A 71,574-nucleotide genomic window follows, 5' to 3' on the forward strand; every position below is an offset into this window, starting at 1 on the left:
CGCAAAGAGAATCAGCCAGTGGGTTCAGCCACCACTTGGGGTGTCCACAACCCTTCTCAAGGTGCATGGATCAGGTTGGCCCGCGATGCAGCTGGTACGACACCACCTCTGACACCAGCGTCCCCTAAGAGTGCCAGTTGGAGTGTCGCTGCTCCACTTCCAATCCAGCTCCCTGCTAATGCACCTGTTAAAGGAGCGAAGATGGCCCAAGCACGTGGGGCCCTGTCACCCATGTGGGAGGCCCAGATGGAGCTCCTGGCTCCTGGCTTCTCACTGGCCCAGCCCTGGCCTTTGTGGCCATTTAGGGAGTGAACAAGTGGATGGAGGATCTCTCTCTCTCACTCTGCATTTCAAATAATCAAATAAATCTTTTTTGAAAGATTTTTTAAATCTTTGAGCCATCTTCTACTGCTTTCCCAGGCCACAGCAGAGAGCTGGATCGAAAAAGGAGCAGCCGGGACCAGAACCCGCGCCCATATGGGATGCCGGTGCTTCAGGCCAGGGCTTTAATCTGCTGTGCCACAGCGCTGGCCCCCACTCTGTCTTTCAAGTAAATAAGTAAATCTCAGAAGGAGGAGGGGGAGGGGGAGGGGGAGGAGGAGGGGGAGGAGGAGGAAGCTAGCCCAACTCGGGGAGAATTCTGGGTGCAAAGTCAGGTGGACCAGAAAGCTCTCATTGTTTGCTGTCTGAGGATTCCGTGTCTGAGCCACACCTCCCCAGCACACACGAGACCCATCAGAGAGCTTGCTGCGAAGGGATGAGGGGACCCTGGCCACTGTCCCTACCCCCGAGGCCTTCAGTGGACAAAGGCTGACAGTGGGCGGTGGCGTGGCCTCTGCCATCCACCGTGGGCTGTTTCGTGGACAGGAAAGTGTCTGCCCGCGTGGCTTCTCAGAACCAGTACCGAAGAGCTCTCGCCTGCGCCCGTGTGAGCCCTGTGTCTCCCTCCCCTGTCGATGCTGACCCGGTTGTTCCAGGGCAGGCCTGGACATCGGCTCCGTCCCCATGCACCTGCGTGGGTGCCTTCCAGAACCCTGCCTGGTGAACAGGTCCCAACTCCCTATACAGAGAAGCCTTCGTTCTGCATGGAACACAGTAACACCCGCTCCCCACGATGTGCACCCCTTCACCCGAAGTCATGCCCCCTTCAAGCCCTGCCCCCACGCCGGGCTGCCTGGTGCTGGTGACCACACACAGCCACCCTGGACTCTCTGGTTCAAACACGATTCTGCCTTCACGTCCCCTGTACCGTTTTCCCGGCCACAGAAACTGCGTGGCCAGGCTCCATGCCAGCCGTGTGTGCACCCCCCGTCATGCCTGGGCCAACCCTGCGTCTGGGCTCTTGCAGTCCCTGGCACTGGACTGGTCCTTCCGTGTGGCAGTCACGCTTCCTGTTTGCCCCAGCTTTGCTTTTCCCCCCGGGTGGGGGGCGTTTGGGAGCGTGCTGTCATCCCCTCTCAGAACGCCCCCTGGTGCCGGCGCCGTGGCTCACTAGGCTAATCCTCCGCCTTGAGGTGCTGGCACACCGGGTTCTAGTCCCAGTCAGGGCACCGGATTCTGTCCCAGTTGCCCCTCTTCCAGGCCAGCTCTCTGCTGTGGCCCGGGAGTGCAGTAGAGGGGCCCTGCGCCCCATGGGAGACCAGGATAAGTACCTGGCTCCTGCCATCGGATCAGTGCAGTGCGCTGGCCGCAGCGTGCCGGCCGCGGCGGCCATTGGAGGGTGAACCAACGGCAAAGGAAGACCTTTCTCTGTCTCTCTCTCTCACTGTCCACTCTGCCTGTCAAAAAAAAAAAAAAAAAAGAACACCCCCTGGTACGGGTGACTGGTTTCCCAAGTGCACTGAGGGAGTGTCCGGGTGCCCCAAGGTCACCTGGGGTGAGTGTGGCCTTGGCCCCAGTCTGTCTTCGCGGGGGTCAGTTTGCCACTTGGGTCACCCATCTTCATTCTTCCCACACAGGGCCAGGTCCGTCCTGTCCTCCCAGGCCACTCCGTGCCCTCTGCTCTTGGTCAGTTTTAAGCAAGAAAGAGACTGGAACACGGATGGTGAACGCCTCACTCTGGTTTCACTTTGTTTACAGTCCTGTTTTTTTTTTTTTTTTTTTTTAATCCTTTCTCCGGGCACTGTAATTGGAAAAGCACTTGCGCTCATCATCTATAACTGTTATTAATGTGAAATCTACGTGCTAAACGTGAGTGAGGAAAAGCCCAGATCATTATCAATACTCTAACACCCACAGAAAAATTACCCAGGCGCCCACCAGCCATAAATCCTCGGCTCCAGGAGCCGCTCGGCGCTGGTGAAGACGGCCCTGCGGTAATGGGAGCGTTTAGTGCGGGAGGTGCTGTCCTATTTCTCTTCCTGATAGCGGTGGCGGCCGGGGCAGGCGCCGCACGGGGAAGCCATGCAGCAGGGCCGCCCCGGAACAGCAATACGTTTTCCGGGCTGATCAATAGGAAGATTAACTTAACCCCGCAGAAGATGCTTCCATCCCGTTATTGATCACCCTGGCAAGTGCACGGGTGTGTGGGGACGGGGCTGTGTGCGGGAGCCAAGCCGCCAGGGCGCTGGGCGAGGACCCCTCCCAGGGAGGGCGGGGGGCCTGGCTCTCACCGCGCCCACCAGCACCCACCCTGAACAGGAAGCCTCTGGAGCCGCAGGCTGGGGCAGGACTGGAGAAAGGCTGCGCAGGGCTCCCACGGGCCGGGCTCCCCCGGGCCGGGCTCCCACGGGCCGGGCTCCCACGGGCCGGGCTCCCATGGGCCGGGCTCCCACAGAACCAGCGAGCTCTTACTTACTGAGACACTGGGAAGTTTTGTTGAGGGTCAGCTTTTATTTGCTGATGCTACTTGTCCTCAGCGCCCACTCTGTGATCACCTCCCAGAACTTCCCTTGGCTGAGAAACGGGACGAAGATCGTTTTCAAAAACAGCGGAGATGTTCACACTCTGTTATGGCTCAAAAATTCTGGGGCCAACGTCCGCCCCTGAGCCTTGAGTCACCGCTGTGAGGTGCCCCACAGGACCTGCAGTGACAGGGACCCCTCCTCCAAGTTCCTTCAGTGAGCGTGCACCCTGCGTGAAGGTCCGGGTTTGGCTTCCGACCTTGGACCCGCCCACTCGACAGGTGCAAGGGTCGGGGCTCCCACCAGCCGCAGGGTCTCTCTCCTGTATTTGCACTCAAGGCTTTGTTAGTCACAATTACTATTAACTGCACCTTGAATAATTTTATCACAAAAACAAATTCCCCTCCGGCTAATTCCCTAATGGTTTGCCCCATTTCATGAAGGATCAACGCTTGGCCTGAGATCAGTTGTCTTCCCTTCCCTCCCAAACCGTCGCAACTGGAGACCCCCTCCCCTCCCGAGGGCACGGGTCCCATCCTCCCCTGACGGCTCCAGGGCCCGAGACGGGGAGGAGCGAGGTGTCTGCTGCACCGCGGGGCGGGGAGGGGGGCTGCTGCCCCCGCCCCAGGAATCCCGTGAAAATCCCGCGGGAGGAGGCAGTGCTGAGGGTGCTGGCGGGGATGAAGCCGCCCAGGGAGCCCCGAACCGGGACGCACATAATCACTTTCATTAAAGGAGGCATTTATTACGACTTTTATGTGATAATTGCGCTTTTATCCTGTGTAATTGTGTGGGCTTATTCAGGAATTGGGGCTGAAAGACGAAAATCGACCTTCGAGAGTCTGGATGGGAACAAGAGGGGGGCCTGTCCCCGCAGGAGGGGAGTCCCGGGCAGGAGGCTCCGTCTCCGCCTGGCGCGGGGGCTGCCGTTCTCATTCTCTGTGCCGCAGGTTTAACCAGCAGCACCAGCCACTCCAGGGAGCTCCACCAGTCAGAGAGGAGCGAGGCGGAGAGCAGGTGCTTGGCGCAGCCTGTGAGACCCATAGCACCGGGCCTGGGTTCAAGTCCTATCCTGCTGTGGTTCCAACTTCCTGCCGATTACACACCCTGGGAGGCAGAAGCTGGTAGCTCCAGCGGCTGCGGCCCTGCCACGCCTGCGAGAGACGGAGAGACTAAGAGACCGTGTTGAGTTCCTTTGGGGAGTGAGCCTGGGGATGGGCCCGCCCACTATCTCTGTCTCTGTCTCGAAAATGGCTAAATAAATAACCTTGGTGTGTCGGGGGAAAGATACCATCCTACGTTTATTCTAAATTCTGTAAATTGGTTCTTAAGTCAGAGAGCAGACAGAGAGAGGTCTCATCTGCTGGTTCCCGACTGCCCGCAGCAGCTGAGACTGGGTTGGGCCGAAGCTGGGAGCCGGGACCTGAATCCGGGTCTCCCACATCGGGGGCAGGGACCCAACCACTAATCCATCACCTGCTGCTTCCCAGAGTGCACGTGGGCAGGCAGCTGGAGTCCGGGGTGGGGTCGGACTCAGGCCTGGGAACTCCAGCATGGATGCGGGAGTCCTACCCGGAAGCTTTCTTTTCAAGGATGTGTTTATTTATTTAAAAGGAAGAGTTAGAGAAAGAGACATTTTTCACCTGCTGATTTATTTCCCGAATGGCTGCAGCGGCCTGTGCTGGGCCAGGGCCAGGCCCAAGCCAGGAGCCTGGAACTCCATCCGGGTCTCCCACCCGGGTCCAGGGGCCTAATGGGTTGGGCCATCCTCCACTGTTTTCCCAGGCCATTAGCAAGGAGCTGGATAGGAAGTGGAACAGTGGAGACTCGAACCGGCACTCATGGGATGCTGGCCTCTCAGGCGGCCACTTAACCCACTGAAGCCAGCCCCTAACCGATGTCTTACCCACTAGGCCCAATGTCAGCCCTCATTTTTATTTTCAGAAAGGAAAAAGGCAGACTTTTGAGGTATTGTTGCCTTAGGGACACCCAGCTCTTCGTGGAGCTGTGTAGAACGCACGCCCAGGGTCCCGGTGCTGGGTCAGACCAGGAGTGACCGGCAGCGGGCGGTGTGGGGGCCGCAGGACCAGCGAGCGTGCAGCCCTGGCCCCTCCCAGGTCATCTGGGTGTGTGCAGGGAGAGGCACCGCGGAACACTCAGTGTGACTAACAGGAGAGCAAGAGCATCTCCGGCCACACGCTCCCAGGGTGGGACCGGACCGCCGTCCTTGCTGGCGCGCGTGGCTCGGCTTGTCCTGTCTGGGACCCAGCTCCGCTCCGCATGCCCCGCCCACCGCCAGGGCCCCCGTGGCTCTGCCCTTCCTGCTGCCTTGGCCCCAGCTCAAGCCTGAGGGTTGTAACGAGCCCGTGATGCACACAGGTGCGCTGGATGGGACCCCGGTTAGCAAGTGTGTTTTCAGGACACTCGGAGCAGGTGCAGAAGAAACACTGCTCCACTTGGCATCCTAGACCAGAAATGATGGCTTTTGTCTTGAGACCCGCATTCAGGCATATTCGGGAGAAATACAATCCGTTCAGGGCTTCTTGTCCGTACTACTGATTTTTAAAAACTGACTTTAGAGCAAAATTTTTAGCAAAGGAAAACAAGAACCTACCTGAAAGCTGCCTTACAAACCAGCGAGGAACAATGACGAGCTTGTCACCATCCTGGGCCACCCCAGCCCTGGGGAGGTGGAATCTGTAGGCCAGAGTCCGCCATCTGAGCCGTGTCCCGCCCGACTCGCACACTCCTTAAAGCCTTAGAAGCACAACGTTAGCGGACTTGGTACGCGTTCATTGGCTGTGAGCAACGTTCAGATGTTCTGAAGTTCAGATAAAATTGTATATATAGACGTGGAGCATACCCACAGACACACACGGACACGCACATACCCACAGACACGCACGGACACGCCCTACACACAGACACACAGACACCCACATACCCACAGACACGCACATACCCACAGACACACATGGACACGCACATACACACAGACACGCACGGACACGCACATACCCACAGACACGCACGGACATGCACATACACACAGACACACAGACACACACATACCCACTGACACACACAGACACACACACCTGGACATACCCACAGACACACAGACACCCACATACCCACAGACACGCACAGACACACACATGCACACAGACACACATATACACACATACACACACAGACACGCACATACCCATGGACACACACATACACACAGACACGCACGGACACGCACATACCCACAGACACGCATGGACATGCACAGACACACAGACACACACATACCCACAGACACTCATGGACACGCACATGCACACAGACACACACATACACACAGACCTGGACATACACACAGACACACAGACACGCACATACCCACAGACACACATGGACACACACATACACACAGACACACAGATACACACAGACACACACGTACACACAGACACACAGAGACGCACATACCCACAGACACGCACGGACATGCACATACACACAGACCTGGACAGACACACAAACACGCATATACCCACAGACACACACGGACACGCACATACACACAGACACATAGACACACACAGACACACAGACCTGAACATACAGACACACAGACGCACACAGACACACAGACCTGAACATACAGACACACAGACACACACAGACACACAGACACACACATACACACACGCACAGACACACAGACACACATACACACATGCACAGACACACACAGACACACACATACCCACAGACACGCACATACACACATACCCACAGACACACACAGACACACAGACACGCACAGACACGCACAGACACACAGACACACAGACACACAGACCTGGACATACACACAGACACACACATACACACAGACACACAGACACACAGACACACAGACCTGGACATACACACAGACACACACATACACACAGACACACAGACACACAGACACACACGCACAGACACGCACAGACACACACAGACACACAGACATGCACATACCCACAGACACATAGACACACAGACCTGGACATACACACAGACACACACATACACACAGACACACAGACACGCACATACCCATGGACACACACAGACACACACAGACACACACATACACACACGCACAGACACACAGACACACATGCACAGACACGCACAGACAACACAGACACACAGACACACAGACCTGGACATACACACAGACACACACATACACACAGACACACAGACACACAGACACACATACACACAGCACAGACATGCACAGACACACACAGACACACAGACATGCACATACCCACAGACACACATGGACACACACATACACACATACACACACATACACAGAGACACACAGACACACACATACCCACAGACACGCACGGACACGCGCATACACACAGACACATAGACACACACACACACAGACACACACACACAGACCTGGACATACACACAGACACACAGACACGCACATACCCACTGACACGCATGGACATGCACATACACACAGACACACACAGACCCACAGACACGCACAGACACGCACATACACACAGACACGCACATACACACAGACCTGGACATACACACAGACATACAGACACGCACATACCCACAGACACGCACGGACACACACATACCCACAGACACGCACGGACACGCACATACACACAGACACACAGACACACACACACAGACACACACACACAGACCTGGACATACACACAGACACACAGACACGCACATACCCACAGACACGCACGGACATGCACATACACACAGACACACACATACACACAGACACACAGACACACATACACACACGCACAGACACGCACAGACACACACAGACACACAGACATGCACATACCCACAGACACATAGACACACAGACCTGGACATACACACAGACACACACATACACACAGACACACAGACACACGCACAGACACGCACAGACACACACGCAAGACACGCACGGACACGCACATACACACAGACACACAGACACACACACACACAGACACACACACACAGACCTGGACACACACACATACACACAGACACACAGACACACATGCACAGACACACACAGACACACAGACACGCACATACACACAGACATGCACATACACACATACACACAGACACACAGACACACAGACACACACGCACAGACACGCACAGACACACAGACACGCACATACCCACAGGCATGAGATGGATTCGCTGGTTAGGAGCGTGGCAGGCAGATCTTGGAGCTCCAGTCCCCGCATCCCAGGGGAGCCACGCGGGTCTGGACGGGGTGAAGGCAGGGGCGTCGTCCTGGGATCAGAGGCCGGTGCCTGCTGGCTCCTGGGATGAGGACCTCGGGGCCCTGGGGAGCGAGGCTCTCACCTTGTGTCGGGAGCTTTGGTGAAACTGCACTCCTGTTTGCCAATGCGGAGTTTTACAGGGAAAAACTGACTGTGAGAACACCCACGCATCGGGGCTGGAGTCGGCTGCCCTGAGAGCCTCAGCTCCACGTGGGGAGATCCTGCCGCCCTGTCCCAGGGGCTGGGAGACACGGGGCTGGGAGACACACACCGGTGCCTGCTGGACTGCAAATCTGCCATCATCGGTGGCATAGGAAAACCGTGCTCAGACCCCGGTGTGTGCAGTGAGCAGCTCCCAAGGCAGCAGCCAGAGGCTCCCCACAGCCGGAGCTCGAGCTCGCTCCCCGCGAGACGCCCAGACTCAGCCCAGCAAAGGCCTGTCGGCAGCTCAGACGACCCGTGGCTGCCATTCCTCGGTGGGGACGCATCTGCAGCGGGCCATCCTCTACTGCTCTCCCAGGCCATAGCAGAGAGCTGGGTGGGAAGCGGAGCAGCCGGGACTCAAACCCTTGCCCATATGGGATGCCGGCACCGCAGGCAGCGGCTTTAACCACTACGCCATAGTGCTGGCCCCTAGGCCTCTCGTCTTAAAGGTCACTTGGCCCCTTGGGAACAAACCTCATCCAAGCCGTAGTAACCACTGAGAAGTTCTTCAGCCAGGGGTACATGGAAGTGTCTAAGACTTCCGCAGGTGTTTATGGATTTCCTGCAGTGTGCTAGGCATTGACACAGATGCTGGGGACGTGGCAGTGAGTGGCACAGCCGAGCCCCCATCCTCTGGGGGCTTACGCATGGTGAGAGGGCACTCACTGTGAGTGATGCTCAGTGCTCGGAGAACCGTGTATGAATGAACTCACGTCCACAGCACCCTTTCCTTCTCTGGTTTTCACATAAGAAATTCTGGTGTGGAGAACCTGGTCCCAGTCCGCAGTCTGCCCCCAGAGCTGGTGCTCACTGTCAAGTGCCTGATAGCTCCCCAGCTTCTGTGACGTGCCAGCCCTGTGACAGAAAGAGAGACAACCCAGGGAATCTTCCGGGCAGCGATTCTGGCCCTATAGGGTCTTGAGAGGCTCTTGGCCACCACCCGACGTGGTCCCCGAGTGATGTCTCTGTGGACTTGGTGCATTTGGTGTCTGGTCGTGGGCAGAGAGGTGGACGTCTGATCCAAGGCCAATCGCAGTGTTGACGTCACAGAGTGACCTCACTTCCAAGGGTTCCATGATCACACTGGATACAACAAGAACTAAAGGACTCCGGCTCTCCCATACAGGTGAACCAGGGCATGAATGAGGCTTCCGTGTGCCTGGCCACTCGACAGGAAGAGACTGGTGGTTTAGGAATCAAGACAGTCCCAGAGCCCTCAGTTTCATGAGTGTGGGAGACAGAACGAGAGCTCTCAAGGAGGCCGACAGCCACACCCCGGGCCCTGCGTGTGTTGTGCTTCCTGGCGGGGGGGCTTCAAGTCACACAGGCAGCCAAGGTCCCTCATCACCTAGCCTGGTGGTGGGCGATGCCCCTGGGCTCTCTGCCGGGCCCAGATAGCCACAAGGTCCTGCCCGGGGAAGAGGGGGACCAGAAGTCAGCCGGAGAAGGGCTGGGATGGCAGAGTAGAAGTGGGGGCCGCGAGGGCCCCGAAGTGTGGACTGATGCCAGAAGCCCGAAGGGCAGGGCCGGGCTGTGTCTGCCGTGAGCCTCTGGCAGGGGCCTGTCCTCAATTCCAGCCCAGAGAGACGAGCTCAGAGCCCCCGGCGGTGCCCGAGCTGTGGGAAAGCGGCGACCAGGTCCTGGGACTCCGTAGCCGAAGCAGACACGAGTGCAGCCTCCCCGAGCACCCCAGGTTGTGCCAGTCTCCCCCAGGCGCCCGTCTCCTGGGGAACTGCATTTCTCCCGTGCCTATGTTGTTCCGTGTTCTGTGTTATAAGTGGGGGGCCCGATTTTTCCTCTTTAGGAGTTTAGGGTAAACTCACATCCGCCCTAGGCTGTCAGGCTCCCCTCACAGCTATAAACAGAGGCTTCGATTTAGACTTGGCTGGGAGCGATCTCCACCCTTACTCCACAGCTCAGTCTGCCAATACACTGGCAACACAATCGCGAGAGGGGGCGGTGGCGCTCTCCGTGGAGCGGAGATCATTCTTGGTGCCCGACTCTGATGCTCTCCGTGGGCCGTGTCTCCCTGAAGCCTCGGGCTGGAAGCATCCCGGGTGCGCAGGGACGGCCGGCGGGCGGCACAGACCCCTGTGCGGTGACCCCGTCCATGGGAGATGTGCAGCCTGAGTGGCTCTGAGACTCTGCCTGGCACAACTAGCTTGCCTGAGTCAGCTGTCGGCTGCTTAGGGAGATGGCACAGCCGTGAACTTGATTTTGGCCAACCGTGGGGAAGCGTATGCCCTCACTTCATGGTACGATGTGCCTGGATTAACACCACGATCCCCCCTGCTTATCACCCTGGTCGTATTTTAGTTTCTGATGAGGACTTCCACGGGTGGTTGAAGACCAAAACAGGGAGAAGTCACGTCGAACGGTGGGTACAGGGGACAACCAGGCCCTTGCATATGGAATCCCGTCTTCAAGGGGAAGACAAGGCTGTTGATCCAGCCCGTGCCCGGCAGGCTCTCCTGCACTGTTGGCTGGAAGACGCTCAGGAGAGCTGAGAAGACAGAAACAAGGGAGGATGCGCTTCTGTAGCTGGACCGGCAGAGGGGCTACGTTCCCAGGGGCACGGAGCCACTGCTGTCCGCGGACTCTGCTCAAGCCCGGGGTCCACCGGTGGCCTGTGGGCAGCAGTGGACGCTTGTGTAAGCCCTTGAACTCACCTCTGTGCAGCACGCATGTGGGTTGTGTGGAGATACCCACCCCTGCACCCCACAGGGCACACAGCACCAGACGACTCACTCACCCAGTCTGCCCAGCGGGCCCTCCCAGCTGTGGAGGGGAACCTGTTCCTGGCAGCCAGACCAGACCCAGAGCTGGACCTCAGCCTGAAGCCAAGGCATGTTCTAGTGACCATATTGGAGGAATCTGCATTTATGTAGACATAAATTAGAAAGCCCTGGAAAGAAGATGCCATAATGTCATTCATTCTGCACTTAAGGTTTTTTTTTTTTAAGATTTTATTTATTTATTTGAGAGGCAGAGTTACAGACAGTGAGAGAGAGAGACAGAGAGAGAGGTCTTCCTTCCACTGGTTCACTCTCCAAATGGCCATGATAGCCGGAGCTGTGCCAGGCTGAAGCCAGGAGCCAGGAGCTTCTTCCGGGTCTCCCATGTGGGTGCAGGGCCCAAGGACTCGGGCCATCCTCCACTGCTTTCCCAGGCCATAGCAGAGAGCTGGATTGAAAGATGAGAAGCCAGGACTAGAACTGGTGCCCATATGGGATGCCAGCACTTCAGGCCAGGGCTTTAACCTGCTGTGCCACAGTGCCGGCACCAACACTTAAGAATCTTTTGGACAAAATTTGGTTGCTCGTTCACTCATTTGAAAATAAGCATTGGCTGTGCAGGTCCCTGTGCGTGGAATGGACCTGGTCTCCATGGGTGCCCTGAGCCCAGGGGAGGGGCGTGGAAACGAGCTGGGGCTCCAGGCCTTCGGAGGGCAACTTGCTGCCCCAACTCGCTTGTTTGCCACAAGTAGAAGACTTGTTTTTAAAAGTATTTATTTATTTATTCGAAAGGTGGCGTATTATAGAAAGAGAGAGCGAGCGTCCATGGGTTGATTCATTCCCCAGATGGCCTCAGCCACTAGGGCTGAGCCAGGCTGAACCCAGGCGCCAGGGACTCCTCTAGGGTCCCTCACGTTAGCGGCAAGCGCCACCTCCCCAGGTGTGTTAGCAGGAGCTGGACAGGACGCAGCAGCCGGCACCAGACGTGGGATGCCGGCGTTACAAGCGGCAGTTCAACCCGCTGCACCACACTGCTGACCCCACAGACATTTGTTACCAGTTTCTGGGGTACCTGGTGGGCCATGCACCTGGTGGAAGCATCAGAAAATGCCCCATTTCAGATCTTTGATCCCCATTCTGAGTTATCTGCACAGTGCCTGTACATGTCTCCTCGCCGCACAGGTAAATCGCGATGACTTACACAGAGTGCTAGAAACGAGAAGTCAAACACGATGCCACGGCCAAGTGCACTGTTTCTGAATTTGCAGGTCCCTAAGTTAAACATGTAAACATGTTAAGCAGGATGGATTGTTTTTTACTTTCTTAAAGTAGTACAACCCATTGAGTGGTTCATTGGAGTTAACGGCATTCGCAATTAATTGGTTTTTTAAAGAACAGTAAAAACAAAGAATCACGGAAATCCGGTGATCTTCCAAACTGACCCCCTTCGCCCACTGGCTGTTTTCCCGCACTGTTCCCTGTAGTTGATCTTTTCATAGCCACGCATTCTTCAGTGCAGCAAAAACGATTGTACGGGTCCAGGTGACGCAGTGTGGCCAGGGACGTGCAGCTCAAGGGGGGCACCAGCGCCCCTCGACGGCCGCCACCTCCCGGAGCGGGCGTCCGAGGCCCAGTGCCTGGTGAAAACCTTCCTTCCCAGCAGAGGAGGGAAGAGCCGACCCAGGACCTCGGGTGGGGCCTGGGTGCTGGGTGGAGCTGGGTGGAGCTGGGAGGAGCTGCGCAGGGTGGGGAGGGGTGGGGGGTGTTTTAGAAGCTGCAGGCCAGGCCCTCCCTACGGGGCCCTGCGTTGTCACCAGGGGCTGGGGAAGCAGGGGGGTGTCAGGCTGCACCCCATCTCGCAGCTGCCCAGGAAGTGGCAGGAGGGAGACAGGTGAGGGGTCAGCGGGGCTGGGGGTGCCACCCACGGGGAAAGCCCACTTGGCGCGGTCTAACTGTGTCCCAGGAATGTGCCTGTCGGTTCGTGGTATCTGGAGGCGGGGCCTGCGGAGGTCATCGGACTCACTGCCCGGCAATGGCGCCTCCGGCTTCGTGAGGAGGAGGGGAGGCCGGCCGCCAGTCCTGGGATGCTCCACGTTGTGCAGGCCCTCCCCGCAGCCAGCGCCACGCCCCAGGCCACGCAAACCTCTGCTCCCTCCAGGGGCCAGGTCCCTCCCGACAGAGAGAGCCGACCTGCCTGGCCGGGTGAGGGGGTGGGGCTCGTGTGCAGGGAAGAGCCCTGCACCTTTGCCGCCAGGGCGGGCGGGGGTGAGGTCGCGCTCCAGGGGAGGGGCAGGTGCTTCAGCAGCGTCCACGGTGGCCAGGCTGTCCCCCATCCCCGCCTGCCCCAGCTGTCCGCAGCCAGAGTGGCCTCAGCCACCCCGTCCAGCTCCCCTGTCCCTGCTGTGCTCATAGCCCGCTTGCAGCCATGACGCACGTGGTGACAAAGCACCTGCCCCCTGCAGGGCTGGCCGTGCCAGGGCCCACACCCAGGACTGCCTGCTGCCGGCACCTGTGCCTTCTCCCCCCGCGTACTTGTCCACCCCCGTTAGTGTCCTCCCACTCATCACACTGAGCTGGCAGATCTTCGTACAAAAACGCCCACAAGTGCAGTGGCACACGGGGGACATCCAGCAGGTGAAACTCTGCAGCCGTTGGCACGCTGACTGTGCAGCCGGAGTCCACGGGAGGGGGCTCACAGTCCCGGCGGGGGGGGGGGGTCTCTCTCCCCTCGCTCCACTCACTGAGCTCCCGGGAGGCCGGAGCTTTGCTCATTAAGGACTTGCTTTCAAGCACTGACACTAGGAGCTGCAGTCAAAGGGTTAAACGGCGCTCAGCAGGTTGTTAGTGGAAGGCCGCTGCCAGCACTGGTATATTCTAGAACCCGTGTCTAGAATCCGGGTTTTGCAAAGAGCGAATCTGTAGGTGAAGGCAAACCTCAACATACGTGTACCGTGTTCCGTGTGGCTGGCCACGGGTGTGGATGCCCACGCTCAGGAGTGGGGGTACAACAAAAGACCAGTGATAAGGAAAAATGTGTGTGGCGACAGCCAGATGTCCAGCGTGGAACGTGGTGTGCGGCCACGGCGGGAGCCCCCAGTCCGACGCGGGAAGTGCCGGGCACGGGGCGTGGATGCCAGCGGCCAGCTCGCACACTCACTGCACACGGACCTGTGCTCATCTCCAGCGGCCTGTGCGCGGCACACACGCGTGCAAGCCTCTAACAGCTCCCAGCAGGCAGGAGGCGGAGCAGCGGCTGCGCACCCCTCCTGGCCCACCCCTCCAGGAGCCCCGGTCCTGGGGGCCCGGCCTCTCCCAGGGCTCTCAGCCAGGCAGCCCGAAGACGAGCTTGGGGGCGGCTCAGTCTGCGGTTAAATTCCCCCAAATCAGAGCAGTATTTCTCTCTCTGCATTGATTTCCCCAACATGGTTAAAATTACGTTGCCTGTTAACTTGTTTGTACAAATAAGCAAAGAAAATCCTCCAAATCACTGCACGTGGTGCGGGATTTATGAAACACACGGCCTGGATAAATATTTCCTGCTGCGCACTCACGCACACACACACACTCGCGTGCACACACACACACATGCGCGTGCACAGGCAACTTATAAATTGCCATTACAACTCAAGAAAGCAGTTTAACTCAGTTGAGCAACTAAGTCCGTGGTTAGCCAGGCCGTCACACGAGCGCCTTATTAAAATCCCAGCGGCTCTGGCGTGTCTGGGGCGGGGAGAAAGGTTAAACTGTATATCAGCTACTGAGGAGAACTGAAGGGAGCTGAGCCCAATTAAACCGCCAGCGCCGCTCGCGCTCATAAACACTCGCTACTTTATTCCCCCCGGATGGCACCGCCAGGCAGCTCCGAGAGGCCCCGGCAAGAGCCTTTGCACGCGGCCCGCGGCCGCGCCCCGGCGGGCGGGAGGCGCCGCCATCTCTCTCTATTAATCATCACCCTCTCCCAACACCTGGGACTGCCTCCAACTCCCCCGGTTGCTATATCGACAATATTCCCTGTTGATTTCCTCATTTTCTCAGCCAAGGCTGCACTGACCTCTTTAAAATTCTTTATAAACGTCAGTAATTGCTGCATCCAACTTCAATTCATCACTTTCCCAGGCCTCATGTATTTTGATGATATGAAAGTTGACTGCATTTACATGCAAATTGAAGTTTTATATTAATAAGGGCCAGTGAAAGGCGATCTCGTGGTAACGCTCCATTATGACTTTTAAATACATTTGCCCGTGTCTCGACTGGCATTAGCGTGGTCACACCACGAGGAAATCATGTCGGCCTGATTGCAATTTTGTTTTCCAATTGGAAGTACAATTTCATCAGGTTTCGCTGTCATTTCTAATCATGACTTAAGTTTGCTCGCTAAATTGGAGAATTTCGCGGGGACTTCGGCGAACAGGTGAGGCGACAGCTGCGGCGGCACCGAGGGCCGCCCATCCCGCGAGGCTGCTGTGAGACGGAGCGAAGTTGCCGCAGGCCCACGCGGCGGGGACGCGTTATCTTAAGCACCTTCGCTTCCATGGAGCAGCTCCGAGAGCCCGACACTTGTTCGCGGACGCCAGTGACCGAGGATTCAGGCCCCCGGCTGCCTGTTGGGTGACTTCCCTGTGTCCCGCGGCATCCAGGGGGCCGCTTTCTTCCCGGCTTCAAGACAGCAAGACGAGGGTGGTGCTTCGACCACGCCACAGGCAGCGTCCAGACCTCGCGTCATCGAGCGCAGCGTGGATCTTGCGTGTGCAGTCCACCCAGCCTTGCAAGGCGCCGAGAGGTAATGACGGGCCGCTCCTCCCACTGCACAGCAGCCATGGAGCGAGACGGGGACTTCTCAAAGACCGGACAGCGCTGCGCTCGCTTTACCCAGCGTGAACCTGAACCCGGGCGCTCGGCCGCCACGGACACCTCCCCTCCGCTCCGCTGCTCGCCGAGATCCTGTTGGCAACAGCAGTGGCTTCTTGCTGCTGACTCTGTGGGCACCGGGTGACATTCTGGGTACAACATCCGCGTTTGCCCAGCACGACGCCACTTGCCCTCAGAGCTGGGATCTCCTGCGGGCCCCAGCCTTGTTGCCAGCCCCTGGACTTGGAAAACATGATGATCTTCCACCCACAGTGTCCTTCCTGGGCTCAACTTTGATCAGAATCTCTTAGATAAGACGCTGATAGCAGGCTGAATATGAGAAAGGCCACTGGGTGCAGGCAGGATTCTACAGTGCAAATATTTACCCAGAGAATTGTCGAAATTAACACCTTCCACTCTCAATGGCAGGCTGAAGATAAGCATGTGGCTTTTATGAATAAGCCCTCTGTGTGGGGACAGCGCACACAATGGTTATCTATGTAAAAACACAGATAGCCAGGGTAACTGTCAGTTGACCTGGTTCTGGTTTCAAAGTGAGGTTAAACTCACACTCTCCCTGTTGTTTATTTATCTATTTAATCTTCGTAATTACAGGGACCTCTCAAAGAAGACAGAAGAAGCTGGACCAAGGGGGGATGCCTCTGGGAGAAGTTGGAGCCTGTGCCACGGGGGAGGGGGCGCGAGCCCACCGATTTGCTCTGAGCACCGATGTTTGCTGGACGATGTTTGCTGGACGTCGGTGTCTGATGGTAGCTGGCAGGCGCCCACCCTGCTTCTCTGTGTCCGGGGGTTGTTCCTGGCGACTGCTCTTGGAGGATTTTAGGTGTGGCTCAGGTGAGGCCACACAGGTGCCCCTTCCTGGCATGTCAACCTCCTGGTGTCGTACGCCGAAGCCACCACTCTGTCTCGCTTCCTCCTCACTCCTTCCTCTCTCTAAGATTTGTTTGTTTATTTGAAAGGCAGAGTTACAGAGTGAGAGGGGAGAGAGAGAGAGGGGAGAGAGAGAGAGAGAGAGATCTTCCATCCTCTGGTTCTCTCTCCAAGTGGCAGCTCCTGAAGACAGGAGCCAGGAACTTCATCCGGGTCTCCCAGGTGTGTGGCAGGGGCCCAAGGACTTGACCCCTCCTGCTGCTTTCCCAGGGCATAGCAGAGAGCTGGATTGGAAGTGGAGCCGCTGGGACTTGAACCGGCACCCGCTTGGACTGCCAGCACTGCAGGAGGAGGCCTCACCGCTATGCCATAGCGCCAGCCCCCGGTTCTGTTGTCTAACTGCCTTCTGTCTTCCTAGTGTCCACACAGGAGCCCAAGCTTGGCTCCAGGACCTCTGGCTTGGCCAGAAGCAGCCTGTGCCTGGGAACCGCTCACCCCTGCTCTGGTGGCCAGATGTGAGCGGACCTTCAGAGGCAAAGTCCACCTGCGCCCCCCCCCCCGCAGAAGCCTGCATGCCCACTCCCGCCCAGAGCCTGCCCCCCCCCCAGGAGCCCCATTTCTGTGAGGGTCACGTCCACCAGTGGTGGTCTCAGGAGTCCTGGAGACACCCCGGTCACCCTGCTCTTTCCGCCCACACAAGCCCATCAACCCTCACAGATGCGCCCCTGGTCCAGGCCACCCTTTCTCCCCTGGACACCCGGCCCACGTGGTGGACACTTCCCCCACTGCCCTTGCTGTCCCCCCTCAGCACTGGCGTCCCCTCTGACAAAGACACCCGGGTCACGGATGGGGCCCTCGGCCTGAAGCCACCAGGGAACTGGCCCGCAGTGAGGGAGTGAGGGCGGCCACCGTGTCCACGCCCAGCCCCTGACCACCTGCCCTCCTCTGGGTGCTTGGAAGATGACTTTTCTCGCAACATAGAAGTAAACAATGGATCCTGGTAGAGCCGTTACCATCTAAATCTCTCTTGCCATCTTTTCTCCTCTCTAAGCAATGTCATCCTCTGTAAAAATGTCTTCATCGGAAGCCCAGCGGACGTGAGACCGATGTAGCGGCTCTGACCAGAGCGAGAGAGACCCCTGGCCCCAGGAGCTGCTGCAGGTGGGGAAGGGGCTTGGCATCCAGAGTGAAGGCCCTGATGCAGTCCCAACCCAAGGGGGGGGCGCCCTGGGGACCCTGAGCTGGGGTCAGGAGCCGGGGCCTTTACTGGCATCTCAGAGAGAGAGAGAGAGAGAGAGAGAGAGTCTTCTATCTGATGGTTCACTCTCCAATTGGCTGCAACAGCCAGAGCTGTGCCGATCCGAAGCTGGGAGCCAGGAGCTTCTTCCAGGTCTCCCATGTGGGTGCAGGGGCCCAAGGACTTGGGCATCTTCCTCTGCTTTCCCAGGCCACAGCAGGGAGCTGGATTGGAATAGGAGCAGCTGTGACTTGAACCAACGCCCATATGGGATGCCAGCACTGCAGGCCAGGGCATTAACTGGCTGCGCCACAGCGCTAGCCCCTGGGTGGCGTGTTTTGTTCGGGTTGGGTAATTCCACTTAAGAAAACTCACCCAGTTCCGTGGGAAAGTAACGCACAGCGCCCTGACATCTGTTGGAGAGCAGCTGGAAGAATGGGTCCCTCCAGGGTCACAGGACAGTGACTGACCACTGCCTGTGCCACATACGGCATGGGGCACAGACGCCCTGTGGCATGCACGACTCCACATACATGTGCACTCTGTGCATCTCCAGACACACTCCTAGGCTGTGCACACCTCCACACCCAGGTTCTACCCGGACACGTGTCCTGCCTGGTGCACGCCCTCACACGTGTGTCGTATGCTGCACAGGTCTGCACACACGGCTCCTGTTTTCGGGTGTACACCGGAGGTGCAGTATAGATTCTCACAGTGTCTGTGAGCTTCCGTGTGAGGCCCCTGTGCCGATTTCCGCAGGACTGAGCCACGTGTCACGCCCTCCCCTGCACGTGGCCTCCGATTCCTCCACATGCTCACCAGCTCTTTCTGGGATCTGGAACTCGGGGTCCTGGTCGGTGGGAAGGGGTGTCTCACCACGGGTTAGGGCTGCATTTTCCTCGTGCTGGTGGCAGCGGGCACCGTCTCCTGCCTGCAGTCATCCATGTGGCTTCTTTGAAGAAGCGTCTGTTCAAACCCTTTGCCCATTTTTCAAGCGGGCTGTTTTTTTGTTAGTGAATTCTAATTCTTTTTTTGATTCTGGACATAAGAGACTCACGCGTTTTCCCATACTCCATGAGTTTGCCTTTTACCCTGGATTTTGTTCTCTGATGCCTACCAAGTCTGAATAAGAGGGCTGAGGACACCTGGTGTGTGTTGTGTCTCCCATGCCTTGGGGTCACAGCTGAGAAATCGCTGTGGCATGAAGCTCGTCGCCTGTCTTCTGACTTTGCCAGTCTCGCCTCGCATGTTCAGGCCCCGGCTCCACTGTGTTCATTTCTGGGCATGGTGTGTGGTAAGGGGCCACTTTGTGTTGGCGACGGTTTCCGCATGGTATCCGGTTCTCACGTGGCACCTGCTGCGATGCTTGCTCCTTCCCCCAGGGAGTGGTCTGGCACCTTTGTTAAAAATCATGTGACTGCACACACAGGTGACTGCACACCTGAGGCTCCTTCTCTGTGCTCCTGGTCCACGCGTGTCTGCACCATGCCACGCTGTTCTGATTCCCGTAGCTTTGCAGTACATTTGGAAGTCAGAAGGCTGAGACCTTCAGATCTGTTCTGTCTCTAGACTTCTGTGGGTATTCAGGTCTCTTGAAAGTCCACGGGAATTTTACGATGCATTTTCTCTGTTTCTAAAAACCCATTCCTGAGAGCCTGACGGAGCGGGCCAACAACTGCTACCCAACAAGTTGTCACGTCTCAACGCCGTGTCTCCAACCAGGCGTGCAGAGCGGCCGCCCCCTTGGGTGGGCTGTAGCTTCTCTGCTGTAATCGGTGCCACCAGAGCGCCCGTCTGGCCTCCTAGGAGAGGCTAACCCACGTCTCCTGTTCTTCTCCGTGCCGCTGCGAACGGAGTCCTTCCTGTCATTTCCACTCGGTGGCTTCATCGCCTACAAATAGGAATGCAGCTGCTCGGCGCCTGAGTTCTGCTCGGCGCCACGCTGATGAGTTTGAGGTTCTGACGGGTGCTGGCTGTGGCCTCAGAATGGGCTACAAAGCAAACCCAAGTGGGCTCTGCACTCACAGGCCCTGTGTGTGGGCTCTGCACTCATGGGAGCTTCCACATGGGCTCTGCACTCACGGGACCTCCCCCGTGGGCTCTGCTCTCACAGGACCTGTGTGTGGGCTCTGTGCTCTCAATACCTCCCCCGTGGGCTCTGTGCTCTCAGAACCCCCCCCCCCCCACTGTGGGCTCTGTACTCACAGGCCCTGTGTGTGGGCTCTGTGCTCACGGGACCTCCCCCGTGGGCTCTGTACTCACAGGCCCTGTGTGTGGGCTCTGTGCTCACGGGACCTCCCCCGTGGGCTCTGCACTCATGGGACCTGTGTGTGGGCTCTGTGCTCATGGGCCCTCCCTGTGGGCTCTGCTCTCACAGGACCTGTGTGTGGGCTCTGGGCTCATGGGACCTCCCCCGTGGGCTCTGCTCTCCCGGGACCTGTCGCATGGGGTTTGCCTCAGCCACTCAGATTTCAGTGTGAGTCGCCCAGTGGCACATGGTGTCCATCACTCGTGCCACTGCCCCGCCTCTCTCGCTGTGGGACACCACCGAGTGTCCCTTCTGCTGGCGGGGGGTGGGGCGCTGGGATCATCGCTCGTGTTGTCCGTTTTGAAAGCTGCGGGGAACGTTCCTCCACGATTCTCCTGTTGCACGTGTGTTGCCACGTGGGTTTGGACCAGACCTCGCGCACTGCCACCTTGCACAGGGCCAGGGGACACCGACAGTGCCCTGGGCCGTCATCCCAGAACCACAGCGTTTCCCGTGTCATCTCTCTCTCCACACTCGGCCATTCTGGTGGGGCTGGTGTTAACTCACTTCGTTTTATTTCCCAGTTTCCAGATGCTGACGTAGCTGAGCCCATATCGTCTCTTATTTACCGTTATCTTTAGTTCGGTGTCTTTTGAAAGCTTCTTGGTTCATTTGCTGTATGGTTGCTTTTCCCGTTTTAACCTGGAGAGATTCTCTCCAGATTCTGGTACAAATTTATTTCAGGACTACCCCCTCTCGCGCTCTCTGGCGGGCTTTTTATTTCTAAGCAATTTCTTTGGATCAACAGAAATACCTAACTTCAGTGTGGTCAGTTTAGCAGTCTTGTCTTCATGGTTGTTCGGTATGCGAGTGTGTCCAAGCTCAAAAGTTTCCCTAGCCTACGTTGTGAGTTGTCCTGTGTCATCTCCTCTATAATTGTTTTACCTTAAATATTTATACTCATAAGCCACTGCAAATTGATTTGCTAATATGGAATGAAGTTAGTCAAACTTGCCAACTCACACACAGATAAACACCCACACGTGCTTCTTATTTATTTGAGAGGAATAGTTACAGAAAGAGTGGGGGGAGAGAGAGAGAGAGAGAGAGAGAGAGACCTTCTATCCATTGGTTCACTGTTCACTCTCCAAACAGCCACAACGGCCAGGGCTCGGCCAGGCCCGAGCCAGGAACCTGGAGCTCCGTCTGGCTCTCCCACATGGTTGGCGGGGACCCACGCCGTCCTCTGCTGCTCTCCCAGGCACACGAGCAGGGAGCTGGAGAGGAAGAAGAGCAGCCAGGACTTGAAGCAGCGCCCATCCGGGATGCTGCCCTCGCTGGAGGAGGCGTACCCCAATACGCCGTAATGCAGACCCCCAGCCTCTGGAGTCTTATTGGCTCTTCAGCAGCCCACAGCTGACTGTGGCGTAGCGGACGTTTGCTGATACGCTGGGACACCTTTGGCTTGACAAAGGTATCCTCAAACTTTCCTATCAACAATACTTACAGGGTTTTTTGGCAGAAGACTTACAATATTTAGATGTATCATTCTGGGTGTATGGTGGATTCGATGCCATTATCAATGTTATATTTAACTAAAACTTTTTTATTTGTTTATTTGAAAATTAGAGAGAGAGGGAAGCAGAGGGTGAGACGGAGACAGAGACACAGAGAGAGACAGATCTCCCGGCCGCTGGTTCTCTCCCCCAATGCCCACAACAGCTGGGGCTGGGCCAGGCTGCCAGTAAGAGCCCAGAACCCAGTGGCGGTCTCCCGTGTGGAGGCAGGGACACAGATACCTGAGCCAGCTCTGCTGCCTCCCGGGAAGCTGCATCCCCAGCTGAGCCAGGACTCGAATCCAGGCCCCGCCACGGAGAAACAGCGTTCCAAGCAGCATCCGAACCAAACGCTGGCCTGTGGGGTTCGGCTCTGTGCCAGCTGCTGCTGACTCTCTGAAGCTGACCTGAGTGCTCTCCGGGGCTGGGCTGCGAGCTGTGGGGTTGGAGGAGGAGGAAGGCCAGATGTTGCACTAGTCGGTGCCGGCGACTCGGGACCTGTGAGCGGGAGGCCGTGGGAGTGCGTGGTGCCTGGGGGTACCTAGAAGGGATCAGTGGCAGAAACGGTGCCGGGTTTCCGATGCAGCAGGAAACACAGAGCAAGGGTCGGTGACTCCAACCTGAGTGCTTTGGAGACTGGTTCTAACTCATCTCGGGGGCTGCTGGGGGGTCTGGGCATCCATGTTGAGAGCTGGATCCCAGACAGTGAGGCTGGGACGCTGCTCAGGCTGCCAAGCAGGGCGATCGGGAAGGCAGGGGTCACAGGCCTGGCACCCGGAAGCGCTGTGGGATGGCAGGTGTCATTTGTGAACCACCGGAAGGCTGCACGCACTTCGGCACAGCCGGCTGGGCGGGGCTGGCACAGCAGCTAGGTTGCCCCAAATCAGAGTGCCGGGTGGGGGTCCCAGTTCCACCCCGACTCCAGCTCTCTGTGGACGCACACCTGGGGAGTAGCAGGGGATGGCTCAAGCGGTTGGGCCTCTGCCACTCATGTGGGAGACTCGGGTGGAGGTCCCAGTTCCGGCTTCAGTGTGGCCCAACTCCGGCTGTGGCGGGCATTTGGGGGGGGGGGAACAGGTGGATGGGATACTTGTCTCCCTCTCAAGTAAAAAATGAGAGAACTGACCTGGTGTCATCACTGTCTTTGCTCCGCAGTGGAAGGACTGAGAAGTGGACTCTCCGAGAGCAGTCAAGGCTGATGGGCGGAGCGCGTCCATCACCAGTCCCGGGCCAGGCAAGCCGAGGCCGGGGTCGCACTGTCATCTACTGCTTGGAGTCTGTGCCCCCCGGATTCACGTCAGAGGTGCCAGGGCCTTTGTGGTGGTGGTGAAGGAGGGCTTCATGGTGGAGGCTGCTTGGGGACAGCTGGTGACTTTGTGAGACCCAGGAGATCAAGACGCAACACAAGTGGACCGACAGCCAGCAACGACGTGGCAAGACGCCAGTATCCGCCAGCTACCTGGAGAGGCCTCGGGAGACCTTGACCTGGGACATCAGCCCCCAGAGCTGCCGGGGATGAAGCCCCGTGGCCTGAGCCTGCTGCAGTCCCGGGGAGACTGGCCCTGCTTCATCCACGTGCATGTGGCTTCCAGGCGTGTTTGTGGACGGAGCTGGCTAATGACCCAAGGCGACTCTCCCTTCATCTGCTGAACTTGACCTTGCTTGGGGGACACTGAGCTTGTCTTTAGGAGACAATCACAAGTGACCCCTCCCCTTTGCAAGGGAAGGGTCCAGGGCCCAACGTTGCAGCTGCAGGAGGCCCTGATGGCGCCGCCCTGCCTGCTGCTTCTCCCGCCCCCACGGCCGAGGCTGAGCATGGTCCCATGGGGCATCTGCCGTGAAGGGCAGAAGGAGGCCCGAGCAGGGATGGAGGCTCTCCCGTTTAACTTTGCATGGTAATGGGGGAAGAAGCAGGACCAACACGGGTTGATGAGGTGGAAGCACGATTTGTTTATGGGTGCAAGCCACGGTTGTCTGTATTGAAAACGCAAGGCAGGCAATCAACGCTGTGACCCTTACACTGGCACAGAGAGAGGCCTCGTGGGAAGCGGCTCTGGGGGAAGCGGGAACCCAGGGCCTTCTGAACAGCAAGACGCTGGCTCCCGGAGTCCAGACTTCAGCACTCAATGAAGATGCAGAGAGAACCACGGCCCTCGCGCCACAGCCCCGCTCGTCCAAATCAAAGAGGAGCAGCAGACCCCGGGCGTGGCGGGGGAGGGGCAGAGGTGGAGCAGCCCCAACCACCAGGAAGTACAGGAGCTGTCAGCGCACCGGCCGCCGTGGTCACCTGACCAAAGACGCTCCCAAGCTTCTTCAGGCGCAAGGAAACCATTCTAGAAAGAAGCACGGACTGCGGAAGAAGAAGGCCGTCGGCACAGGAGATGTGTAACAGATGTTGTCTGTTCACAACAAAACGGCAGCACCGTCGGCGGAGGCTCGCGGCCTTGTGGAGGTAGAATACGGGAGAACCAGGCCGGCCGGGCCGGGCTTTGTCGCCGCTGATGCGCACAGGAGTGCTGGTTTAAATCAGAGGGCACTGGATGAAAATGCGTCCTAAAACTTTGAATGTGAATGTTGAAAGAATAATATTAAATATAGAACAAAATGCAACAGAGAAAACAAAATGAAGCAATGATACTTGATTAATTAAAAGATTAAGTGTGGTGGTAGTAATAAAAATAATACAGGGAGGGACCAGCACTGTGGCATAGCGGGTAAAGCCTCCGCCTGTAGTGTGGCATCCACACGGGTGCCGGTTCTAGTCCTGGCTACTCCACTTCCAATCCAGCTCTCTGCTGTGGCCTGGGAAAGCAGTAGAAGATGGCCCAAGTGCTTGGGCCCCTGCACCCACGTGGGAGACCTGGAAGAAGGTCCTGCCTCTTGGCTTTGGATCGGCTCAGCTCTGGCCATTGCAGCCATTTGGGGAGTGAACCAGTGGATGGAAGACCAACCTCTCTCTCTGCCTCTGCCTCTCTGTAACTCTGCCTTTCAAATAATACATAAATAAATCTTTAAAAATAATGTAAAATTACCATATATCATTAGTCTTTGGAATGTGAGGATAACTTTTTGAATTTTTATTTATCTACTTGAAAAGCAGACAATTTTAAACATTTATTTTGAAAGGCAAAGAGATCCGGAGGGAGCCCCCGTCCACTTGTCCACTCCCGTAAAGCCCGCCACAGGCCAGGCGGGGCCGTGCTGCAGCCAGGAGCCTGGAGCTCACTCTGGGTCTCCCACAGGGTGGGCAGGGACCCAAGCACTTGGTCCATCACCCGCTGCCTCCCAGGCGCGTGCTGCAGGAAGCTGGGTCCAGAGTGGAGCTGGGACTCGCACCCGGCTGCTGCAGGTTGGGGTGCAGGTGTCCCAAGAGACAACGGCTGTGCCCAACGCCTGCCACGGAGAATACATCAAGCTGATTCACACATGAAAGACAACAAATAAAACGGAAAAATGTACAAAGTCAACACTCAGTCAGGAAACATAACCAGGCCTCTCAGGGTTCGGGAGGATGTCCTTGTCCCACGGGAGCCTGTGGCCACCTCCTCGTGCTCCTCCAAGGGCTGAGCTTAGAGGAACTTCCGTTAAGTCCGGGGCGGTGGACGCACCTGCCCACCATGAGGCTCTCCCATTTAACTTTGCATGGTAATGGGGGGAAGAAGCAGGACCAACACGGGTTGATGAGGTTGAAGCACGATTTGTTTATGGGTGCAAGACACGGTTGTCTGTATTGAAAACGCAAGGCAAGCAATCGACGCTGTGACCCTTACACTGGCGGCCATCGCTGCCCAGGGAACAACAGGGCTGCCCCAGGGCCCCCGGAGGGCGTGAGGAACCCGCCTCTCAGCACAGCAGCTCACTCCACTCCCCGAGGCCACCAGGACCCCGTCCATCCCAACCCCTGTGCCTTCTCTCCTCCACAGCCTGGCACTCGCCATGTGTCCCAACATCCAGCACCCCTTCAGACCCCAGACCACCTGACCTTGGCCTGGGGACCTCCACAACCGAGAGCCGACACACCCGTTCCTGCCAGAGAGGTTCCTTTCGTGAGGCCAAGCTGACCGACGCGTCCATCAGAAAACTGGTCTTGGAGGCTGGAAGGCTACTACGAGCTGACAGTGTCTGCTGGGTCTCGGGAGGAGGAGGAGGAGGTTCCCAGCACCTTTAGCAACGGACGAGCTTGAAGGTTATGAAATTAACTGTGACTAGAGAAAGAAAGAGCCCAGTGGTCACATTGCGGTTCTCGGTACACTGTTTCTACCCAGCCCAGTGAACAGAAAAGACAAACGCGACAGTAAAATGTGAGGAATAAAATGCAGTTATGAAAGGAGTCCTGCCTTCGCTGTGTCGGGATGAAGGGTGAGGGCGTGGTTCCCAGCAGCTGATACGGAACCCGTGGAGCGTGTCCCGACCCGCTCCCCCACGGCTTCGGTGAGCTCTGCTTGTGCCAGAGTCTTCCGCAGGACCCGTAGGCGGTCCATCGCACGGTAAGTGTTTTGGTGGATATTGGGGCCTGGCAGTTCTGTTGGAAACCGCTCTCCTGAGGAATGTCTCGGGGATCTGGGCGGCAGCTGCCTGGGAGAGTTGTCTCCACCCCGAGTGTGAGAGCGACCAGCGTCTGGAGGGGAGAGGCTGAGACCCCGGAGAGGATGCTGGAGAAGAGGGGGTGCCCAAAGCAAGTGCAGTCCCGGGGCGCCCCAAAGATAGGCGTGCATGAAGCAGTCCAAAAGGCGGCACCTTCCCCCTGACCCTGACCTCACTTTACAAGGTGACACAGCCATGTCACCACCACACAAATCCCTGAAATCAGCTGCAGATGCACGACGTAACAGGAACACGCGCCCAGGCTCTAAACATGTGTGCGTGGGGGGAGAGGGGTCCAGCAGGTGGAACAGCGCCAGCACCATGCCTGTGGGAACCATGACATCGTACGGGGACGCAGTGGCCCAGGGCTGCAGGCACCCAGCCTGCCTGCCCAGGCGGGATGGCAGGTGCCTCCCAGAGCAGCCGCCCCGCCCTCGAGTCCCGGGATTTACCGTGGGGGCCTCCAGCAGCCTCCGTCATGAGCTGAGCGGGAGGCCGTCGGTCGACCTTGCACACCACACTGAAGAGCCCCGTGTCTGTCTTTACTGATTGTCTTTATTAACACACCTGAAGGGTTGACAGCGCATCCCTGGACCGGAAGATGCTGCCGTAGGTGTTAGGGAACCGGGCGGCAACGTCCCCAGCAAAGGCCCATGGCGGGCGGGGCAGCAAGGGGCCTGGGCTGTGGCTCTTCAGCTGGGCGATTATTGAGTAGACCCAATTATTTAACCTTCCAAGGGACAGCACTTGCTTTCTAAGGCCTGACCTTGGCCTGCCCCTCAAGGCAGCTTCCCTACCCCAGGGAACTCTCGCTGGGGGCCACGGAGCACCACGCACAGCACAGACTGGAAGATGAGCCTGGGGAGCAGAGACTCGGGTCGGAATCCATGATCCGGTGGCAAAGAGCTCCACGAGGCAGCACACGGAGGGCACGCGGCTGCTGGGGCGGGCGTCCAGCTGAGCCCCTGCTAGGGACCCCACATCCCGTGGGGGAGCTCCTGTCTGAATCCTGGCTGTATCTAGCTTCCGGTTTCCCGTGCCTGGCACTTTGTGGGGCAGCAGGTGACGGCTCCAGTACTCGGGTCCCTGCCTCTCAGCAGGGAGCTGGACGAGGCTCTGGGCCCCTGGTTTCAGCCTGGCCCAGACCTGGCTGTCTTGGGCATTTGGGTCATGACCAGCAGTTGGAGAATCCATCTTCCTTCCTTCCTTTCTTTCTTCTCTCTCTCTCTCTCCCTCCCCCACTCTTTTCTTAAAATGCACAGTTTTTAAAAGGAAAGCAATTGATAAATCAAGGTGTTATGCAGTTGACTTGAAGAAATTGTCCTATGTTCTGTGAAGCAACAAAACACGAGTCCAGCAATGCACTCACTCAGACAGCCGCGAGCGAAGGCAGGGGTGGGGGCAGCAGCGGAGCTTGCAGGGGTCACCGGAGTAGATCAAGGAAGGCAGAGGCCCTGGGGTTCAGACTAAGGGGCTCTGGGCCTCCAGGTTGGGAGAAGCATCCCTGTTTGTACCTCAAATAGAAAAAGCACAACAAATGCTGGATTCCCTTTAAAAGGTTGCTGTAGTCATTTATTGAAAGACAGGATGACAGAGGGAAAGACAGAGAGAAAGATCTTCCGCCTGCTGGCTCTCTTCCCCGCAGCAGCCAGCGCCAGGCAAGGCAGAAGCTGGGGGCCGGGGACCCCATCCTGGTCTCTGCGCGGGAGGGAGGCAGGGACCCAGCCCTCGGACCATCACCTGCGCCCTCCCCGGTGCGCATCAGCGGGAAGCTGGATCAGAAGCAGAGCAGACGGCACTGGAATCAGCACTCTGATAGGGAAAGTGGGCACCAAGTGGAGGCTTAACCCGCCGTGCCCGTCACCGGCCTCTGGTTCCCTATTACCCCCAGGTGTGTTTCCTGGTGGTGTCACCATGAGCCACGGCCGAGACAGAGCCTCCAGCAGGCTGCAGTTTCTCTGAGGCCCCAAGGAAGACTAACCAGGGAAATTCATGAAGCCACAGAACCCGGGGCCACGAACAAATCAAAGGCTCTGAAGGAGAAGCAGGACTCCCAGCAGGGTGCTTGGAGGAGACCTTGATAGGGACGGGCGTGGTTCTGCTGAATGATAACAGTTCTGCTATTTGCAAAATTTATGCAGCCACTTTTTTTTTTTAGAATTATTTTATTTATTTGAAAGTCAGAGTTACACAGAGAGAGAAGGAGAGGCAGAGGTAGAGACAGAGAGAGAGGTCTTCTATTCCGCTGGTTCACTCCCCAAATGACTGCAATAGCCAGTGCTGACCCGAAGCCAGGAGCTTCCTCCAGGTCTCCCACATGGGTGCAGGGGCCCAAGGACCTGGGCCATCTCCACTGCTTTCCCAGGCCACAGCAGAGAGCTGGATCGGAAGAGGAGCAGCCAGGACTCGAACCGGCGCCCATATGGGATGCCAGCACTGCAGGCTATTCCCTGCACCACAGCACTGGCCCCGATTTTCTTTTTCTTTTTTTAAGAATTATTTGCAGCCACTTCTTTATATTATCTGAAGTCTCTGTTAAAACTGGATGCTTACAGTCCCCCATGTTACAGTCATACATGGCTACCATCGTGCGTGTCTGTCTGGGGTACTGACAGGAGTGGGCATGGGGGCATCTACCTGCTGGTGGACACCCGGCTGTGAGCTGGTGGTCAGGACGTGCGCGGAGCTTCGCCCCTGTTCTGCAGCAGTTCAGTCTTCTGCCGTGCAGGGCTGGGGGGAGGAGTCGGCGAGGCTGCCCGTGTTCACCAGGTACCCAGGAGTTTCCTGTGCCGTGAGCAGCTCGGCTAGGCTTACAGGGACCTCCGTGTGTGACGCAACACTACAGCCAGGACTCAGACACATGCATGTGGGATGACACGGGACACGGCATGTGTTTGACAGAACTTGCACAGGTATGCAGGCAGCATTGCAAAGCCATCGTCACTGCTACAGCTGTCATTGGTACAATTCTTCTCCACTCCCACTGTCACCAACCAACCTAAACCCTCCTCCTGTCTCACCTGGTCGGCTGTCCCCCACCCCTAGCCCACCCCCGCCTCCCGCCCCTCTGGGCTGTCCAGTTGTGCACCTGCTACACTAGCGGGCTTGCACACGGTCCCTGGTTTGTCATGTCACTCTGGCCATGACGCTGCCTCCCTCCCGACCTGTGCGGACAGAAGACAGAGCCTGTCACTCCGCACAAAGTCAGGACAGCCGCACCTGTTTGGCCTTCGCACAGCCGGCCCTCAGCTTCGGGATCCTGTCCCTTGAGGGTGCTGTCCTTTGGCTGCAAGTTCAGATCCCATAGCTTGTGTCGGCAAAGAGCGTGTCCGCCTGCCTTCTAAACCCCACGTCGCACAAAGCGTGGTCAAGGCTTGCAAACGGGCAACCTGCTCATCCTGCTAAAACTCACACAGTCTGTGAGCTAGGACCTGTGATTGTGCCCATTGCACAGGAGAGGCAAGTGAGGCAGGCAGCAATGGAGCAGTCGGCCCAAGCTCTCACGGCAACTCCAGTCCAGGGACTTCACCAGGGGCTCGTCCTTCAGCCTGCCGAGGCTCAGCGAATCGTCAGCCCTCTGGAGTTTACCCCTGAGACTTCCACCGCGTGTCTCCTCCAAAGATCGAATTCTCCTGGTGCTTGGAGACGAGCACACGAGGTCCTCAGGACGCAGGGGCCGGGGTTCCCTGCAGCTGTCAGCCCGTGCACATCCCACCTGCCAGGCCAGCGGTGGCTCCGGTCGTGACACTGACGTAGGTTGAGGCGGTGAGCACCTGGGTCCCCTCGCCCCAGATCGCACCCCTGCAGCAGGACAGAGGGTCCCACCTTGCTCCGTCTCATGAACGGGCTGGAAGTTGCACACAGGCGCCGTGAGCCAGCCTCGCCGCCTTGCCCTGGCAGCTCTGAGGCTGTTTAGGGGGCACCTGGCAGTGTCCTTGACCAAGCAAGCCAGGTGGCAAGGGACTGGCCTCCAGAGACACCACTCGCGGGGGCACCGTGGGGAGCTGAGCCCCGAGTCTGACGCCCCAGCCACAGCTGGCTTTGTGCTGGACTGTGACAGCCGCAGATGACATTCCCCTGGGCACTGAAGACTCGCGTTAAATCACATGGAAGCTAACTTACCCTGGGGGACCCCACGGAAGCAGCCTCGGCGCACACGCTGGCTCTGCAGCGACGCGGTCATTAACTCACAGCCTATAATCTCCTCCCATCTGGGGGTCACGGCTGCACTCGGCTTAGGAGTGCTTCGGTAAAAGGTCCCTTTCGGGGCAGATTGATGGAATTTCCGTGCAGATTTCGAGCTGTGCCCGTGGAGGAGCCCTCTGGACGCCGTGGCCTTGTCTGTCCGTGGGCAGCGGCGTGGTGTCTCCGGAGGCCTCCGAGCTCCTCCGTGCCCGACCTCAGCTCTGCACGGAGTTTCAGCTGCCCCAGGAGCCAGCCCGGTGGGGTGTGGCCGCCCTGTGTTGGTCTCTCAGAGCGGCAGGCTCTGGCTCTTCCTGGCACGTGCCTGGCCCCAGTCACACCGCGGCTCAGCTGCAAGGCTGCGTCTTTTCTTAAACATTCATTCATTCATTTATTTATTTAAAAGAGGGAGAGAGAGAGAAAGAGAGAGAGATCTCCTATCCTCTGGTTCACTTCCCAAATGGCTGCAACAGCCAAGGCTGGACAGGAGCCAGGAGCTCCATCCGGGTCTCCCACGGGGGTGCAGGACCCAAGCACTTGGGCATCCTCTGCTGCTTTCCCAGGTGCATTAGCAGGGGGCTGGATCGGAAGTGGAGCAGCCGGGACTCGAACTGGTGCCTGTATTTGTGTCCGGCATTGCTGGCCGCAGCTCAACTCCCCACACCACAGCGCAGGCCCCCAGCTGATTCTTGTCATGAAAAGCACCATTACCTTCAGGTCAAGTTCAAAAGGGGAATCACAATACCAAGACTGTCTCGTCTGCCATCAGTCAGACGTGTGTGAGCCTGCAAGGGGGCAGGCGCGAGCGTGGAGCCCGCTCACTTTCCAAGCACCGCCCGTGCGCCTGGGGTTCAGGGCCGCACCCCCGCCGTGGGACGAGACGGCTTCTGCTGGGGCCCACGTGTTGTCTCCTTGGTTTGTTTCCTTTAGTAATTCACTAATTCTGTTTTAAAACAAAGCGCAGCTTTTATCTGGGCTTCCAGGTCAAATTTTCCTGGTCCTGACTAGATAATAAACAGACTTTAGCCCTAACAAGAAAATAAATGCAAAAAACCACACCAGCGGCCGGCGCCGTGGCTCACTAGGCTAATCCTCCACCTAGCGGTGCCGGCACCCCGGGTTCTAGTCCCGGTCGGGGCGCCGGATTCTGTCCCGGTTGCCCCTCTTCCAGGCCAGCTCTCTGCTGTGGCCAGGGAGTGCAGTGGAGGATGGCCCAAGTGCTTGGGCCCTGCACCCCCATGGGAGACCAGGAGAAGCACCTGGCTCCTGCCTTTGGAACAGCGGGGTGCACCGGCCGTAGCGCGCCGGCCGTGGCGGCCATTGGAGGGTGAACCAACAGCAAAAGGAAGACCTTTCTCTCTGTCTCTCTCTCTCACTATCCACTATGCCTGTCAAAAACAAACAAACAAACAAAAAACCACACCAGCCACCCTGACGGGAACTCTGTAGGGGGTCAGGTGCACACTTCTCACATTTCAGAAACTGACTCTGACGTGTTGCGTCCGTAGCGTCTAGCCAGGGCTGTCGCAAACACAGCACACAGGAAGGGCAGATGCGCACTGAGAGCTGTGAGGCCTTCCTTCTGAACAAAGAATGGCATGTTAGCTACTGTATTCATTTTAAAAGATTTATTTACTTATTTAAAAGGCAGAGTTACAGAGAGAGAGGTCTTCCATCCGCTGGTTCACCCCCCAATTGGCCACAATGGCTGGAGCTGAGCCAATCTGAAGCCAGGAGCCTCCTCTTGGTCTCCCACGTGGGTGCAGGGGCCTAAGGACTTGGGCCATCTTCTACTGCTTTCCCAGGCCACAGCAGAGAGCTGGATCGGAAGTGGAGCAGCCAGGACCTGAGCCAGCACCCATATGGGATGCCTGCCCGGCAGGTGGCGGCTTTGCCCGCTACGCCACAGTGCCAGCCCCTTAGCTTCTGTATTCTGATTCTTTTTCCTCCATATATGCGATTGGAAATACTTCTGTATGCACCTGTCTGTTTGTGAGTTTCTGGATAGTCAGAAAACAGATTGCTAGGTCAGTGTGTTTCCTCACAGAACAATAAAAACATGCAAAGCCTACCTGGGGTTCTTCCCCGTGACAGCCCCTTGGAGCAACTGTCTATATTCTTTGTTTCCAAAATACCTGGCAAGACGCAACCTCATCATTATTTCTGGTATTGCGGCGTTAGTTGAGGCTTTCGTAATTATTAATCAGCACCAACAGAGAGCAGTGGCCACAGGAAAAAGCGCGTGCTAATCAAACGCCAATCACAGAAGTGCCTCCTGTGCCAACTCCATGCAGACACAGAGCCACCGCGAGGAGCCCGGCGCTGGGCGCGCTCACCGGGGCCGCTCGGACGCCCCCCGCCCGGCGCGTCCCCGCTCCTGGAGACCCGGCTAATGATGGCGCGGCCCCAACTCGGGTTTTTCAACTTCCTTTCGCCATCTTGTTGGCCCCGGGAGAAGTTGATTGGATGTGTGGCTGGGGGGATGTCCAGAAGCCCCGGCCCCTCTGCGAGAACAGGGTCCCCTCGGCCGCAGAGGCCGCGTTAAGCTGCTCGCTGAATGGGCACAGCCCGGCCGCTGGCTGAGAACGGGCACCCCCGGCCCCTCGGACGAGGCAGGGCCGCTGGGCGCGCGGGCCTGGGCCCAGCCTTTTGCAGTCTGATCCGAGGGGAGGCCTGTCAGCGCAGCCCCAGCCTCCATTCTGCGCGGCCCGCACTCAGCGGCCGAGAAAGTTTAATTCCGAGCTGTGAAAAGATTCAATAAGTCACCACAAATCACCCCGACGAAAGCCCCAGCCGAGTACTTTACACAGCACTTTGTGATCTTCAAACAGTGTGCAGTGGGCAATTATTCACGCCCCACATGGGGCCGCTGCGGCCCGGCTCCCTGTTTGTTCTAAGGCCGGCCGAGAGGAGCAGGGGCCCCGAGATCCCGGCTAATGTGACACCCCCCGGGCTAATCTTCTTAGAGCACTGGGATAAGATACGTATCCATTACAAAATCAGCTTCACGCCACCCCCTCCTGAGCCCGGCCACTCTGATAGCCAGCGCCCAGACAATGGCGTCATTCTGCACTTAATCAGGTCTTAGGAACCGGGCAGGGGGAGAAGAGGCTAATCTCCATATTTAGTCCATCTGCACTGTGGACCCGACCTGCCTGCCCCTGGTAGATCAAAAGGAATTGGCAAAAATCAGATTAAGGCCAGAGAAGGGGAGGGAGGTCCGAGCCATGTCGCAGCCAAGGTATTTTTTTCCCTCTCTCTCTTTCTCTCTCTCCTTCTCTCTCTCTCTCTCCCTGCCCTGGTTGCATAGACATCTATGAAGGCCGTGTGGTTAATCCTGTGAGCTTTCGACGTATTATGTTTGCCTTTTCTTCTTTCTCTCTTCCTTCAGTTGAAGAGAGAGAGAAAGAGAGAGAGAGAGTTATGGAAGTGAAATTCTATGTTCGAGGCGAGACAGTGGGAGAGGTGCATGGTGGCCGAGTCGGCGAATGCAGAGAAGAGCAGGATCCGGACCTGGGGTTCCTGGAGCCGAGACACACGGCAGAGCAGTGCAGAGCCAGCAGCCAGCGAGGCTAATGCCGGGAGCCGGTGGGGCAGGTGAGAGCCTGGCCATGGACAGCCCACGGAGGACGCCCTAGTCCCCGCCTTCCAGTTCCTCCTCGCACACACGCCGTGCTCCAAGGCAGGGCCTGCGGACCGTGGACAGATGGGTAAGAAGGTGGCGGCGAGAGGGATTCACACTCTCGCCGCTTCTGGCAGTCACCTGCTGTCTGCAGACAGTGACACATGGCCCCCAGCCGTGTTCTTCAGGCTGGGAGAAACACGTGTGGTCAGCAACTCCGGGTGCACACGGGCGACCTTGAGCCGGTCCCTACCTAATGACCGACACCGAGGACGCGGCATGGCAATTCCCCGGTGGTGAGGGCGGAGGGCTCGGAGCCCCTTCTTCTGCTCCGGCGTCTTAGGAGCTGCACGCAGTGCCAGCGAGAGCCGCGCGGCCGCGGGGTCTCGGCGGTGGAGCGCGCCTCATTAGAGTGGATTAAGTCGTGATGCTGGAGGATGAAAGGTGAAGGCGAGGGGCTGGGCCGGCGCCCGCGGACGCCGCCAGGGTCATCTGTGGACGCCATGACTGAGCAGCGCCCGTGTGGGTCCCCCTTGTCAATCACCGTCTGCTGGAAGGCGGCCGCTAATCACCGAGGCTGGTGCCTGGGCGCGGGGTCGCCCGCTCTCACCTCCCCTTGATGTCTCCCTCTGTGAGATTCAGACAAAGGTCCAGAGGCCCCAGCCCTCCCCAAGGGCGAGGAGGGGGCAGGGCTGCGGGAAGCATCCGTAGCAGGAAACACGCAGGGAGGGGGCGTCCGGCGCTCGGCCCGGGTGGCACTGGCGATGCCTGACTGCCCAGGGCAGGCCAGATTCTCGTCTCCTGCGTGTCGCCCCTGGGCAGCCTGGCACGGTGTAGGTTCCCCATCACCCCAGTAAGCAGGAAATAAGGAAAAGCAGCTCGGATGCGGGCATCTCCAGAGCAGGGCGACTTAGGACAGCGGGAGACGGCATTGCACGGAGGGAAGCTGTCCGCAGCCAGGGACGGGCGCGCCTAAAGAGGAGGCATTGCTGGGGCGGTGGCTGGCCTCGCGGGGCACTGCACGCGGTGGCTGGTCTCACTGGGTGCGGTGGCTGGCCTCACTGGGTGCTGGGGCGGCGGCTGGCCTCGCGGGGCACTGGGTGCGGTGGCTGGCCTCACTGGGTGCGGTGGCTGGCCTCACTGGGTGCTGGGGCGGCGGCTGGCCTCGCGGGGCACTGCGCGCGGTGGCTGGCCTCACTGGGTGCTGTGGGCGGCAGCTGGCCTCAGGCGGTGCTGCTCACGGCCCACATTGCAGGGCCTGGTGTGCTCTCCAGCTCTGGCTCCGGACCCAGGCCTCCTGCTCACCTACACCTGGGCAGCAGCAGGTGGCGGCCCAGGTAACTGGGTTCCTGCAGCCCACTCAGGAGGCCTGAATTGAGCTCTTGGCTCCTGGGTACTTGGAAGCTCCCTGCCCGTCTGTGTGTGTCTGATTCTCTGCCGCACAGCTAAATAATTGAAAAGAAAAGTTAGGAGTGGCTGGACAGCCCTCCTGAGCCGCCCGCTTCCCCTTATCTGACCTCCCAGGGCGCTGGGGTGGGAGGCGTGAGCTCCCGGAAGTGAGCGCCCCTCAGCGCTCTGGTGCAGGCGTGTGTGGGCGTGCAGAGGGCGAGTGTCTGGGGCCTAGGACGTCGGAGGCAGCGCCCGGGCAGGGCTGACAGCGCCTCTCTCCTGTGTGGCGCAGGGGCTGGGCCGGGGAAGCCCCAGGTAGGGTAAAGCCTTGGCTTGCCGGGCCAGGTGCCGCTGCATTTTTGTAAGAAGCAAATGAGGCTCAGCGTGGATCAGAGCCAACCTGAGCTCCACAGCCGAAGTAGAGGAGGCGCCCTTGTCACTCCTCGGCAAAGCCTGGCTCAGAGAGCCGGCTTCCCCACAGCTGTCCAATGTGAGTGTGCACCTGCACACGTGTGTGCACACGGACGTGCATGGCTGTGTGCGAACCGTGAGCACACGTGAACATGTGTGCGCAAGCATGTGTACCTGCATATGTGAACACATGAGCACGTGCATGCTCATGGACACGTGTGACTGCCTAGGAGTGTCCGTAGGCATGCATGAACACAAGTGACATGTGTGTGCATGTGCACATGTATGACTGCAAGTGAATTGTGAGTGCTGAGAACATGTGTGGATATGTGTGCACAAACATGTGTGACCGCACATATAAACACATGCACACATGTGTGTTCATGGACATGCATGGCAGCATAGGAATGTCCATGGATGTGCACATGCATGACTCCAAGTGAATTATGTGTACATGTGCAAGTGTGTGCACGGGCATATGTGTGTGCACATGGAGATATGTGACTGCACGTGAATTGTGGGCATGTGTGAACATGTGTGGATATATGTGCACAAGCATGTGTGACTGCATGTGTGAACACATACACACATGTGTGTTCATGTACATATGAGTGCATGAACACATGTGTCATGTGAGCATGTGCGTATATACGGCTGCCAGTGAATTATGAGCATGTGTACATGCGTGCAAGTGTGTGCATGGGCATGTGTGTGTGCACATGGAGATGTGTGGCTGCATGTGAATTGTGGGCATGTGTGAACATGTGTAGATATATGTGCACAAACATGTGTGATTGCATATGTGAACACATACACACGTGTGTGTTCCTGTACAAATGAGTGCATGAACACATGTGATGTGTGAGCATGTGTACATACGTGCAAGTGTGTGCATGGGCATATGTGACTGCCTGTGAATATGTGTTCACATGTGCATGCCTGTGTGACTGTGCTCGTGGCTGCACATGGATGAGTGAGTGAGTGTGTGTGAATGTGTAGGAGCATTGCATGAACATGCATGAGCATCTGGACATGTGTGAGCATGCGTGTTAGTCTCAGAGACAGCAGGCGTCAGAGACGTGGAGTGCATGGCCTCTGGCTGCTGAATTCTGCCCCAGCCCCAGCCCCAGCCCGGCAGCTGATCCCGAGCGTCCCCTCCCGCCTTCATGGTCTCCTCTAGGCTGATCCCAAAGGCCTCGCCCCACCAGGGAGCCAGGGCTGAGGCTGGAAGCAGCCCGGCCCGGGCAGGTGGCGCCGGGGCAAGGTGTGGGTGTGGCTTCCTGGGCAGACTGCTGGGCAGAGGGGCACTCCCTCCCCGCACAGAGCCTGGGGCACCGGTGGGAGCCCCCATTTTGGATGTCCTCTCTGGGTCATTGTCAAGGGCTTCGGATGAGACGCTTGGAGCGCTGGAGAACCAGGCCCCTCTGCCCCGGTTTCCCTGGGACTGAGCCGCGGCTGTCACTGTGGCTGTCACACCTAACCATTTCCCACAGTTCCCAGTCAATGTCCTTGAAGGTGAGCAACCAATGGGAGCAGACGGAGGCTGCAGGTTCCAGGACCACTCTGTCCGCTTGTCTGAGCTGAGGTCACGCCCGGCCCCTCACGCCCGAGGGAGCTACGAGGGACCCAGCAGACACACCAGAGCAGGCCGTCCTCAGCCGTCCACCCCGTGGGGCGGGGCTCGTGCCATGTAAGAGGAGGGGACGGCACTAGGGGGTCAGGCGCTGATGTCCTGTGTGTGCAGTTTGGCCCCTACTCTGTTCCAGTGCACAGTGACCCCCGGCGGTGTGAGCAGGTGGGCAGTGGGCTCAGAGGGGACACCGCTGGGAAAACACCCACCCCACCCCTCCGAGGGCCACCAAGGAACAGCACCCTGAACCCCGATCAGACCACAGCAGGGGGAGGGGGCTCTTGGGTGCGTGTGAATAACCCAGGTGTAGAAACAAACACACCAGTACTCAGGTGAAAAGACCGATAATTTTCCAATAGACAAAAGCATGTTACAAGTAATCTAACGTATGACCAAGGAAACGGGACCCACCAAAGGAAGACATAGAGCCAGAGCGTGAGATACAAGAATGTATCAGCACACGGTCAGGTAATGGCGCTGTTTGTCAAATGTGACCCTCATTCCGGATTCCCTGCCTGTGCCTTGTGTCCAGATGACGTCACCGGAAATGGCTGGAGACAGCGGCAGCCGTGGGTGAGGTGACAGGTGCGGCAGCTGTGTGGGTGACTGTCCCTCCTTGCCCAGGGTGTGCGTCCTTGGGCTGCCTTCCTCCCCAGGCCAGAGCTCTGTGGCCACCTCAGCCTCCTGGGGACACAAGGGTTCGTGGCACAGGCCGGAGCTCTGCCTGGGCGAGTGACCGAGAAGGTGGCCCAGGGCCCCGCACGGCAGGTGCTGCTCTGGCTTTGCCGTTCCTTTTGGAGGGGGGTCCTGGAAGACCCCGGTGCTCAGGTGAGCGCAGTCTGGGGCCTGTGCTGAGTAGCTGCCACCTCGGCTGAGCTGCACCCTCCTCCTCCCCTGGGCCCCCAGTGCCGGGAGCCCCACTGCACCCCACTTCCAGGGCACGCCTGACACCCCCGCCCAGGCAGTGCGGGTTGAACGGCTGCAAGTGCCGCTCGTCACTCTCCTGTCCCAGGTCGGATGCACGGCGCACGGCTCTGAAGCTGGGGCGGAGCGAGCCGCAGTGTTGCCGGGGGCTGGCCAACGAGTGGGTGACTCGGGGATTCTGTCCTGTGGATTGACATCCTAGTTCATTCTTTCTAAATCGATTTCTAAACTAAGGCTTTCTAGAAATGAGTGATCCAAGTGACTGCAGCGTTTGTGATCCGTCTGCTACCCTCCACGTCAGCCAGCAGGGCGGCGACAGCAACGCCGTGGGGCGGGGAGCGGGATGGGGGGGTCCCCGTGTCCACAGGCTGAATCACGCAGGCTCCCCGAGGGGCAGGTGCCGGCTGGGGATGGCTGCGGGGGCGTCCCGGGCACAGCAGGGCGGTGACTAAAATCTGACTCCAACAGGTGTCAGGAAACCGGGGTCTCTGTTGTCCTCACTCTGGAGCAAGCACAGCTGTCGCCAGTGCTGGGAGCGGAGCTAATTGCTTTCTCCTTGCATCTCGGGTCAGGACTCCACAGGTAAGCGGCAGGACTCAGGTGCCCGCAGCAGCAAAACCTCACTCCCCAGCACCGCCTGGGCCACGGCCACTCACTGTGCGTGTGCTGCGGCTGCCTGCTCGGGCCCAGGGACAGCGCGCCGGGGGCTCTCCCACCCTGCACGGGCTCCAGGGACCCACAGCTCCTGCCCCGTGTTTCTCACGGAGGCAGCTCCGTGTGCCACAGCAGGTGGCGGCCCCATCTTGCCCCAGTGCGGTTGTGCCTAGAGCATTTTCTAGGTGGCACAGGGACCCATGGTGGGTGGAGCCCCTCCCAGCCTGCCTCAAGCCAGCCTGCGTGGCGACAGAGTCCACAGAAGCCGCACACACGGAGGGGCCACGCCTTGGCCGGGCTCCTCCTCCTGCACGGCGGCCGCTCGCAGCCCCCTTGCTCCGGCTAAGTGCTGCCGCGGCCGTTTTCTCGGCCAGTCGCCAGGAGGCTCAGGGGAGAAGCACCGTCTCCGATGGCCATGAAAATTGATATTGAACACAGGAGGAAAAAAATCTCACAGGCTGATAGCAATTAGCTAAAAAGGATTTGCAGCCCCGTGATTCATCACTCCAGGGGACCAAAGTCGTTGGCAGGCGCTGCTTCCCGGGGCCCTGTGTGCTCAGCCCTGCCTGCGTCTGCCACGTGCACCGGGGTGCCCCGCTGCCCTCAGCGGCCCCTCCACCCCGACGGGGAGTGAGAAGGAGCTCCGAGTCGCACTCACGTTTTCCAGATGCATGTCGGAAACAGACAGCGTCTGTGGGCGTTTGCTGTGTCTGTTTCACCTCCCCTCCTTTTTCTCTGAGAATCATTGTGACTCTGGGTCAGTAGGAAAATTATATCAAATTAGTCCCAAGTAATACCGCTAAGGAGCCAGAAGTGTGGAGAGAGGCTTCTAATTTAATTAGGACTCTTATAAATAAGTCTTATATGTATTTACCTGACAGAGAGAGAGAGGAGAGAGAAAGGTGGGGGGGAGAGAGAGAGAGCGAGGAGAGAGAGAGCGAGGAGAGAGAGAGAGAGCGCCCACCTGCTAGTTCACTCCTCAAATGTCTGCAACCGCCAGGACAGCAGCTCGATCCGGGTCCCCATGTGGGCGACAGGAACCCAGTTCCTTGAGCCGTCTCTGCTGCCTCCCAGGGCTGAGAACAGGAAGCCGGAGTCAGGAGCCGGAAGCAGGAGCCACATCCGGGCCTCCAGTGTGGTACACGGACATCTCAACTGCTGGGCCAATCATCTGCCCCAGAGATTGCTTGTTTAAACCAGAGCTCCAGCGAGAGAATGGGCGCCTTGCTTTTGGTGGCCAAGGTCTGTGGACTCCCACCGCACCCCTGCCTCACCGCGTGGATCCGTAGCTCGGGGCTGCTGGTGCCGGAACCGCAGAGCGTTTCCTTACTGGGCTGTTGGTGCCCGGGTCCTTGGTTTCCTACGCAGACGGAGAGTTGGCTCCCAGTTTTGTCACGGGCAATGCAGGAAACGACGCGTCAGCGCCTGGGTGCAGAGGGAGCCGCCCTGCAGGTGGCACCGAGGTCCAGACACAGACGGGAGACACCAAAGCCAGAGCTAGGGGCTGGGGGAGGCTGGAGGGGCCCCGCCCTGTGTCACCAGGGCTCAGAGCTCATCTCCCTCTCCATGGTAGGAATACACACACAGGCACACACACACACAATGCATAAACACACAGGCACACACATGCACATAGATGCACAAACTCACATATATGTATAAAACACACGTGCAATACATGCACACACATACACACATGTGCACATGCATTAATACATACACATGCATAAACACATGCACGCACACACATACATGTGCTCACATACACATGTGCACAAATGCCCATGCATGCATAAACATGCATATGCACAAACACACACGTGCACATGCATGTATAAACCAATACACATAGACACATCGATGCACATACATGTGCAGGTACACACAAGCGTGCATAATACATGTATGTGCACACACATGTACATATGCACATGCGTACATATACACACGCATAAACAGTACGAGAGCATGCTTCTGTGTGCAGGTTTTGTGCACACACGCTACACATTGGGAAATATCTAGACATTAAAACTAAAAGCTTCTTTAGAAGAAAAAATGCCACCAACACAGAAGAGAGGGGCAGTTGTGGCTCAGTGGGTTAAGCTGCCACTGGTGACACGGGCATCTCCTGTGGGAGCCACCAGTTCAACTCCCAGCTGCTCCACTCCTGACCCAGCTCTCTGCTGTGGCCTGGGAAAGCAGTGGAAGACGACCCAAGTGCTTGGGCCCCTGCACCCACGTGGGAGACCTGGAGGAAGCTCACGGCTCCTGGCTTCAGCCTGACCTCGCTTTGGAGGTTGCGGCCATTTGGGGAGTGAACCAGGTGATGGAAGACCTCTCTCTCTGTCTTTCTCTCCCTCTCTCTATCATTCTTAAATACTACTACTACTAATAAAACTAAGTACTACTTATAGTACTGCTACCACTAATAGAACTGGGATGCACTATTTATCCTAGCGTCTGCTGGGGACAAGCCCTCAGGCACATAGGGGTGGGCCAATGGCCGTGCCCCGGTGAGGGCAGACACAGGAAGGCCGAGAGCCCCGTACCACTCCCAAAGCCCCCCACCCCAGCAGCCTGTGGGTCCCTTCAAAGGCAGACCCTGCGCCTGTCCACACAGGGGCATCGGCAGGCGGTGCCCACGGCCTGTGCTGGCTTTGCCACGCTGTGCACCGGACTTGCCCGCTTGTAACATACACGTTTTATCTTGGGCTTTCTTGCACAGCCAGCCGTGCTTCCCTGTGATGTCACTGACACTATGCGACGCTGTGCGAGTGAGTGTGGAGGGTTAGGAACGGAAGCAATGCAGGTGCCCCCTGGGGAGTGGTTGGAAGCAGAGGCAGGGACAGCAGTCCCGGTGTCCAGGCTGCTGGGTTCACGGCCTGCCCCAGAGCAGGCCCCCGGACAGTGCTGCGGGCATTGGTGTGAAGCCAGGGCCTCTGCCCTGCCACAGAGGGGCTGGGGTGGGGTCTGCAGGCTCAGAGGCCAGGGCACCTGTTGGGCGAGGTGGAGTTCTGAGTTTGGATGTGAGCAGAGGCAGGCACGAGCAGCTGGAGTGGTGGCTTCCCTCCCTGGGACTGGACAAGGGTTACAGCGCTGTCAGGAAAGGGGCAGTGGTCATTACGAAGAGTTCAGTGAGCACCCCCAGGACGAGGCCGATGGCACTGCCCGTGCCTGTCTCCCTGGGCCCTGGCTGCACCAGTCATCGTGACCTGGTTACACCATCCTAGGCTGACCCTGGTGCCACCCCTGGTGCCAAAGCAGTGGTACCTGTAAGTGGGGGGTCATCCATCAGTTCTGCAGCTCAGGCCTTCGGGCAGCCGTGTGGGCTTTGCAGGCGCCCTGGGGACGAGCCTGTCTGATGTACTTCTGGATCACCTCCGGAGCCGCCCCCACCGCGCGTCCACAGAGCGCCCCAGCACACAATGCCGCGGCCCCTGGCCTCTGTCTCACTTGCTCTCTGCTGTGTATCTGGGTTCCTGAATCATTTCCACCCCAGGCCAGGTTCAGACTCAGCTGCCATCAGGGCAGCAAGCGAGCAGGTGCATCCCCGGCCCAGCCCCACCGGGCTGGTGACAGCGCGGCTGAGCACGGCCGAGCCTCGCACAGGGCTCCAACGCCCCACGCAGGTGCTGCTTGGTGCAATGCTTAGCAAGCCCGGCTCCTAACTGCTGAGGCCTTAGGACCCAAAGCGAGGCGGGGATTCAGGTCAGCGTATCCATTACCGGGAATTGGATCCCTCGCCCTTGTGTCTCTGGAAGGTCAAAGAGTGAAACAAAGGGAAAAAAAATATGCAAATGCAGAAAGCCAGTCTGGGAGCTCACACGGGCGAGGCACAGGGATAGGATGACGACCTGGCGCTGTTCCCGGTCTCACCGCTGTGACCTTGAGAAGGCCAGCCCCGCGCCGTCACCGAGAACTGATCCCCGGAGCCCAAAATAGCCGGGATGATCTCAGATGAGGCTGGAAACGCAGGCCGAGGTCGGCTGATGCCGTGGTGGCAGGGGTTCTCAACCAGCACGAGAGATCTTCGTTCCTCTCCGTCAATCCCCGGATGGCTGCACCAACCAGGGCTAGGCCAGGCTGAAGCCGGGAGCTCGGGTCTCCACGTGGGTGGCAGGGACGGAGCACTTGGGCCACCTTCTGCTGCTGTCCCAGGCACATGTGCAGGGAGCTAGACCAGAAGAGGAGCCACCAGGACGCCGATGCATGGGTGCCGGCACCCCAAGTGACGTCTTAACCCTCGGTGCCACCGCACGCCACATGCCGCAGCTGGGGTTGAGCTCCAACTTCGGGGCTGGCCTGTGGCTGTGGGCGTCCCCTCTGTGCTCTGCTCTCTCAGCTCCCACGTGCCTCAGTGCGGGGCCTCTGTCCCTGGCCTTTGAGGAGCACCTTAGCTCTGGTTGACGAAGCGCTTGGAGAAGGGAGACGAGCAGCCGCGCTGTTGCTTGGCAGGACTGAGCTGTACCTGGTTCTGTCTCACGTGCACTCACGGCCAAGGGTGCTGAGGCCTGTGCTGGACCGTGTGGGCAGCAGTGAGTCCCCCGGCTGCACGCCAGGCTGCAGGCATCGACCTCCCCGAGGTGGGCGCCGGGTCCATGCGGGCCAGGGTGGACGGCAATCCTCCCACAGGCAGGGTGGGGCACAGACCTTGGGGCTCCTGGCAGGAAGCTCCTACAGTGGCAGTGGGTGTGTGGCCTGCACGAGTGGCTGACCCGGTCCACTCGCCAGGGAACTCGGGCATCCCCAGGAAGCGTGACGGACCTGCCCGATGCATCTTCCGTGGGGAGTGACAGCCGTGAGCCGCGTGCACCCCTGGCAGCCGTGCTGGGTGCTCAGTCCTGTTCTGGGAGCCCTGGGCAGCCGACGCGGGGCACCGCCCAGCGGGCACACACAGCCGTGTCCTCCTGTGCCTGTCATCCAGACAGGTGGACGCTCACACCCACGCAGAAACCCAGGCAAAACCGTCCCGAGCAGCTCCTCAAACAGCAAACAGCCCAAGTGTCCCTGGGAAGGTGCACTGTGCGTCGGGCTGTGTGCCCACAGTTCCCTGGATGCCAGGACACGTCCGGATGCCCCTGGAGCCCTGCTCATGCTAGGACAAGGACCGGGACGGCTGCACACAGCTGTCTTGGGGCTCGGGGCCGAGTGAGAAGTGGAAACCCCAAAGAAGTAGCATTGCACGTGACCCTGCTTCTGCAACTCTTGGGATTACAAAACCGCAGAGAAGAGAACTTGGTGCTGCTGTCCGGATTCAGTGCTGTTGGGAGTGAGGGGTGAAGGTGGCTGGAGCGGGGGTGGTGGCAGGGAGACCCCGCGGCCCTTCCCCATCCTGGGGCCGGGCTGTGATAGCTGCACCAGCCCCGGCCCCCTCTGCGTGCGTCCTGGCTCTGCTGGTCATTAGGGACCACTCTGCTGTCCTGGCAGCTCCCTGTGGACTTACAATTATTTCAAAGTTAAGAACATGAATAAAAAGAAGTGATTCAAGCCAATACTAATAATTACTCTTTTTTTTTTTTTTTAATTTTTGACAGGCAGAGTGGACAGTGAGAGAGAGAGACAGAGAAAGAAAGGTCTTCCTTTGCCGTTGGTTCACCCTCCAATGGCCGCCGCTGCAGCCGGCGCACCGCGCTGATCCGATGTCAGGAGCCAGGATCCAGGTGCTTTTCCTGGTCTCCCATGGGGTGCAGGGCCCAAGCACCTGGGCCATCCTCCACTGCACTCCCTGGCCATAGCAGAGAGCTGGCCTGGAAGAGGGGCAACCGGGACAGAATCCGGCGCCCCAACCGGGACTAGAACCCGGTGTGCCGGCGCCGCAAGGTGGAGGATTAGCCTATTGAGCCACGGCGCCGGCCAATACTAATAATTACTCTTAAAATTACCACGTGCATGCCCGTGCGGTGTACATACCTCCTGCCCGCTGAGTCCGACACCGAGCAGAGCCGGCAGCCGGTCGAGGCCTTCCCCCGGGAGCAGGCAGCTCCACGCCCCAGGCCCAGGCTGGAGCAGCCGTGGCAGCTGCTGAGGCAACCGGGCCGCTGGCTTAACCGCGTTCTGCTCCCAAACGGACTGGCAGATTTAGAGTGATCTCTGAGCCAATCAGCAGAGGCAGCGTGGAGATTGTGCGAGACACACAGAGGTCACCCCGGCCTGCCGGCCGCAGCTCCTGGGGACAAGTCCCCGAGCCGGGGTGACGTGGCAACAGCTGTGAGTGTGAGGAGGGTGAGGCGCAGGCTGCCACCTGCCTACCAGCGAGGCTGTCCCGTCCCCGGTCCCTCTCCTGGGCTGGGGCAGGCACCCTGCTCAGCCTCCCAGGGCAAGGCCAGCGCAGGGTCCCCGAGTGTTCCCTGCATAGAACGCCTGCATCGCCATCACCACCTCCGCCCTCCCTGAGCTGCAGCCCCGTGGCTGACGCCCTGTTGTCCTCTGAAAGCCGCGCTCTCGCATCTGGGTCACAGCCCCAGAGGCAGCCTGCAGGTTAGCCCTCCTGCGCTTGCAGACGAAGACACCGGGGGACTGCAGCAGGACCAGAAGGCCACAGGTGCACTGCGGGTGCTGGGTCCCGGCTCCGGAGGACCCAGCCCTGTGTTGGGGCACAGCCCAGTGGGGCCTGGAGCAGTCTGACCACAGGCCAGTGTGAACCAACAGCTCAGAGCTGGTTTTAAAAGTGAAACAAGTGGGCTCTCGATGCTCATGAAGCCAGACTGTACCGCGAGGCGGTTCCAGCAGGTTTGGAACTTTGGCAAATCGGCCCTGGTGAGGCAGACCTTTGAAGCTGGAGCCCCCAGGGACGGGAGCCTGTGCAGGAGAGGGGGCTGGGACTCAGGTCCCACCAGCCCAGCCGTGGGGTGACCTCAGCCCCCCAAGCTAACGTACCCAGGCCAGCTTCATGAAGCGCAGGGACACACACAACAATACTGCTTCCTCACTCTATATTAAAGCACCAGTTTCCGTGGCCGTGAAAACCTGCAGGAAACGTGGCCACGTGTGCACGCGGCGCGTGTGCTGGAAGCGGCGTCCCCACTCCCGGGTGCCGGAAGTGCTGGATCCACTCTCAGGCGGCAAACACACCAGGAGGAGCTCCCGGGGCTCCGTCGGAAATCACAGGGCTGATTTGCTGGGCGGCTTCCGGTCTGGCTGATATTGGATATGTGATGTTTAAGTACTTTATGTACACCCAGAGGCCCTTTTCTGAATTACAGAGCTTTTGCAAACGCTGAAATAAATACACAGAAATGCTGGGAAAAATTAAAGAAAACATCTCCACCTCCCGCAGTTCACATGCAACTCGCTGCCGGGCTGAGCCTGACAAATATGCAAATGCACGGCCGACCGCGGCCAGGAGGCGCGGTGCACGGGGCTCCGCGCTGCTTATCAAAAGGTGTGCAAAGGCTTCCGGGCAGGAGATCAAGCGGTGGGCGCTGACAAGCTGACTCGCTCGCTTTCGCTGTCGCGAATTAAATGTGCAGGGATGTGGCTTGCTTTCCACGGCTGGGCGTCGGAGTCTGTGATGGAGACCCCAAGCTGCCTGGAGCAGCCGCCTCCCCAGGCCCCTGGCATGATAGCAGTGGAGCGGACGATGCCCCGCAGGGAGGGCTGATCCGGGCTGCTGGCCGCAGGTCTGCCTCCAGGAGTCAGCCTGGGGAACAGGTGCCTCGTCCCCGCTGGCTAAGAGCATGCTGCTGCCAGCCAGCCAAGGGAGAAGCCACCCGACCACCAAGACAAGGGGACCCTGGGGTGTGGGCGTGTCAGCACGGTGGCCACTCCCGGACTGGCCCCCAGGAAGAGACCCCGTGACAAGGCTGCGATCGCGAGGGGGTGTTGTGGGGCCATCCCAGGACGCAGCGGCAGAGGAGCGGTGGTGCAGGGGAGCGGCGAGGCCCCTTGCGGGCAGGTCAGCAGCAGGGGCAGCTGGAGGCGCAGGGGCATCGCAGAGCATGCAGGAGGCTGGGGCACAGCCTTCGTCACTGGCAGAGTGCGGGGGCCCAGGCTACAGAAGGACCACCGGTGACGAATGGGGCGCCCTCCAGTTGCGCGGGCACGGGGAGGGCTGAGGGCACGTTGAGGGCTCCTGCGGCTTCTGCAGTGGTAACCCTCGGCGGAGTCCGACCGAGGCAGGCGGAGCTCTCCCCTCTCTGCTCGGGGCGCAGTCCTGGGGGAGAACAGGGCGGGAGCCACAGGAGCACCTGTGAGAGACGGAGCCCGTGCAGGCACACCGTGCCGGGCCTGCCGCTGGCCGGCTGTCCGTCTCCGCCGGCACCACGGCCGCGTGGTGAGTGTTTGCGGAATGGAGGGATGGGCAAAGGAGCAAAGGCAGCGTCGCATTGAGTGCAGAGATGGAGAGCGCCGGTGCCGCGTGACACACTTGCAGCCCGTGTGTGGACGGGCCGCCGCAGCCAGAGCACGTGGCCAGGCAGGAAGCCAGGCGGGCCTCGGTTACTGAGCCCCCTCCCGTCTGCTCGCAGCTCTTTTCCTCCCTGTCCCCTCAGTGAGACGGAGTCTCCCTGAGTCCTCGGCGTGTCCACGGCGCACACTGAGAACTGGGACCCCGGGCCCCAACATCTGGGCCACCTCGGGGCCGTCGCCGCGGCTCAGCTTGTGTTTCTCTGACTGCAAACCACGTTTTCTCATTTCTCCCAGGACACAGCACAGGATCTCTGGCTGGGGGGCGCTCAGGGTGAGATCTCTGGATTCCGTTTCCCCCCTAGAGGGGGGTGAACCATCCAGACGTCATTCGCAGCCCAGACGCTCAGGGGCCGCCTGGTGGGTTTTCTCCTCTGTCAGCACCGATCGGTATTACCAAGTGCCCGGGCCTCCCCGGCGTGCCTGGAGGTTGCTGTGGTCCCTTCTCCCCGGCGAGGCGGGAACACGGGTCTCCCAGTGCTTCTCAGCCTCTACCTTTGTCTTCCTCTCCATCCCGACACACGCCATCATGAGACTTCAACCCTGCACGTGCGCGGCTCAGGAGCCCTCCCAGGACCCGTGGGCTGTGCTCCTGCCCTGCTGGCGGGGGGTGCCTCCCCGGGCAGCCACTCACTCTGTCCTCCCCTCCTTTCGCCATGCACCAGCCACTGCAAGCTTCGTCCCACCCCACACTTCGTCCATGCGTGTGGAGGGCCGCGTGTGCAGTCGCCCCTTCTACAGGCCGGGTCCCCAGGCTCCTTGTCCCTGCTGAGACCACAGGGGGTCTCCCATCACCCAGCTTCCGCCCACAAGCTCTTAGCGGACCCCGGGTCGTAGGACAGCAGGCGCAGAAGTACTGAGCCCTGTGCCTGTCCAGCTGCAGGCAGCCCAGGCCGTCCGGACGCTGGCGTCCACAGGTTTTCAGGTGCTGGAGAGGACCTGTGCCACCTTCCATGTTGGTGATTTCTTTTTTTAAAGATTTATTTTTTTATTATTTATTTGAAAGTCAGTTACACAGAGAGAGGAGAGACAGAGAGAGAGAGAGGTCTTCCATCCGCTGGTTCACTCCCCAGTTGGCCGCAACAGCCAGAGCTGCGCCGATCCAAAGCCAGGAGCCAGGAGCTTCTTCCAGGTCTCCCGGGTGGGTGCAGGGGCCCAAGCACTTGGGCCATCTTCCACTGCTTTCCCAGGCCACAGCAGAGAGCTGGATCAGAAGTGAAGCAGCCAGGTCTCGAACAGGCGCCCATATGGGACGCCGGCGGCTCAGGCCAGGGCGTTAACCTGCTGTGCCACAGCGCCGGCCCCAATGCTGGTGATTTCTGGATCGCTTGCTCTGCGGGTCTCAGCTGTCCCCAGCCACACCTCAAGTGCACAGTCGGGAAGAGGAGCTCAGGGCACAGCGACTGCGCAGCGCCTCCCCTCGGTGGGGCCCCAGGAGCGGCTGACAACAAATCAGCCCTTCCACCGCAGTGCAGTCAGATTGGGACATCCCTTCGGGCGTCTTTCCCAGGGCGTCTTTCCCAGGGCGTGGCTCCCGCAGGCTGAGTGTCATCCATAGCAGCCGGGGAGACCCCAGGTCTGCCACAGGGCGCGCGCCACGCCTCCGTCCCTCGCCACAAGGGAGATGACCTCGCTGAAGGCCACGGCGTAACCTGCCCTGAGCAGTGTCCAGAGGTGCCGCGGACTGGGCACAGATCCAGTCCCATCTGGAAAGGAAAGTTCGCAAAGACGGCGTCTCGAGGAGCCAGTGGGCCACGTGACTGCTCCCCTCCCGCCCACGTGGCCAGCCACGTCCTCCCCGCACCACATCTGCCTGCCAGGCCCCCCCCCCACATTCCATGCTCCCATCTCGGCCCGTCTAGGATACATCCCCACTCTATCCCGTTCCAGGTTTCTGCGTCTGCTCCCCCTGTCCCTTTTCTGTCCCCTGGTCCTCAGAGCAGTGCTGCCGGCTCAGCCCAGAGCCCAAGCCCACCCAACCCATTTGCTCCTGTCCAGGATCCCAGGTGCACCTGCCTGGGAGGGTCTGCGTCCACTCAGAGGTCAGCATGGTGGCACTGCTCCCACACAGCCCATGCCTGGCACGAGGCAGAGTTGGGGGTTCTGCCTGCCTTGGTGTCGGGGGGCTGGGTCCCGTGGCTCTGTTGCTACAGTGATGGTTTCCACTCTATCACATGTACTCTTTCCACTCGGGGCAACCTGAGCCCGGCCCACTCCAAGGTTGTGAGCTCCGTGATTCCTGGCAAAGGAGACTTCCCAGGAGACCCGAGTGGCCGTGGTGAACGCGATCTGTGCCCCGCTCACCTGCTCTGACCTGGGAGACGCATGCCTCACGGACGTGTGAACGATGGGCCCGTCAGAACAATCTACGGCACGTCCGCTTGTTCGCTGCCTCCTTGGCTAGAGGCACAGATACGTTCTGGTTAACGACCGCTACCGGGCGGGCATGTGCCTCGTCCAAGTCACGGGTGGGAAATGTTCCCGCAAACCACAGACACAGGCTTGGGGGATCCTCTCGTCTCCTCAAAGATGCAAGTCGCTGTTCAACAAGGGTACATTTAATTAAGCTCCCGATTATCGCTGATGTTGTTATTAGCGTATTAAGTGATAATATATTATACGCAACACATTGTAGTAGTCAATTATGCTAGTGGTATATAATTGCATTAGTATGTTCAATCAGGTTATTAGCTACACTGGATTATCGATTACCTGTACACCTGCCTTCCTGAGCGGCGGGTTCCTGAGCTGCGGAGGAGACAGCACAGGGTCAGCATGAGAGGTATTGCCTAGGCAGATGCCTGCATCCACAGACGGACAGAGCCCTGTGTGGCGAGTGACGGCCCCTGGACGTGTGGCTGTGAACCCCGTCCAGCCCCGCTCGCTGTGTGTGTGTGTGGGGGGGGTACACACCGTGCACACCTCCCGGGGAGCAGGCGCCCGCGTCTCGGCCCGGCCTTCGGCAGCGCGGGCCTGCAGACTGAGGATGAACACACAGAGGCTTGGGTTTGCTGCATGGGAGGGGCAGGGCGGATGCTCCCGGACGTCCTTCCAGGGCTGAACGACCCTGACCCTGGGCAGCGGCGGCGCCCGTGTGGCCGACCCCCCACCCCCAGCTGTGGGTCATGTTGAGATCTGTGTCCAGGAGCAAGGCGTTCACTGTGTGTCTAAGTGGACGGCAGCTGCCTCCCAGCGTGGCCTCCTGCCTGTCCACCAGCACCCAAGGCCAAGGCCGCACACACAGGCCGGACGGGGTTGAAGCCGGGCGAAGCTGCGTCCTCTCTCTCCTTGAGCTGCATCCCCAGAGCAGCCACGGGCACACCCGGCAGGTGCCTCAGGACGAGGTCATCGCCTTCCACATGCAGAAGCGTCCTCTAACGCCTGGCGTTTGGTTCCTGCGGCCCACACTTGAGCTACTTAAGGCCAAGCCTTTGTCACTTCCTGCTCTGAACTCAGCCTCCGTTCCGCGGGAGATGACAGATGAGCTCATATGGCACCGAGCAAGCCCAGACAATAGCTTTGGCCATGACTGATTGCCTCGCCGTAACCCACTTTGTGTTAGATGCATTCTTGCTGCTCAATTCCAGCGCTGTAATTTCGTTCTCCACCATTCCCCGGCCCTCTGCGGACTAACCAGGTTCCTTCGGTAATGATTTCTTTTCTATTGTATTGTTTTCTGCATAATCAGGTTGCTAGGTGGGGGTCTCGGTGACACGGCCATCTGTCAAGTTCATTTGCTCTGGAAATGCAAGGAATAATGGCCTTGACAACTCGGAGCTATCCGTCGGAGGAGGAGGAGGAGTGCCGGCTCCTGCCGCTGCCGCCTTCTCCCCTCTACAAGCCGCGCTGCCCCCCCACTCCGGAAGGCCCACACACCCTTCCTCCGGCGGGAGGGCTGGCTTACAGATTTGTGTTCTTTCTGGGAAGGAAAAAACGTATTTTGTTTCCTAACCGAGCCCACTCTGTATTGCCATTTATACAGGCAGACGCAATTAAGGAGACTGGACGAATGCACCCATCTTGAGTGGGAACCGGGCTCCGTGACAGTGCATGTGGCCGGGGGACGTGACGGAGATGGTGCCACCACGTCTCCTCGCATCCTGTGGCACCGCTAACACGCAGGGAAAGCCTTGCTCTGAGCTTCCCCGCAGCGGAGGTGCGCGTGACCCGGCTGGGGAGGGAGCCTCTTTCCCTTTCCCATATAAGGGACAGAGAGACTTCTGAGAGATTGTCAGGGTGATTCCAGGAAGGACGCATTCACTGCGTTCCATAACCGTTGTGCGAAACCAGTGACTTCTCCCCAGAGCTGGGCGGGGCTGGGAGCCCTTTGCAAGCTGCACCCCGGTCCTGACCCGCGGCCGCCCCAGCCGTGGGCAGTGGGCTCCTCCCCATGGAGAAGAAGGCCTGGACTGACCCTGGTGCGCACGGGACAGGCCCACGTGCGTGTGGCCCAGAGCTCCCAGTTCTGCCGGAACCGAGTCTGAAGGTGGGGGGAGCCCTGGGTCCCACTCCACGGAGCCTACAGCAGGCTGGCGAGGGCGTGCACTTCCCGTGCGGACACTCGGGGGTTAATGTCGCCCAGCAGGGCCGGCCTGGAACTGTCCAGTTGACGCTGCTGCCCCGGTTTCTCTCCACACAGATCCCAGGGCCACTCGCTCCTCGCTGGAGAATCCGAACCTTTGCAGGGAGGGGGCCCGGGTTGAGCTCAGGAACGAAGACGCAGGTGAAGACGCGCCCATGCTCCATACGGGGCATGCCTACTAATCCACTTCCCTCTGCCTGCCCCTGCCGCCCCCTCAGCCTCGTCCAACCCCCATCACCTCCCGGAGTCCCAGATTCCATGAGAATGAAGTTTCCACGAGATTACAGCCACGCCCATGGATTGCTGAGCCCACCCGGAGCGCAAGGCCCCATGCAAGCCACCAGCCCCCACTCACTTTCACACTGCCTGCACCCTGCTCAGGGACCCACATGCCACACTCCTCCGTGGCCTGGCTGACACGCCAGCCCCTGCTCATCTGCGAGGCACGTGGCACCTGCTCAGGAGCCTGGCTTCCGGAAGCCACGCCCACTCTGTCCACCGCCTGCCGGTACACGCCGGCCTGCTGCCGCTTGGGGACAGCTTTGCAGCCGGAGCGGACACTAATTAAACTCCGCTCCCTGCTCCCGGAAGCTGCCGGTCACAGATGAGTCTGGGCCAGGTGGGAGGCCAGGTCTGGGCGGACGCCTGTCTGACACATTAGCGGGGCAGGTGGCACGTGGTGCTTCTCACACCTCGGCCTGGTGCTCTGGGGCGCAAGGCCGAGGCCGTGAGAATGAAAGCGATTGTGCAGAGTCCACCCCAGGGCAGCGGAAGCCGGGAGCTGCACTTCCGCAGCCCAAGACCCCAATGCCAGTGCTTGGGGGGGTCCTCCAGGCAGTTTCCTGTGGGCCCTTAGAGGGGCCGGGATGCGGATGTGGGGGTCCCACGGCCACCGTGGCGTTCCCATCCCGGCTCCACTGAAGATGGGAAGGGAATCCTGTGCACACGGGACCCCACCTGCGCCCCACACCTCCACCTCGCCGCTGGCCCCCAGGAGGGCTGCAGGACAGGGCTCTGCCCTGTGCACTTGGGGAACACCGGCCAAGGCATCCCCCAACTCCCCAGCCCTCTCACCCCTCCTCCTCCTCCTGGCTCCCAGACTGAGGCCACGACCCTGACCAGGGTCCAGCTCCATGGAGCTCCCGCCTCTGGTGAGAACTCGCACCCAAGTCCTGGCTGCAGGAGTGGGAGCCTGAGGTTGGTAGTTTCTGGGCCTCTGGCATCGGACAGCCACCGCTTTGGGATGCATGGAGAACCCTGGTGTGTCTACGGCTTCTTGCCAGAAGCCAAGTTCAAGTTCATCAGGACAGCTAGGAGCAGTCCCAGCAAGCACCCGCCCCGCTGCAGGGGCCTCCACCCCCTCCCTGGCTGCAGAGTCCTTGCAGAGCAGGGGTGAGGGTAGACCTCCGGCTCTGCCCCTGGGGAGACCTGAGCCTGGCACCCAGAAAAGGTGTCAGCCATTGTGCTGAGGTGGGACCGAGATGGATTCCCTCCCACAGAAGGGAGGAGCTGCCGCTTTGCTGGGGAGACTCGTGTGCACAGGGGGCCAGCGAGCGGGGGCTGGCGCCAGCTGCCCTGCACCCCTGCAAAGCTGGCCCTGGACACGCAGCCTTGGTAAGGACAGGTGGCCGCGGCGGGAGTGCCAATCTCTCCTCGAGAGAGCGAGCACCTCCGGGCCGGGCACCCCAGTCCGCGTCACATCTCAGCAGCAAGTTCTGTCTCCCACGTTAGATCTTGAAGGTTTACAATTTACACACAGCTACAGATTCACCCATCCAGAATGGGACCAAAATTGGCCACGTGTTCTTTTTTTTTAAGATTGACTTGTATAGGCCGGCGCTGCGGCTCACTAGGCTAATCCTCCGCCTTGCTGCGCCGGCACTCCGGGTTCTAGTCCCAGTTGGGGCGCTGGATTCTGTCCCGGTTGCCCCTCTTCCAGGCCAGCTCTCTGCTGTGGCCCGGGAGTGCAGTGGAGGATGGCCCAAGTGCTTGGGCCCTGCACTCGCATGGGAGACCAGGAGAAGCACCTGGCTCCTGCCTTCGGATCAGCGCGGTGTGCTGGCCGCAGCAGCCATTGGAGGGTGAACCAATGGCAAAGGAAGACCTTTCTCTCTGTCTCTCTCTCCCACTGTCCACTCTGTCAAAAAAAAAAAAAAAAAGATTGACATGTATTTTGAAAGTTGGAGTTACAGAGAGGCAGAGAGAGATCTCCCATCTGTTGGTTCACTCCTCAGGTGGCTGATACGGCCAGGGCTGGGTCAGGTTGAAGCCAGGAGCCAGGAGCTTCTTCCATGAGGGTAGAAGGGGCCCAAGCACTTGGGCATCTTCTGCTGCTTTCCCAGGCCACAGCAGAGAGCTGGATGGGAAGAGGAGCAGCCGGGACAGGAACTGGTGTCCATGTCAGGTGCTGGCACCTCAGGCAGTGGCCTAATCCACCTTACCACAACGCGGGCTCCTGAACCAAATATTCCATCACCCAGGAAGAATTATTCTTTTTTTTTCTTTTTCTTAGGATCATCAATTTCATGAAGCAGATTGCCCAGAATAATTATTTCTGAGTTAAAATTGTTTTTTGTAATTCATCAACCTCACAATTGTGTGTAATAATCACATCTATTTATTTTTTCTTAAGTAATCATGGGATTCCCATCAAAATTGATTAGAAACTGCTTCTAGGAGGACATGCTTTTAAAATATTCAAATTGATGGTGAATGTTTTATTAACCACATTTAGTCTATAATTATTTTTCTAATGAAAATCACCCTGACGGCACCATCTGATGCTGGGAGAAGCAGAGAGACGCCTCCCCGGGGAGCTTGGGAGGAGGGGTGCGGGGCCAGGGGGGTGTGTGCTGGCCGAGGTGGCGGGCCTGCTCGGCCTCAGTGCACTGACGACCCCAGAGGACGCTGACGGTGCACCCTCGGGAAGGTCAGGACAAGGAGGACACGCACGCTAGCTGAGCGGCGGGGGCCGCTGTGAGGCACCGCGGGCGCTGAGGTCTGTGTGTAAGACGTGAGTGCATACATGTGTTTTCAGACACTGAATATGTGTGTGCAGTATGTGACAGTGCTTCAGGGAGTCCATAGGAAACGGAATCCAAAGATAATTTTGGTGCGAAAACTTTTGAAATCCCTGTATTTTTTGTGTGTGCTTAAGACCTGCCACATTACGGCTACTACAATGATTGACGCACGAGCATTGTCCATGAATGTGGTTAACATACTCTGCTTACAGCACACAGAATGTGTGTGTGAGAGAATGCTGCCGAGACTCATACATGAGCACAGAACTTCATGGGTACATGTGTTTGCATATCTAGTGCTCGCGATCGAATCTCTTCTGTAGCCTCTGGAATACTGCGGTGCTCAACCTAAGTCTATACATCTGTGTGTGCATCGTGTGTGCAGGCATGTGTGTGTGCACGTGTGTTCAGGCACACAAGGCATGTGTATGCATGTACATACAGGTGTGTAGCATATGTGTGCAAGTATGTGTGTGCAGGCGTGTATGTGTGTGTAAAGGTGCGTGTGTATGTATGTGTGTGGACATGTGAGCATACATGTGTGTTCATGTGTGTACAGGCATGTATGTACAGGCGTGTGTGCATGTCTGTTCAGGCATTGTGTGGGCATGTGTGCATGCATTCATTGCGTATGTGCATGTGTATTCATGCATGTGTATAGGCATGTGTGCAGGCTTTTGTGGGCATGTGTATGTGCAGGCTTCTGTGTGCAAGAGTGTACGTGTGTGTATGGGTATGTGTGCATGCATGTGTGCACAGACATGTGAACACACATGTGTGCACATGTGTGTGCAGGTGTGTGCATGTCTGTGCAGGCTTGTGTGTGCATGTGTGTGTTCATGCATGTGTGTGTGCATGTCTGTGCAAGTGTGTGTATGCATGTCTGTGTAGGCTTGTGTATTCATGCATGTGTGTACAGGCGTGTGTGCATGCATTGCGTGCAGGCATGTGTGTAAGCATGTGTGCAGGCTCCTGTGTGGATCACTGTGCTGTTCTTCAGCTGGCTGACGCCACTGCATGCTCACCACACCGTAGCTGTGCATGTTGGAGCATCACTTCTCAACAACACGTGGGCAGATACCTGGAGCTCCACCTGGAGTCTGTGTGTGACACCTGGACAGAGCCAGCTCCTTCCCCGGCTTCCACATGACAGGCAGGCAGGGGCATCCCCCCACCCCGAGTCTCCCTGTGGCACGTGGCAGTGGGACTCCACGGGACCCTCCCTGAGACCGGCAGGAAGGACATGCTGCAGCCACGGAGCCACGACGGGAGCCCCACCAAACCCGCGCGGCACGACGTGAGCCATCAGCTCTGTGCCCAGCTTCCGTGGGTCTGTGGACTGTCGGAGTCAGCTCGGTCCTCGGTGGGGTTTTGTTTTTATTTCACTAAGAAATGCCCAACCAACAAGAAAATCACAGCTCACATCCGTGTGGACCTTGGCCCATCCCTCACGGGAAAAATGCAGGGCCCGGGCCTGGCCTCGATGGCCGGACCAGGCTTCGGTAACCACCCCGGGCCACTGTGCGGCACAAACGGGGATTTATTCACGGCCGCTACCGCCAAGTGTCCACTAAAATAACGTGAAGTGGCCAACTGCGCTTTCAAGATGAATTTACGTTACTGGAAAACAGTCACACACACACACACATACACGCATACACACACTCTCGCACACACACATGCACGCACACACACGCACACACACACGGGCCTGGGGAAAGAGATATCCGCCCCTGACAGATTGACAGCGCTGGCCGGTGTGCGAGGGTGTGTGTCTTTTTCAGAGAACACAAGAAAATCAGATTCTAAACATCAGACCCAGGAGAAAACTGCCTTTAGTTCACAGAGAAAAATCAATAACTTCGGGGCCGGATGAAGCCGTCTGCGGAGCCCTGGCGTGAGCGGCGGGCGGGGCCGGCTGGGCTGGGCCAGCAGGTGGACTGTCCCCAGATCCGCCCCTTCCTCCTGTCCTGGGCGGGACCTCCACAGCCAGAGGCCACCAAACATGGTGTCACTTTGGTCTCCCCGTGAAAGCACCTACGGTGGGGCTTGGTCCGAGGAGCGGATCGGTCCTCCGCGGGCGGGCGTGAAGCCGACGAGGGCTGCGAGGGCTGCGGCAGATTCCGGAACAGTCCACAGCGAGCGCGGGGCCGGCTCCGCTCCCTCCGCCCGGGGTGATCTAATACATTACCGCACACCGACACACTCGTTAGCTATTTTCCTTTCCGGAATTAAAAAATTGAATTATACAGCCCGCCTCGCGACGGCAGCCGTGGAGTTTATTAACGTCTATCGACCCTGTGCGCTCGCTCCAGGACTGGGCTGCGACATTGAATTAGGGAGGCAGCGCCGGCCGCGCACGGCTGGACCCCGGCCGAGCCACAGGTAGGCGAAGTCTCCTTCAATTAGACGTAATCATTACTCACCGTCCAAGGCTGTGCTGAAGGCTGCTTTCAAATCTGCGAGGGATCTGCGTTTAATGCAGTGATTCAGCTTGTCGGAGCCAAATTCACTGTGTACTGAAACCAAAGCAATTTAGTTCTTGCCCACGGCCTTTTTGGCAGCTCATCTAGCGCCGAGCGCTGTAAGGACTGCGAGATACAATTTGATCTGCGGCATCTGGGCTCACACAGGGCCTGCTCCTTCACGGGCGGAGGCAAAGGCTCGGCTGAGCTCCAGTTTTACGTGAAGAGCCAGGCTTTATCTCGGCCCTGAAAATAAAGCGTTTAAGATAGAGTCAAAGCAATCCAAGAAGATACTTCTCCTTGGGTCTCTGAGATGCCCGCTGCGGCTCCTCGCGGCTCCCTGCTGCGGCCGGCGGAAGGCACCTGAGCCGGGGCCCGGGATTAACCTCTGGGGAATGTGACCCTGACCGCCGGCTGCAGCCCACGAGGAGTCTTCATCAAACACGAAAGGGAGGCGGCTCCTGTTCGGTGAGCGTGCAGAGACTCTGGGAGGCCCGGGTGGGCCCGGGAAGCCACAGGGGGCCTGCAGGACACGCCTGCTCCGTCCGTGACGTTGGGCCGCCCACAGCACTGGGAGGCTCTGCGTGGAGGACAAGAGGCCCCGATGAGCTCATCTCAAGGCCACCCGGGCGGAGGATGGGGGCCGAGGGGCCGAGGGCGTCCTGGTGGGAGGCAGGGGGTGTCGTGGACCCGGTGCCCACTGACAAACCGGACGATGGCAGCGGGAGGAGAGCCCTGAGGCGCGCCCGTGGCACAGAGACGCAGCATCACAGCGTGCAGGCTGGACACTGACGCTGAGACCGGCCACGTGACGCCTTCCCGCCAAGAAGCAGGCCCAGGGAGCTCCAGGCGCTGTGCAGGGGGACGGGAAGTGGGGGCCCAGGGACCTGGGAAGGGACCTGCAGCCATGGCCACAGCGAGTGTGGAAACAGCCTGAGCTGGCTGGGAGAAGACTCAGCCTTGAGATCACCCACCTGACACACCACCCATTCTTGTCATCCATGCACCACGACACGGTACACACACGCATCATATATGAACCACGCTACCCTACACACTTCCCCTACACATACCACACACACCAGACATACACACACACTATATATACACCATATACACATCACACACATGCCCCATACATATACCACATACACTCCACACACATCATATATGACCACGCTACCCTACACACATCCCATGTGTACATCACACACACACCCCATACATACACACCACACATACCCCATATGTATACACATCACACACACACCATACACCACACACACCCCATACATACACCACATACACATGTCCCCTACTCACATCCAATATACACTCCTCACACACGTCATACACAGCGCTCACATGGGCCTGACATATGCACCACATACACTCTCATTCCACACACTCCCACGTACACATGAAACCTGTACCAGCCCACACCCCACGCACCCACCCACACATGCCACGCAGGCATCAAGCACAATCTGCACACACACATACACACTCACCTCACATACACCTTATACACACGGATACACACACACCTGTACACAACTGCCACACAAGCATGACCCGTACACACAACACACACACACACGGTGCCCAGCTCCTCTGCCCACAGCCGAGTCCTGGCCGCCCCCAGTGCCTACCCTCTCCCGCCATCGTGGTGGACCAGGCGCCCCGGTGCCGGGCCGGACCCGCCCTTTGTCCCTGCTGCATTTCCCGGGGAAGCGGAGCTGCTCCAGCCGAACAGCGGGAGGCAGTGAGGGCTGCAGGCCCCCTCCCACTGCCAAAGCCCCCGCATGGGCTCTGCCTCCTGCACTCTCACTGCTGCTCGGTGCTGGTGCAGAGCGGCAGGAATGGGAACCGACAGACGGAGTCCCCGGGACGCATGGTGTGCGCTCCGCAGACCACCGCTCGCCACTCACCGCGTTTCCCGGCTGCTCATTTTCCTTGGTCTTCAGGGGTTTGTTGGGAGAGCAGGAGACAGTGGTGGCCACGTGGGGCTCAGGGGTGGCATCCTTGTGAACCCCGATCTTCCTATGTGGGTTTTATGAATCCAGCAGTAGCGTGGGCTCATAGACAATCTCCTGAGCAGCTAGTGACCAGCGAGGAAGTCCACCCTCCACGCGAGCCAGTGGCCCTGTCCATGGGTCCAGTCCAAGGTTTGAAGTGGTCAGGTAGCTGAGCGTTTGTCACAAAATGCACATAACCGATTTAGCCGTCACGTACCCACATCCTTGACGTCTGAAACCACACTCAGACAGAAGCCGACTCAGGGAGAATCCTGCAAGCGTGTTATTACACCTGATACACGTGACCCCCTCCACCCCTGCCGCTGAAATGCAAGACCAAACCCAAGCGTATGCATAGGCACACACACACACACACACACACACACACTGACCTAGGTACACACAGGTACGGCCATTCCCACAGCTCACAGAATGCTGGGCTTAGCCGGAAGCCTAGGGGATTAGCAGAGGTCCCTGCTCAGAGCACACGCAAGCTGGCTCACAGACACGTCTCAAGGCAGCAGCCAGCCCGCGCGGTCTGAGGCGGATCAGCCCAGCAACTGCCGACGGGGAAAAGCCGAAGCAGCCAAAGCCGCTGGGCCATGCAGGTGGTCATGTCTGCACGTTGCCCGCGATGCTGACTCTTGCCCAGGAGCTCCTGGCTGGGCACGGCAGCAGGCGGCACATGGTGCCGGCAGCACCGAGTCTGCACCCCGGGCTGGGAGGCAGCGTCTCCTAAAGGCGTTCAGCCTGGACACGCAGGTCCATTTCCCTCGTCCACTCTGCGGAGCAAGAGCCAAGTGTGTCCTCGTTGCAAAAATAAACCTGAGCTGCCCCACGGAGGCTCCGTCAGCAGACTGCGTATGAGGCCTCTGTGGGCTCGCGCGATCGGCAAACAACGACACCAGTGCCTAGACATGATGTCACCGGGACCGCACACTCACCCTGGGAGGGGGGCACTGGGCGTGCAGCGAGCCCTGGAGCTGGCCTGCTCTGTCCTCCCAGGGCTGGGCTGCTCTGCAGGGCTGCTCCACCTGCCTTGGAAAGGCTCAGTGGCCCCCAGCGCCCGAACCTGACCCCGTCTTCAGGCAAGGGCTTCCTCCTGGACTCCAGGCAGCAGTGAGGCCCAGAGGCCCCCACTGCTTTGGGGGCACAAGGAGAGCAGTCAGTGCCCGGCCCCCTGCACCTTCGCCAGCGCATGCAGAGGGGCGTGGCCCCCAGAGGAGAGGAGAAGGCAGCTCGGAGCCCCGGGCCGGCTGTGCCTGCGCTCACCAATGCCAGCCTGTGTGGTTCCACTGCTCTTTTCCCATGACCACACTTGGAGGGGAGGCCCCCTGGGCAGTGGCCGCCCCGGGCTGGGCCCCCTCGGGAGCCTGTGTGCGTGTGTTCCACAACGCACACCGGGTTGAGCTCCCGGCTCCAGGAGAAGGAGAAGGACAGGCAGCGTCCCCAAGAAGGAGGAGGGACTCCGTGTGCCCCAGCCGGCTCTCAAGGAAGCGCCGAGGGCAGTTGGGAGGCGTGCGTCAGTTAAAGGAATTCACCCATGGGGGCTCTTGTATGACGCTAGCGGCACACACGCAGCTCCATCCCCTGCTGTGGGAAGTGACCGTGGGGTGCGTGAGGGGCCCTGCAGCACAGCCTCGAGCTCCATGCGGCTGCCCGGTTCTCAGGGTTCCCGCCCCCCAGGGCAGGTGCACCGGCCGGGATGAGCGGCCGATATCCTGTTGGCTTTATTTCTGTGCGTTCTGCAACAACTCCGCATGCTTATGACTAATTCCTCCATAAATCAGTCACTTCCTGTCTCACGTGGGAGCCCTCCTGTGGCGGCAGCGATGCCTGTGAAGTGACAGAGCCAGGTCGCGCTCGCTGTGGCGGGGGGACGCTGCCAGGCTTCCCTGCGTGGACTCCGGCAGATTTGCTGTGCGTCAGCAGCACGACGTGATCAGTGCTCGACGACCGTGCACGTGGGGCTGCGTTTTCCCACCTCGTAGAAACACGCAGGGGCACGTGGCGTGGCAGCCGTGGCAGCCATTCCACGGAGCATCCTGCCACAGGGACGTGTGCTCCCGTGCTTAGCTTGCAACGGAGGAAATTTTGACGTTAGCAGCAGTGAGGGTTTTTTTGTTTGTTTGTTTGTTTGTTTTGACAGAGTGGACAGTGAGAGAGAGAGACAGAGAGAAAGGTCTTCCTTTTCCATTAGTTCACCCTCCAATGGCCACTGCGGCCAGCACACCACGCCGATCCGAAGGCAGGAGCCAGGTGCTTCTCCTGGTCTCCCATGGGGTGCAGGGCCCAAGCACTTGGGCCATCCTCCACTGCACTCCCGGGCCACAGCAGAGAGCTGGCCTGGAAGAGGGGCAACCGGGACAGAATCCGGCGCCCTGACCGGGACTAGAACCCGGTGTGCCGGCGCCGCAGGCGGAGGATTAGCCTAGTGAGCCGCGGCACCGCCAGCAATGAGTTTTTAAGATTGTGCCATCCGTGGCAGAAACCTAAGCTTTTTGGAAGCCAGTTATTTGCTCAGCTGAGTGTGGGTGGGAGCAGAACTCATTTCACAGGTGCCTTTTGTCTCCTGGCCCCGTGCCTTCTGCATGTTGCGAGCGCAGGGCTTGACCGCACGCCACATGCACAATAGACTCATAGCATTTCCCTTTGCTGGCTCCTGAAAGCAGTGTATTAGGAAAATGCCGTTTTCTGTTTCTTGCATGGAAGAACGCAGAGTTGTAAAAGCTGGCCGAGCGTCTCCCATGTCCCTTCATGCACCTGTAACTTGGTTCTCTGAGTCAGAGCGCGCAGTGTGCAGGGGAGGATGTGGCATGCAGTGTGACTGGTGGTTTGATTCCCCTGTAACTCGGGTTCCCAGTGTAGTCGGGGGTGGGTCCTCACAGCACGGCTGAGAACCGGCTAACGGACACAGGAACTCTGCAGACGAGAGCGGTGTGGACGCCTCAGGACCAGAGCTGGGCGACAGGCAGCCACTGGAAGATCAAAAGGCATGCTCACCACCACACACACTCCGACAGAATTTTTTTTTTTGACAGAGTTACACAGTGAGAGAGAGACAGAGAGAAAGGTCTTCCTTCCATTGGTTCACCCCCCAAATGGCTGCTACGGCTGGCGCTGTGCCAATCCGAAGCCAGGAGCCAGATGCTTCTCCTGGTCTCCCATGCGGGTGCAGGGTCCAAGCACTTGGGCCATCTTCCACTGCCCTCCCGGGCCACAGCAGAGAGCTGGACTGGAAGAGGGGCAACCGGGACAGAACCAGCGCCACAACCGGGACTAGAACCCCCGGGGTGCCGGTGCCGCAGGCAGAGAATTAGCCAAGTGAGTGAGCCACCGCGCCAGCCCCAGAAATGTTTTAACTAAGGAAATTTATATGAATATTTTATTTGAGTTCTCTAATTGCTACATAATATTGGAAAATATTGTCCAAAGGAATAATTCAATTTTTTAAAAAGATTTATTTATTTACTTGAAAGGCAGAGTTATAGAGAGGCAGAGGCAGAGAGAATGAGAGAGAGAGAGAGGTCTTCTATCTGCTGGTTCACCCCCTAAATGGCTGCAAGAGCCGGAGCTGCACTGATCTGAAGCCAGGAGCCAGGAGCTTCTTCCGGGTCTCCCACGTGGGTGCAGGGGCCCAAGGACTTGGGCCATCTTCTACTGCTTTCCCAGCAGGGAGCTGGATCAGAAGTGGAGCAGGCGGGACCCGAAACGTCACCCGTATGGGATACTGGCACTGGAGGCAGCAGTTTTACCCATTACACCACAGTGCCGGTCCTGCAAAGGAATACTTTGTTCAGAACAGTGGCACGGGGGGGTGGGCACTGGTGAAGATGTCACTTGGGATGCTTGAGTCCTGTCTGGGCTCAAGTCCCAGAGCCATCGCCACTCCAGCTTCCTGCTAATAGGCACCATGTGCGGGAGCCGGTGACGGACGGCTCAAGTACTTGTGTCACCACCACCCACGCGGGGGACCCAGACTGCGCTCCAGGTTCCTGGCTTTGACGGGCTCCACCCTGGCGACTGTGGGCACTTAGAGAATGAAGCAGGAGGGTGATCAATCTCTCTATCTCGCTCTCTGCCTTTCAAATATATAAAATAAGGAACGGAAAATAAAGAGTGGTGGCATTCCTTCACATTTATGGGGTGATTAAATGGAGCTCTCCCAATGCAGAGAGGGACGGAGGGGCTGAGACAGACAGACATCACAGGGAAGCCACCCCCAGCCCAGCAAGAGAGGGTGCGAGGGCACCGAGGTGTGGGGCAGGGTGAGAGCAGGCAGCTCCCGTGGCTGTGCCGTCAGCTGCACCGGGGACCTGCTGCCCACACCCGTTCCAGGGCCTCACCTGTCCCCGACCTCCAGGTTAACTATAATTGGAGGCGCCTCTAACTAGAGGAAGTATCAGCTGATGCTAATATGCAGCAAGATCATTATCACAGGTCAGCGCCAACTAATTGATGTTTGTGTAGTGCAGGATTCTGGATTACAACACACACAGTTTAGCAAAACAGACGGGGCTGACCTGGGAAGGCGAGCTGCGCGAGGCGGGGTGTTGGGGTTGCGGCCACTCGGCGCATCCACGGGGCTCCTGCCGTCCAAGCACCGGCTCTCCAACAGGAGCTGGGGTTTTGTAAATTTGGCCTCTCACGTCTGCTGTTAGGCAGCACAAGACAGGCACCCAGACTGGAGCTGTCACACGCAGCACCCAGACTGGAGCTGTCACACGCGGCATCCAGACTGGAGCTGTCACACGCGGCCATCCCGGGTAAAGCCCGGGTTTCCAATCAGCACCATCACTGTTTCAAACGTGAAATTGTCCGGGGAAAGTCACTGACCAGCTTGGCTAAGTTTGGGTCCAGTTTCCAGAAAGTAAGCGGTTTTCATCGCCCTGAGTGTGCAAACTCGCTGAGCTTGGCGAGAGGGAACTGGGGACGCCACTGTCCAGAACAGGATGGCCACTGATGGTGGGGACTGGGGACACCTCCCGAGTTCAGAGTGACAACCACTGGGATAGTCATGAAATACAGGTAGGTCTGGGGCCGGCGGGTGGCGGCAGTAACAGGGGCCACTGCAACACCAGCTTCCCCTGTTGGAGCGCTGGATCGAGCCCCAGCTGCTCCGCTTCCAACCCAGCTCCCTGCTAGTGCACCTGGGAAGGCAGCAGAAGATGCCCAAGTCCTTGGGCCCCTGCACCCACGTGGGAGACCCGGATGGAGCTCCTGCCTCCTGGCTTCAGCCTGGACCAGCCCCAGCTGTTGTGGCCATTTGGCGAGTAAACCAGCAGATGGAAGATCATGTCTCCTTCTCTATCACTCTGCCTTTCAAATAAATGATTTTTTGTAATTAAAAGTAACTGAGATTTTTAAGGCTTATTTATTTATTTGAAAGGCAGAGTTACAGAGAGAGAAGGAGAGACAGAGAAAGATCTTCCATGTGCTGGTTCACTTCTTAGATGGCCACAATGGTCAGTACCAGGTCAGGCCAAAGCCAGGAGCCAGGAGCTTCTTCCGGGTCTCCCGTGTGGGTGCTGGGGCCGCAGCACTTTGATCATCCTCCACTGCTTTCCCAGGCCCTAAGCAGGGAGCTGGATCAGAAGTGGAGCAGCCAGGACTCGAACTAGCGCCCATACTGGACGCCAACATTGGAGGAGGCTTTATCCCTACGGCCCAGCGCCAGCCCTAGCAGCCAGTACTTAACTGTATCATTTCATGGAGGCGACCTTGGCGAAGGCGCTCATCATGCCCTGTCGGGTTTCCTGCTCCGCTGACCCTTCCCTCACTCCGTCCTTGTCCTCCAAGACCCCAGCGCTTCCGTGTTCGACTCAGCGCGCGCTCACGGACAGCGGGGGATGTGTGGACTGCGGGAACCAGGACGGCACCATCGGGGAGCCCCGAGCCTGAACGAGGTGACAGGAGAGCACAAGTCGCCCTGGTGGGAAGCAGAGGGTGCAGGGGCCAGGAACTCCCGGTCTGGCGGCACAGCTGACGTCAGCGTCTCCCCAAAGCAGAGATATCCCAAAAGCAGTGACTGTGTGCAGGGTGAGCTCGGACTCTCACGCCTGACCCTGGCCTCCCCGAAGCTCGCAGCATAAAAGCCTCAACCTCCCGTGAGATGCCAGCTGGGTTCCTATCACAGCCAGCACTCAGCGTGGGCCACTCGCATCGCTGTGTCCTGAGTCTGTGCGACCCCACCACCCAGCTGCCAATTCCAGCAACGATGCTGTCTGTCTTCTCCTAGCCCCTCCCTCGGGCCAGTCCTGCAGGCTCTTACCCCCGCACGGACTGCGCACTCACCCACTCCTGCCACGCGTGCATCAGCCCACCTCTAGCAGCCAGAATCATCTGAACACCGCCATCAGTCACGTGCTCCCTCTGCTGCAGGTGCTCCTAGGTCACCACACACGGGGACGTGGCCAGATCCAGAAGCTGGCACGGGGGTGGAGCCACAGGATCGCACTCGCTGCTCAGGGGACACAGCAGGTGCAGCCACTCTGGAGGGCCGATGCTGGTTTCTCAGGGGCGGGGAAACCAGCATCCATTCCACACGAGCCAGCGGCTGCGCTCCCTGGTGCTTGTCCAGGTGAATCAGAGACGCGTGGCCCTGCAAGAACTTGCCCGTGGATGTTCACGGCAGCATCACTCACTACTGCCGAGCCTCTGGGGGGACACGACGTCCTTTGATGACTGAGTGGCCAGTAAGCGGACAGCACACAGTGGAATGCGACCCATCACGAGTGAGCAGACGGGGTGGCCAGCCTTGAAAGACAAACAGGGGCCTTCGGTGCGATCTACTGGGTGAAGGAAGGCACCACGACGGGCGCCGTGTTTCACGGTTCCTCTTTCCGGGCACCTGGAGAGGGTAAAGGCGGGTTCTGGGGAGAGCGGGATGAGGAGGAGGAGCACCTGGGGTGTTCAGGGCGAGGGCCCGCCCCCTGAAACCCAGCAGTGGCGGACGTGTGTTGCCTACCTGTCTGTCAGAACCCACAGAATGCACAATGCAAAGTGAACCCTAGTATAACTATGGATTTCCGCCAATACCGTAACAGTGTTGGCTCATCAGTTGCCACACGTGTCCCAACCAAGGCACGATGTGGCTCACGACGGCTGTCACGCCCGCTGTGCTGGGCTTGCCCCGGGCGCCGGGGGGATGCTACCCCTGGGCTGGGTCGGCACTCAGAGCAGGGCACGACGCCCTCTCAGGGGCTGGCAGCTCCAGGCCTCCGAGGGCCCGCGGGCAGCAGAACAGAATGGTGGAGAAGGGAGCGTCCACCCCCCGCTCTCAGGGGCGGGGCTCCGGCTCTCAGCCGTGGTATAGGACTGGTCAGCATCCCCTCGCCTGCTTCTGCAGGTTGCACACGGCAGCTTCTGCAACTTCCGGCCTCTGTGATTGTGTGAGCCAACCCCATAATAAATTCTCCATCCTCTCTCCCTCTCTCTCATCTGTTTATCCAACTGTCAGCTATCATCTACCTGTCTAATCTATTCATCAGTCCATCATTCACCTATCTAACATCTATCGATCTATCCAATATCTACCTATCATCTCCCTGTCATCCATCTGTCTATTCCATCTCTGTCTTCCTCTCCACGCTCTGCCTATCTATTATCTATCTAATCTATCGATCCATCCAATATGTACCTATCATCTCCCGCTCATCTATGTCTATTCCATCTCTCTGTTTTCCTCTCCACTTTCTGCCCATCTATCTATTATCTATCTATGTATCTATGTATCTATCTATGTATCTATGTATCTGTCTATGCATCTATCTATGTATCTATGTATGTATCTATGTATCTATGTATGTATCTATCTATGTATCTATGCATCTATCTATGTATCTATGTATGTATCTATCTATGTATCTGTCTATGCATCTATCTATGTATCTATGTATGTATCTATCTATGTATCTGTCTATGCATCTATCTATGCATCTATCTAATCTATGGATCCATCTTCCTCATCAGGTCTCAGGGCAGGGACCCCCGCCCAGGGCTTTTCTTCTGGAAATGCCCAGTTGCAGCCAAGCAGTGCCCACGCTCAGTGACGACGCCCACTCACAGCTCTTCCTGCCTGAGAGCATGGCAGGAGGGCGAAGCCTTGTCCACCCCCCCCCCCCGCCCCGGAACGGAACCCACCTCAAGGGAGAGCCTGAAGAAGCCCCGGTGAGGCAGAGGAGCAGGTGCGGGGGCGGGGCTTAACCCAGAGGAGCACGTGCTGGGCCAGCAGCGGGACACAGCCTGCGGGTGTGGGTGCAGCCAGGGTGTGGACGCACACGGGCTGAGTGTAGACCATGCCAGGCTGTGTCAACTGAATGCGAACTGACACAGGCTGCGTGTGGACCGCGTGCAGGATGTGTGTGCAGTGTGGAGACGGCTTGTAGACGGCACACAACAGCGCGTGGGTGGGTGTACCCAGGCTGTGTTGATAGCAGGTACTCGTCACGCAGGTTGCGTGTGGCTCTGTGCAGGCCGTGCATACAGCATGCACAGTGTGTGTGCGGCCAGCACGTGGGCTGTACAGACTCGCTCCGCCCGTCTGCAGTCTCTGGGCGGGAGGCAGGCCGCCGGTGGGGTGTGTGTCGGGGCTTCCTTCACTCGGTAATGTGCACTGAGCTCTGCTACATGCATTTTTCTGCTCCCAGAGTTCATAGTTTACAGAGCTAATTAATTCTCCACTGTCTGGGTGCACGTTTTATTTACTGCCTCACCCATTCAGTCTGTTTTATGGGTATACACAGAGGACGGAGTCCATTCTTCCCACCAGCACCCCAGGGGCAGGTGTTGGGGCAGCAGCTAAGACGCCACGTGGGATACCGGCATCCACGCCAGAGCGCCTGGGTTTCAGCCCGGCTCTGCTTCCAGCTCCGGCTTCCTGCTAATTCACACGTTGGGAGGCAGCAGACAACAGCTCAAGCGGCTGGCTTGCTGCCACCCAAGTGGGAAACCTGGCTCAGCTCCGGTCTCTTGGCTTCGGCTGGGGAGTGAAGCTGCAGGTGGAATTTCTCTGTGTGTCTGTCTCTCTGTCTCCCTCTGCCCGCCTGAGATGCTGAGTGGGAGGATAGGGGGGATGCGCCACCAGGCAGCCCCCAGGACACCCGTCACGCCCCGGAGTGCCCAGCCATTCTCAGCTGGTGTCCCTGATCCTACATGGCAACGTGTAGCCAACACCATAGCCAACACTGTAGCCAACACTGGCCAGAAGCTGTCTGGGCTCAGCTGTCTCACGGGCTGCCTGTTAGTGCTTGCCCTCCATAAATCAAAACATTGCCAATCTCTCCCAAGGCGCGCGACACCAAGGCTGCATTGTTCGTGCACGCCGACAGCACACCCAGTCGGCAGCCGTCGGCTCCCTGCGTGGGACTTGCAGCCCAACACGGCCCGGCTGTCTAACCACTAACCAGACACAGGGCGGGGTGAGTCACCGCAGCCGCCTGGTGCGGCCGGGGGTCGGAGATGGTGCTCCTTTCCTCCTGGCCGTAATTGCTACAGACGCTCACAAATGATGGATTGTTGCTGATGGCCAGGCACCCTCAGAAAGTTTGCCAAAGGGCGCAGGCTGTTATTGATATGTACATAAGGATGATAAATGAGGAACCGTGCCTACCTGATTGCTGCCAGTCAGGATCAGAGGCCGTTGCTGGCCTCTGTGGCGCTGAGCTGGTCCGCGGCGGCCCCGGGGGCAGCACAGTCCTGTGCCGGGAGGTGTTTGGTGTGCAGATCTGAGCCAGCAGTGATCCTCGGCGCAGACACCCATGTCCTGGTGCTCCTGGAGGAGAGACTGCGGCGTGTCTTGTGTTCTTGACTCGCTGTTCCTGGCCGATGCAAGTCCCCTCACGGTTGGCGAGACCGATTCTGGAAGCAGGTGGACGGAGTTTAAGTCAGGCAGGACGAGAGAGGGCGACTGCCAGACACACAGCACGCGGGGACCCCTAGGGCTTTCCCGGCAAGGCTCTCACCTGATTAGGACGGGCCCACCGAGGCTGCTGTCCCTCTGAACTGATGTAAAACTCTGCTGATGAGAGACCTGAGTTTAGAGGCCACATTCTCCAACTTTGCTGTTTGTCCCAGGCTGAGCCCCGGCCCCTCCACTGTGCTGTGCTCAAGTGCTAACCCTGCATGTGGCCTTCAAAGACGCGGCTATGGCTGGACTGACCCGAGCCTGCCGACGGCCCCGTGAGAGGGACATTGAAGGCAGATGCACACAGGCACGGCGGGCATCGTGATGGCGCTGCCACCGTGGCCTGCAGCTGGGGAGAGGCAGGGCCCGGGTTCAGAGCGGGAGGTGCTGGCACAGACTCGGGGGTGGGGGCACACAGGGAGACGCCGGCGTCTGCCCTCTAAGGAGAGAGCCCGCCCACACTCACGTCTTGGGCTCCTCAGCTTCAGCGCTGAGAGGCATGTCAGCTCTCCCCACCCCCAGTCCACGGCAGCTCCACAAAGCACCACCCCGCATGAAGCACCCAGTCACCGGGCCCCAGGCTGCCGGGTGCCACCCCAGGCTGCAGATCTGGGCCTGTGCTGAGACTCTGCCCTGCGCACTGTCCAGGGTCAGAGGGAGCTGTGGGCCGCACCACTGTGCCACCCAATCCTGACCCCGCTGTATCTGTAACCACGGCCAGAGCCTCTTCGCTCCCTGCTGCTCCACCTGGGGGGACCCGCGGAGGCCAAGATGCTGAGGGCGTGCAGGAGTGAAGCCAGGCGCTGGGAGCCAGCAGGTGCCCAGTGAGGCCTGGTGTGCACCGGTGTCCACGGGGGCTGCAGGCCAGGAGGAGAGGTGCCCATGGCAGTGCTGCTCCAAATCCCTGTGTGTGTCACCCTCAACCGCATGTGAGGGACAGAAGCCCCAGGCACCGTGACGAGTGTGGGACACACCGTTCTGACTACGGCATCCGGTATGCCTCGCGCAGGGCCAGGCGTCCCCCAGGCCTGCAGTCCCCCAGTCTGCGCTGCACAGAAGCAGCAGCAGGGAGGGGGCCTCGTCCCAGAGTGTGGCCTGGCTGAGCCCCCTCTCGCTCATCACAGCACAGGGGCTGTGGCTGCCCCAGGACCCCGGGACGTGAGGGGCTAAGGATGCAGCAGGTGGCAGGGGCAGGGAACAGCGCTGTGCTTGCTCAGGCGGGGACCTGCTCGGCAAAACCGCTGCTCCTGGGGGTCGTTTGTCTCTGGCATCTGCCACAAGACGGCTAAGTCCACGTGGGCACTGCTCCCTGGGGTCTACATAACACGTGGCTGGCCGAGGGAGCGTCCAAGTGCTGGGTGAGGGCAGGGCGGGGTGGGGGCACCATCAGGACTGCGAGGGCGGGAGCCCCAGCCCCAGGCTCCTGGGTGCCCCGCGGGAGCCAGCAGAGGCGCCTGCTCAGGAACTCGGAGACTTGCCCCTCGGGGTGCCCAGCTCGGCCGCAGCTCCATCGCGGCCCGGGTATGTTCCCCGAGGAATCGCATTCCCGTGCTCACTCCGGGATCTGCGCGTGAGACCACATTTGCAAACTGAGTCTTCGCAGATGCGCAGATGAGGCCGGGCTGGCTTCGGGGCCCAAATCCCACAGTTGTGTCTTCACACAGAGGGACCGAGGCACACAGCAACCTGCCCCGGGACGGCACAGGCCCCGCTGCAGTGAGCGAGCCAGGGGCCAGGAGTCACTGCCAGAGAGGAGCCTTCCCGGGGCGCTCTGGACAGAGCATGGCCCCACAGCCCCCACCTTGGAGACCTGGGGGAGGAACTTCCTGGCGAATGCTGGCAGCGTCAGACATTGTGGTGCAGCAGATTGGGCCACTGT

The sequence above is a fragment of the Oryctolagus cuniculus genome, chromosome 14 (assembly GCF_964237555.1).
Source record: "Oryctolagus cuniculus chromosome 14, mOryCun1.1, whole genome shotgun sequence".
Classification (NCBI taxonomy): Eukaryota; Metazoa; Chordata; class Mammalia; order Lagomorpha; family Leporidae; genus Oryctolagus; species Oryctolagus cuniculus.